This window comes from Saccostrea echinata, unplaced genomic scaffold (assembly GCF_033153115.1).
Source record: "Saccostrea echinata isolate AGI-Se365-2 ecotype Australia unplaced genomic scaffold, CSIRO_AGI_Sech_v1 ptg000029l, whole genome shotgun sequence".
Classification (NCBI taxonomy): Eukaryota; Metazoa; Mollusca; class Bivalvia; order Ostreida; family Ostreidae; genus Saccostrea; species Saccostrea echinata.
The window spans coordinates 18,406,357-18,478,445 of record NW_026889778.1 but is presented as its reverse complement, the minus strand read 5'-3'; the positions used below and the strand labels follow the sequence as shown (position 1 = coordinate 18,478,445).

Below are 72,089 nucleotides of genomic sequence, written 5' to 3'. Positions count from 1 at the left end.
TGTGTTCCATTCTAACAAGCCATGTGACATTAAGATTGATTGATTGTTGTCCCATTCTAGATATTTTCACTCATATATAGATTCAAATTAAGACCTATACCTCAGGGTTTTAAGATTTCATCAGAAAAACCCACGACTTTCAATCCTTGTGCCGGGCGAAGGAACAGTCATTACCTATGATTACGTCTTAGGTTTGACGCGCCGCGGCGATCGAGAATCGGACCAGACTTCCGACCACGAAACGAACTTCGACTTGGCTATATTGACCGAACATAAAACATTAGATTATCACCCTTTTGCTTTAGGACTATTTAGCTTCTTGAGGGGAAATTAAGAGCAGAGAGTCTGTTTTCCAAGAACCTACCAAGTCATGTGACAATTTGTAGGGCGGGACCTTAATTTCATCATAAATGAATACGTGTCTTTGTTCCAAGAACTTGTGTCCAATCCTACCAAGTCATGTGACAATTTGTAGGGCGGGACCTTAATTTCATAATAAATAAATACGTGTCATAAACGAACAGATTATCCAGTTTCAAACATTTAAAGGACCAGTGAAAAATGATGTGGTTCATCTTTATTTGTATGGTAGGTACTACTCTTTAATTGATTTTCTGAGGGCTCTTATTGTGCTCCTTTTGAAGCCGAATATTTTTAAATTCCTATGAAGCAGAATTTATTCAGAAACTTTTACATAAGAAGAAAATACTTGTTATGGGCTCCAACTCGACATACAGAAATATCGACGATTTTTATCAATTAGAAATAGTTACTTCCATTTATATGTCGATAAATCCTAGTAAATTCGAAATAAAAGACAACACAGTGTCTGCCACATTTGTTTCTTATCTGGATGTTTTACTGACTATAGATGATAAAGGCCAACTAACAACTAGATTGTATGACGAACGAGAAGACTTCAGCTCTTCCATCGTCAGCTTTCCTTATTTAATATGTAGTAATATTCCGTAATTACCTGTATCTAATGTTTATGTCGCCAAACTTATTCGATACCCAAGAGCTTGTTCTAAGTATGATCAAATTTTAAACTGAGACAGGCTACTTAAAGATAAGTTGATAAGATAGTTTAACAACCTCGTATAAAGTCAGCAGTTCGTAAAATCTAGGGTCGTTATAAGGACCTTTTTTAAAACAAATCTAAACTATCACTTGGTCTTTTGTTTTGTCTGACATACATGTCCCGCCCTACAAACCAATTGTTCGGTCTTTGTTTTATACTTAATGTGACTACGGAATATTCCGTATGCTACGGAATTCCGGGGGTTCCGCGTTTTATGTCGTATTTTGGATTTTTTGTAGGGATTGTTTTTAGATCGATCACTCTTCATTATCTATACCATTTTTTTGAATGTATAATTTCAAATATTGATTGATTGATTGATACACGTTTTTATGTCATTTTATGACTTTTTATCGACCTCTTGAAAAAAACTGACTTGCTTTGTCTTTAAATATATACTAAGTAGCAAAGTTAAAATCACCATTTTTATAGCATCCTATTTAGCATCCTCAACAATAAATGCAATTTTACTGGATTGAAATCTCCATGTCAATTGTTAGAATTATTTCAAATCTTTGGATTTTGATAATTTTTAATTAGAAAATTTAACTGTGTGCACTTTCCCTGATTATTTTTTCCCAAAGTGGCATAAGGTTGTCTCGGGTAAGCAACTGGTTAATTTGGTTACCAGTGGGTATGGTAAGGTTGTATTAACATATACATGTATATTCGTCTGCTTGAGAAAGGGGGAGAGTCTAGGAGAAGCTATCAGTAATTTGCTTGATGTTACGCCCTTTTTAGGGATGACGGATGTCATGCAGAGTAGATGGGTTGTTATATAAATTAAGTTATATTAAGATAGAGTCGCTGAAATACCCCTGTGGGAGGCCCATATAAGTTAGAGACCAGTCTATGGGAAAACGTATTGAAGGATCTATGGGAATTACAATTTATAGCAGTATAAAAGACTTTTAGATCAAGTATCAACAGTATATTAAATTAAGGAAATTATATTCTTAAAACAAGTAGCTGATTTTTATATATAAAAAAAATAATGGGAAATTTATAATATTCATACGGATTGTTGGAGTGATTTATTTCAAGGTGTAAAATATTGTTATTTTTATTATTACAATAACAATTTCAACCTGTACATGGTGTAAATATTATTTTTTTTCTTGAACTTTTCCTCTGACTTGATTATTTATTTAAAAATAAAGTTAACATACAGGAGTGGAAAGTCCACGGAGTTGGCTTACTCTCTCCCGAGATTGAGACTCACAACACATGTTTTTGACGTTGTACATAAATCTACATCGGCTTGATGTAAAATTTAAATGGTTTATGATATTAAAAAATATTTTGTAAATTGCGAGTGTGAACATCCCGAGAACAATTTGAAAGACTTTCCTTAAAAAGGTACAAATGACAAAAAAATTTTGTCATTGTTTTGCTTTTGTTATACAGCCTTCAAACAAGAGTAACAATAATCATGTAAATGTAGCATAGATTCTTAGAAAGTCGATTGTCACACAGCTCAAAGCTTCTGATCAAAAAGTAATGCCTTTTATTCCGGGGTTTAACAAAATTATATTAAAATTTTGATGTGTCGTTTAAGACATGTACGAGGGTTGTCCGGAAAGTTCGCGGACCATATGTCAATTTTCGTTATATTACTTTCAAGAAATTTAAAATGAGCACATTATCATATGTAAAATATATTTTTTGTTGATATGTGATGTTTCATTCCATAGAAATCAATTTACATAATTTTAAAATCAACATGTTTGGTATCCCGGAGCACACTCAACAAAATTATATCTTCAAAAATTAGCGTCATGAGATTCTCAAAAATATTTTGCCTATACATCCTACACAGTCTGGCCCGATATCCACTCTCTAAAAACGTTTCTCTGTTAATTAAGGTCTTCCGTCACAACGGAAGACCTTCTACTGATTCTGATGGTTAAGATTATTATTCTTTTTTTTTCTAGACGCCAACTTTGAGGCCTCATATCTCGCTCATTTCTCATCGGATTTTGCTCAAATTTGCAGGGTTTATAGACGTTACAAAACTCTATCAGTATGCTGTCAAACATGTCAAAAATCCACTTCCGCTTTTGGGTTATCTCCCTTTAAATGAAAATTTAGTAGGCTTCATTTCCAGATAAAGGCTCCAAGACTACAAAAGCTGGAGTAGAAATTCTACCGAATTTAAATAATAGAAGCATTGAAGTTGTGCACATCTATTTTTGTTTTTTGATTTCTGTGTTCAAAATGGCGCTAGATAGGGGTCAAAAATTAGAACGCCTAAAAACGCGAAAATTTACACATATTGCCTATGTATCTTTTAAACTAAAAATATTTTGTTAAGACATGTTGAATAAAAGTTGTGCACAATTTTAAGGTCTTTCATTTGCGTGTGAACCAGCGACCTGCGTTCGTAAACAAAACATCTTTTTGTCGTTTAATGTTGAAACATACACTGTATAAAATTTTTAAAAAAAGTTAGCAAAAAATAAATCAATCTTTAACTGCATTTAACTGCGTTTCACATATACCCGGGTTTTGTGTTTGTTTACAATTATGTAAACTAATTATGTAGGCGAGGAAGCAGCTATTAGTGCTCATACACAAAACATTGTCGTTCTATATTCATTTTGCTGACACAATGATTTACGGAATTTTTTTTTTAAATCATACCGGATCATTCAATTAAATCATTTATTCTTATCTTAATTTGATTTAATTTAAATCCAAAACATTTTATTAAGGACGTATAAAGGTCCCCGATTTCATGAATCCTAATCTTTAATCTGCATGCATGTATTTAATAAACGATTTATTTCTCAATTATGTGTTATTATGTGTTTAATTTCGGAGATTCATTGCGTGTGGTTAATTCTGCAGATAATTCTAACTTGACACACAAGGTTTGTAGACAAAGAATTCAAAAGAGATATATTTTGAAAACAATAAGACGCATTGCTAAACACTTTTACATAATTTTCTTTTTAAAATGGCTATCTTTATGATTACACCAACTCTGAACATGCTATGTGAAAATTCTGTCGACTATAGTTTTGTAACTCCATCACAAGTACATGTGCTTTTATTAAACACCCAATTTTCCAATAATATACCGCCCGACAATCACACAAGAAGAAAACAATAGCTGCTGATTTGATTGACAGGCCAGCAACCTGTGCTACCTGATACTGTAGTCTGAGTTTGCATGCTTTGAAAGCAATTACACGTACCTGGTCACGCGTCAAACGCTTTCATGTACCGCTTGAAAAGTCGCTTTGTATACACTCTGGTAAAAACTTATATATTTGTTGGTAATTATATTTCACAAAATAATTCAGAGAAGAGAATTAAACTTTGAGTTTATTATTTTTATTTTCACTGCTGTTTTGTACACTGTACTTAAAGCTTGTACGCGATATGTCGTCCAAGATAACTTTACAGCTTTCCGAAGAAAAAAAACTGGCGGCTATTCGAGCCCCTTTTCGCCTTCAATGTTCTCTTCAAAACATACCAGTTTATGGAAAGAGATCACAATATTCAATAAAATATTTCATATTATACATGTATGTAATTTGATTTGTATGTATAAGTATCTGAAAGGGTATATTGTGCTGAATTTTTTAAAATACATGTTTATGTAATACATATTTTTTAGCATAAAATATCGCCAACACTATAAGCTTAATTATTTCTAATGTCCAGAACTGTGTAACGTAAATGCCATGCATTTAAGAAGTATGTTAACTTTTTATAATTTAATTCCACTTGCACGCGCGGTTCAAAAGAAAAAAAAAATGTACAAGGAGTACATATACAGGGACTTGAATATAACAAACTTATTAGCACACATCTAATGATGAAAATGAAAATAACTGATAATACACTTTTACAACTTCATTTCAATGATAAGTTATTCTAAAACTTTACTTCAAATGTCAGAAAGGCCAACACAGCCAAACTACTCTTAATTGTCTCTGTTTTAATTACAATGTCAATCACAATAACTCTTTTCTCTAGATCCCTTCATTTCTTATTTGTACATAGTTAAATGAAATCCATGCACGGCGCTACACCTGTCAATCAAAATTGTAAACTTCTGGTGCCACGGAAGCATTTCCCCTGTGGTGTAAAATATTCTTTAGGTCAATTCTAATTTTACGCTTTTATAGATACAGTGTAATATTTCGAAACAACGTTTTAATTAAGGCTGAAGATGCATGCTGTGAATTTATCAAACCTGCAGTCCTAATTGACGATCCGTTCTTACATGTATATTATAATTAATCAGAGAGTCCAGTATTTGTGACAAATTTTGATTGAGATTTCACTTTCCCTTTAGGATAAAATGATTGATTAAATAGATTATGCATATGAGATGGATACCTGTACTACATATAAATGTATACTTTTCACTTTGTAACAAGAATCTGTTATTGACAATTAAAAGTGAAGAGTTTAGGTTAAAGACTTTGACAAATGACAAGTTATTCCTTCTTAGTCACTATATAGCTTAAAGCTATATGGTCGTGCCCCCCCCCCCCCCGCAATTATGTTTTTATTTCTTTTTTTTCTTTTGCTTAGATATCAAAAAAATTTGATTGTTTGTGCCCGTCCCAAAAAAAAATGAAATTGCTTTCTACAGGCTTAAGTCAGTACATGATTTTCATAATGATAGTATCAAAATGTTTCTACCCCTACGATTCGTAGTCGTGGTTTCGAATACCACCACGTCGCCCGTGGCGCAGTGGTATGAGCGTTTGCTCTAGAGTCGCGGAGTAAGGACTTAATCTTTTCGTCGCGGGTTCAACTCCCTCTGCGGGACGTGGAGACCGGTCCTTTGCATAAGACCGTATAAACCGAGATCCCGTGTAGCAGTAGATGCTGGCACGAAAGAGATCCACTGCTCAATGGCCTTGAGTGAAGAGTATAGGTCTGAATTTGCAGCCCTCCACCGGCAAGTGGTGGCGTTTCCATATGAGTAAAAAATCTCGAGAGGAACGTTAAACAACACACAAACAAACAAACTATTCCACTACGGGACGTGGAGACTGGTTCTTCGGATGAGACAGTATAAACCGAGGTCCCGTGTAGCAGTAGGTGCTGGGATGAAAAAGATCCCTCACTGCTCAATGGTCTTGAGTGTCGAATTTACAGTCCTCCACCGGCAAGTGGTGGCGTTTCCATATGAGTGAAAAATCTCGACGGGGACGTTAACACACAAACAAACAAACAATTTCACTACAGAACGTGGAGTATGGTCCTTCGGATGAGGCCGTATAAACCGAGGTCCCGTGTAGCAGTAGGTGCCTGCATGAAAAAAATCCCCCACTGCTCAATGGCCTTGAGTGTCGAGTATAGGTCTGAATTTGCAGCCCTCCACTGGCAAATGCTGGCAGCTCAAGGGACGTTAAACAACAAACAGACAATCAAACAAACATTTTTGTGTCGCCTGCAGAGCAGAGCAGCACTTAGCGATAAATTTACCTGGCGTCTGTCTTGCTGTCCGTCCGTCTGTCACACCTTATATCTCGAGAAATGTAAGAGGTATGGATTTGATAATTTGCACATATAGCTTGACACTATGGCTTTGTATTTTTCCATGGCTTCCGACCCAGATATCCTTGAACTTGACCTTTGACTTACTTTTCAAAATAACCAATAATGCCGATATACAACTTCTTTTTGATGTTTATGAGGTAAGTCTATGCGATTTAGAATGTGCACTGTTTGTCATAAAACATTTTGAAAAATACCAGCATTACAGTCCACTTGACCTTGACCTTTGACCTATTTTGTAAAATATACTGCGGAGGGTTAAATTTAACTTATGTCTTTTGAAACTACAGAGGCAGGGCTTGATAATTAACAGTTATACATGTTTATGAGCTCATGACAATGTATTTTGACACTGTATGAAATAAAGAAACCACAAAAACTGAAATTTAAGTACTATGAAAATACAACGGGATCGGTATTCCAAAATGGATGATGTAGACTGACAATTGCTGATATGATTGTTTTTGTATGTTGGTTTACGTCCCATTCGAGAATTTTTCACTCATATAGAGACGTCACCATATACCGGTGAAGGGCTTCAAATTTTGTCCTTTACTCGGCAGTCAGGGCCATTGAGCAGTGAGGGATCTTTATCGTGCCAACGCCTGTCGTGACACGGGGCCTCGGTTTTTAAGGTCTCATCCGAAGGATCCGCAACTTTCACTTCAAAGTGCCGAGCGCATGGCGAAAGAACAGTTGCTACCCATTTTTTATTGACTTAGGTCAGTCGCGGCCGAGATTCGAACTCATGACCTCCCGATCACGAGGCGAGCGCTCTACCGACTGAGCTACCGGGAACGGTTGCTGATATGATAGACTGAAGCCTCTTTCAAAGGATTGTTGAAATCACGTACTTAAATAATTTATATATAATTATTTATAATAAATTTATTCAAATTTCATTAATATCCATTTTAGCTTTCAGGGGTTAAGGATTTGCATTTCTATTTGATTGTTAGATTCTATCGCAGTCTTACTATCCCTGGATTTTTTTTTTTTTTTTTTTTTTTTTTTTGGCATGAACTACATTCAATGTCGAAGCAAATAAATAGCTGATCACTTTTAGACTTAGTTACATCTTTAATGAAGCTAAAAGCAGGGGACACATGCGTTCCTGGGAACACTCTAGTTCAAGAAATCGGCAAAGATAATTAAGCAGAGATTTTTGATGAATAAAATGGTTTTTTTTTAACCTTTTTATAACGCTGACTATATATACATGTATAGTCTGCGTTATAAAACATGATGTGATAGGGTAACGTAATGCACCTTGTACACGTATTCAAAGACGCCGACGTTTTTCAATATCGAAATTGGACATAAAACATATTTACAATAAAATTTGAAGCCAGCGAGTTAAAAGTAATAAATTACAACTGTATGGAAACGTAATGAAAAAAGAACATGTGTAAACTTGTCAAGTTGGAAACACTCAGAATGGGTACATACAGACTGTGTCATGGCCTTGACTCAAGTTCAAGGTCACTAAGAACAAGATGCTTTTACTGGATGTGTGGTCTGAAAGAACATGTGTTAACTTGTCAAGTCAGTAACACAGATAGGTTTGCGTCATAACCAGAGTGTGTCATGGCTTGACACAATGTCATCTGGACACAAGCTCAAGGTCACGAAATAGAAAGTGTACATTATTTTATTGTCTTTCTACTGGCGAAGCATTGGAAGTTGATAGTCCCTTAAAAGATTATTTATCATCTTAGAATATGGCATGACCTTGACTCAAGGTCACTGCTTCAACGGAAGACCTATTCGTTGCTCTGCAACGAGCTCGGCTCTAGTTGAAATTTATTTTGCTAACAATTGTTCCAGTAGCATAATTTTTTTGTCAATGTTTTATCATTTTTACCGCTTAACTGTGCTTTCACAAGATCAGAAACTGTAAAGGGCCTCTCTCTTTGTAGGATATTACTAACTTAAAATTTATGGTAAGATTTTTTTCAAATAACCCGTTTCAACACAGAATACCCTCGTCTGATACACAGTTTTGTCATTCAAATATCGCCTGGGTCATTTACACACACATGCACGACTCGATTTTGGCATATTTCATGCTTTCCAGAGCATTTTTAGATTTTTTTTGAGTTTTCAACGCAAAATTGTATCTTTAAAATCTGCTACGTGACGTTCTACTATGTCACTTTGTTTACCTTTTTTCAATGAGGACTATCTATATTCTGAAATTGATTTCTTCTCCACGAAGCAAACAATTAATTCATAATTTGGATTATGAAACGATAAGATCTTCAGGGAAGAGATTCATACTAGTTCATACTCATCACTTTCTCTGTCAGTTTGTTATCGTATTGATGGAGTTATTCATTAAAAAGTTATGACAAAGGTTAAAGTTTCTCAAAAAGTAGGTCAAACTCCAACGTCAAGGTCAGTGGACAAAAATTGTTGGTATACAAAGGAAGGTCTTGTAATAGACATGTGGAGAATGAATGCCCTAGCAACAACTGTTCAAAAGTTATGGCCAAGGTTAACGTTTTTTTTTTTTTTCAAAAGTAGGTCAAACTCCAAGGTCAAGCGTCAAAGTTGTTGGTATCCATAAAAAGGTTTCGTCACAAGGAATATACTTGTGAAGAATGAAAGCCCTAGCACCAACTGTTCAAAAGTTATGGCCAAGATTAAAGTTTTAGAAAGTAGGTCGAACTCCAAGGTCAAGGATCAAAGTTATTGGTATCCGTAGGAAAGATTTCACAAAAAATACACATGTTAGGTATAAATGCCCTATCACCATCTGATCAAAAGTTACGGCCAAGGTTAATTTTTTTCCAAAGTAGGTCAAACTCTAAGGTCAAGGTCAAACAGTCAAAGCTGTTGGTATCCAAAAGAAGTCATTTCAGTCACAAGGAATGAACATGTGAAGTTTGAAAGTCCTAGCATCAACTGGTTCAGAAGTTATGGCCAAGGTTTAAGTCTTATAAAATTTAGCAAAAGTGGGTCAAACTCGAAGATAAAGGTCAAAAGGTCAAATTTGATGGTGATCAAATAAAGGCCTTGTCACAAGAAATACACATGTGAAATATGAAAGCCATAGCTCTAACCAATCAAGAGATATGAGCAAGGTTGAAATTTTTGCGGATAAACAGTAAGCTAGACAGACAGACAGACAGACAGAAGAGAGATAGATGGACGGACAGGGCAAAACCTATATATTCCCGAATATTTGAATATGGAGGCATAAAAATGACTTTGCTCTTCCTCCCGAAAACATGGAACTCTGTTTAGAAATAGGTTTTTCAAGGTCTGGGAAGGAGCATAGGTTTTTTTTTTTCGGGGGGATGGGGGGGTGTTCTTTTTTTCTGCCCGTCAAGAAATTTATTGGATTGGATACATTTTGGAAATGAGTTAAGGATTTTCTTTGTTTTTCCTTTTATTATTTTTTTACCATCATTATATATATATATATATATATATATATATATATATATAGATATAGATATAGATATATATATATATATTTATATATATGAAATGATGATAAAAATAATAATAAAAAGGGGAAAAACCTAAACTTCTTTCCAAAATAAATTTCTAGATATTTATATAATGCAAAAGCACAAACTTCTTGAAATATCGCCCGGAAACGAAAGTTTCATAGACACACAGAAATACAGGCAGACGGACAGACAGACCAAAATAAATATCCCCTACTCTCAGTGAAAACGGGGACAAATATATTACTTGTAATCTATATTTAAAATTCTTATGATAACGAAAAAAATTCTCTGAATAAAAATGTGTAGGGCTAAAGTTCCAGGATATTAAATCGAACAAAGTGTAGATTTGAGGAATGTTCTAAATTTCCTTCCATAAGAAATAGTCCCCTATAAACCTTGTTTATGATTTTGTGTGTGGTTTTTAAGGATACATAACACAAACAAAAATTTAATGCCTAGATTGATTTATATTTTTTGACTGATTTTTGAATAGAAATGACATAAATAATAAATCGCTAAAATATAAAGAAATCGTAAGTTTTCTTTGGTGCTAAAATATGCGACTTTGTTTTGGTTCCTATATAATTCTATACAAAATTTTGTACTTAGTTTTAACTTTGTGACAAAATCTTAAAAAATTCTCCAACTTTACACGACGAACATTATTAGATTACATATTTGAATATAAATCCATGAGAAATATTGCTGAATTCTGAAAAGAGTTTGTTTCTGTTATTTATCCTTAAATTGAATATTGTGCAACTTGCATTGCTTAATGTGAATATGTTATAAAATTGAGCTGTTATATATTTTTGAAGTTAGAGGTTCTGACTAGGGATGTCAACGAATATTCAAACATTCGAATATTCATTCGATGAGTTGATATTCGAATATGAATTTAAGATTCGAATATTCGGTATTTTTCAGATTTCATTAAAAGAAGTACTGCGATTTATAAATTTTGATTAGATATCCCCTTTTAATTTACAAGCGATCAATTTTCATAGCCTGATTTCTTTCACTTCTTCCTTATCGTATAGATCTACTAAATTATTTTGTTTTGAGTAAGGTGTTAATGAATTAATGCTTTATGTATAATGTCTAAAAGACGTGAAGAGTATACATGTACATATTTTAATAACTTCACTTGATCATTGAATGGATGTCCGATGGAAGTTGTCTGTAATTAAATTTAATAAAGGGCTCAATTTCAGAATAAATGTGTAAATTACTTGATTATCACGGGTTGTACATACTCCTGAATTTCATTTTCACTATCGCAAAAATAGTTAATTACCTAAGAAGATTATCTATGGAAATGTTTGTTTACATTTTAAAAACATTGTATCAAAGATTATGATCATATTTCTTATTAGGCCGATAATTGTAATTAATTGCACGTATTGAAATCTAAACAGTATACGATTATCCTGCCTTTGGTAAGACGACTGGTTCCTCAGTTGGAGCTACGATAAAAACACATGATTGTATAATTTGTTAAAACTGTACTTTTCTACATTTAAATCAAATATTTATTTCAAACATTGATAAATATCAAAAGGAATTCCTTATTGTACATCTACAAAAGTCTTCATACAATTTTACTTCCAATATAAGAATACCTACGCTAAACCTTTCATGAAAGTAGGATGATACATATTTAAACTAAACCAGATTTTATTAATTTTATTTTATCGAATATTCGAATATATTCGAATACTTTTATTGAATATTCGAATATGAATTATCGACAAAATTGACATCCCTAGTTCTGAACAATCTTTTCTCAAAAGCTGAAGAGTGACTTACCTTTTAAAGACACATATGTGGCATTACGAGTATTAGCAAATAAGAGTTTGAACTGCGCGTGAATTTCTTTTTTATGAATGTCATTATATTTTTTGAAGCTGCAAATGATGATCGCGCAAAACTTTACAGATGGGTTTGTAACTTTAAAATGTAATCTGATATATTTTAGGTACAGAAAGAAGTGTTATCACCTTAAAACAATGGAAAGATCCAAGGAAGTTGCGAGGTAAGTTTTTATATTTGATTAAAGTCAAGCTTAACAGGTAGTGATACTGAAGAGGAAAGGAGGATTCATGGTTTGCTGTAATGATACAAGGATAGTGCTGAAAATATGGAGAAAAAATAAAAACCATGATGTCATTTGATGATGCTTATACTTTTTTTTAACAAAATGTACTCTCAACAATACCGGTAATAAGTATAATGTAAGATTATCATACCAAGTGTTTACCAATTCAATCAATTTATATCCTTCCTTAGATAAATCATACAAACCTCAACTCCTCTTTGTGATGGAAAAATTCCTCTGCAAATGAAATGATTTATTCGGGAAAAGAAACGCATTTTGAAATGTAATATGTTCCATATCAATGACTAATATTGGTTTTGGTGGTCTTTGGAAGAGCTTTATAAAGATTCCTGTGAAACTTTGATCGTTCATTTTGCCCCACCCTACACCAGGAGGATGGTTCCAAATCAATACGGCTAAAAATAAAAAAGAGATTAGCATGTTTCCTTCAAATGCATACACGTTGTATACTATACATTTTTCGGAACTAAAATATACTCAATTTTGAATTTGACATAACGGTTAGGTACATGACTGTGTTTGTTAGAAATTATAGAGATAACATAACAAAGAATTAAAAATTGCTTTCATTGTGTTTTACTTGACATTTGCTGAAAAGATTCCAGTAACAACTATTTATTAAATCATGTAATAAAGGGCACTACATTGATAGTGGAGACATATATTGAAAAAAAAATAACATTTCTATCCGCCTAATTTCTCACTTAACTCAAAATTGAATATCAAAAAACAAGAAAACAGCAATGGTTTGAAAAAAAAAATCATATACCATTAGCAATCCTTCCAAATAACCAGAAACTGTTGTTGTTTGTTGATGTTAAGAAATCCATCTTAAATACTTTTATTTATCTCTCTCTGTCTCCTTAATTAAATATACTCTGGTTCATTTTCAAAGTAAAACACTTCTTATTAATTTTATTGGTGCTTTTATCTTGCAAATGATCTCGTATATGACCATGTTAATATATTCTGTTCTAAATTAATAACTGATAACGATAGCCTAGTGCTAGTGCGTTTGCTTCCTGATCAGGAGGCCTGGGTTCGATTCTTATTCGCCGCGCCCTTAGACATAAATATAGGTAGTGACTGTTTCTTCGCCAAGAGCCCCGGCATTAGAAGTGAACGTCACGGTGCAGATGTCATGACACGATAAAGAACCAATAGGAGCTCAAAAAAGAGTTCAATGGCTCTGAGTGCAGAGTATAGGTCTATTTTTGAAGCCCTTCACCGGTATAAGGCGACGTCTCTATATGAATGAAAAATTCTTGAATGGGGCGTAAAACTGTATACAGTCAATTTTATATGCATAATCATTTTTGTTGGAGAAGCACCCACCTTTGCTCAAATGTTAGGCATCATTCTAGCTCCATTTCTTTAAAGGCCAAGTTTTTTTTATCGATCAGCATATTAGGCAAAACTGATGAAGTGTAATTTTATATATCGTATGTTCGACATAACGATATGATTGATTAATCGAAAGTATATAAATTACTTAAAATACTACATATTTTATATGTGTGATCTACGATATATCATAGTCTATTGTGAGACAAATTTGTGAAAAATTGCTTAATAATTTGCAAAATGAAACAATATAATTCATATTATAATAATTATACCCAAACATATAAATTACTGAATATGTAACAGAATTTAATTAATTCAATTCGTGAATTTGAGGATTTGAGCTCCATTAGAAATAGTTGAAAAGATATGGAAATACTTAACACTGATATGTTTATATCCTTGCATTATGTTTATGCATGTACATACAATGCATCGTTTTCTACTAGGATAAAAACTACTTGTGCTCCTTCAGCACTTCCATTCTCCAGTGTAAAACGTGAGGTTCAGAAATGTTTTTCAGATGAAAACATCATTTCACAAAGTGGTCTGGACGACAGGGGATTTCTTAACCTCATCACTTATCCTAAAGTTATTATCATTCTAGAAGATACTTTCAATTATTCAGTTGTTATTGTCAAAGGTAATCTACCGTGCAATGCATTAAACTAACTAGAAGGCTTGAAATAATTGATAATGTCCCTGACATTTTAAATGCAAATTCAGCGTATTCTTTTGTCAATAAACACTTCAATGAAAATGAAAAAAATCTGACAATCATTATAATTCCAATTTGTTTATTTGTTTATTTTTTGGCTCAAATTAGTAGTATTCACATAAAAGTATTGCGAATGGATTTTTTCACGTTTTAAATTGACTTCATCTCTCATATATGAAAGGTGATGGAATTATCTCAATTGCTAAGATTATATGTTGCAATTATATGCAGGCTAATTTTTTATTGCCCTAAATGATACCGTAACACCAAAGAATAACTTTATATTTAAGGATGAAATGAGCATGTATACCATGTGATTTCATCACCAGTTAAAAAAGTGCAACTAGTCATATCTAATTTACATGTATTATTCACGTTGATTGCACTTACATACTGAATAATAGATGTCAATTCATCATGTAAACTCTGCAAATCACTTTCATTAGCAGCAGCACTGGTTTACGGACGTATTCCGGAGACGGGTGAGTTTTCCTGAGTAACTTAATCGTGAAAATGATTTATTAAAACTTTTTTGCAAAATTATTTCTTTTAGAGAGTTTCTATTTCAAATTATATTGCAATAAAACAGAGGTAAAATATTGTCTTTATTTTTTTTGGATATCCAAATAATCATTCAAAGCCTTGATTGATGTCATCTTATTCCGAAAAATTTATGAAAAATGGACCTTTTAGTATTGATATCCCCCCCCCCCAAAAAAAAAAAAGAGAAAAAAAACTCCAAATGATAATCCATTGAATTGGCTGAAAGTAAGTTAAATAAACCAAACAGATATTCAACAAAAAAGAAAAATGAAAATATATAGATAAAATTGTAAAGAATAAAAAGACAAAAATAAACAAAAACAAAACATTATATAGCGGCTATTTTGAGATATCGGACCTCAAGCGTGTCCATTATATTTCGTGCCAGGAAGAATCCTCAAATTTTAAACGTTTTGTGACATTATAACCGCCTTCAGAAGATATCTACCAATTTTTTGATGACGAACCTTCTCAAAACAAAATATATGCCTGCCAAAAAATATTGCCTTCATTTTCATATATAATATAGTCTATATAACACTTACTGATCATTGAGGCTTACTGAGGCTAAAAGGGATAGCAGACAGATTATTTTCTTTTCAACAGAATTCAATTTTAACGAGAGTTTGCACGCCATAAAATCCATTAGATTCTTCGTTTTTTTGTTGTTGTTAACTTGTTTTCATATCGAAGAAAGCAGCTATATGTACTGTAGATTCCTTGTTTTGAGCGGACACATAATATCACAGAATGACTCTTAGACGTCAAATCACATGAAGCAAATGGACGCTTGATAAAGCGATGTTACATTGTTTTCAACGCCATAACAATAAAAACAAGTAGTGTTTCTCAGCGAATGTGCAATTGATTTAAAAGAAAACTAACGTCTTTAGGTATGTTCTAAATTGGCCAAAATCGAGTTACATGTAAGTGCATTTTTATTTTTGACTGCAATGGTTAGTTACTTAAGTTCAGAAAGGAAAAAATCCGAAATACATGTATGAAATGTGAAGATAACGAACAGAGATGTTGGGCAATGAAGAGGCAACATTACTTTCACGAAAATAAAATTTGTTTCGTTTTGGACACATTTAGGGTACTATTATCGTGAGTTCTTATCACATTCGCTCAACAGTTCAAACCAGAATCGATGACGGTTCCACATTTTAACAGTTTTTCATAAACATGAAGTCGCAACTGTGTACAAAATGGACTTCGAGTTGAATTTAATTGAAACCAGAAAGTCAATTTGAAAGTCTGCATAGTGTGTCATGAAATAAAAATCTCCGACATAGAAATAAGGATTATCAGTAATAACCTATTCTAGATGTATGTACTCATTTGTACTCATAAATGTATTAGTATGAATTCATTTCCTATATGGTTGTATGATTTATTTGGTAAATAAAAGAATCATATGTCAGTATAACAATAATGCAGTAGTACATTAAACTAGTTATAGTCTTTTAGAATGATGTGGACGTCCGTCGTTCCTACTTTGTTGATCCTCCTTGTTACATTGTCCCTCATAAAAGCTTCGTCTCCGGCTGAATTCATGGGAGACATGAATGGCTACAGAAGTGCTTGTAAGAAACTTGGCTGGGAGCCAAAGCAAGGTTTGTTTCTTAAACGGTATGACTATATCAAGTAAAAGGCTGATAAACGTCATACGATATTCATGTAATTGTTAAAGCAGCATATCTTTTCCCATTGGTAAAAATGATATGGTAAACAATAATGTACTATAGTGATGTTTTTTTACTATAGTAAATCACAGTTTTTTCTACTGTAAATCTATAGTATAGTATTTTATATGAATACTATTCATATTATTTTTACGATGGACTTCAAATTTTAAAAGTTATATTTCGTTTTCTCCAAGTCATAAATGCAATTATTTGATTTTAAAAGGAAAAATTATTTGTAATATTTATATATTACTTCCAAAATTTACATCATCAGAGTGTAAGTAAATAAATTTTAGGCGCTAAATATCAATAAAAAGTTAAATGGTAAAGGTTAGTAGTGAACCAAAATATCAAAATTTATACTATAATTAACCATAGTAAGCATAAATAAAGTTTTGTTAGGGATATACAGAAAAACTGATTATATTAGACGAAATATATTGAAATATTTTCTACCCCCAAAGTTTAAAAGCATGTCTTTAAGATATTAATGCAAAGATATCATTTCTTCTCAATGTTCTTTTCAATTGATCAAAGTAAATGTTTCCTCTGTTTTTGACGTCTCCATATGAGTGAAAAATTCTCGAACGAGGCGTTTAAAAGCACACAATCAATAAATCAATCTTCTTTTTCGTAACGTGTAGATTGTACAGCTAACCACATCATTGCATTCCATGCCAACATAGATTCTCATCTCACCAATGTCCCAGTAAACACGACTATTCAATTCAACAACGTCCAGTTAAACAAAGGTGGAGCTTATGACCCTGAAACTGGCATCTTCACTGCACCGGAGGAGGGAGTGTACTCTTTTGCGTGGACTTTCCTGTCAAAACAAGGAGGAACCGTGTATATTGCTGCAACAATAGATAATGCAGATCGTGCCCATACGTGCATTGGAAACCAGCAAAGTCAATACATCAGCACTTCTGGTCACTTGGTCCACGAACTGAAGAAGGGAAATAAAGTATGGATCAGAGTTTGGCACGTTCCTGCCATATTCATACACGGTGGCTACTATACGTACTTTTCTGGAAGTAAAATTAACTCATTTTGAAAACTTAAGAAGGGGAAAAACATAACCTTGAAATGATGAAAACATGAACAAGACACGATTTTATATTCTGATTATAAAAGTGATTTTAAAAGCTTATAATTTAGATAATAAATATTGTTCATTTCAATAATTTTTAGAGAAATCTATTATTAAAGAATGACAGGAAACAAAATGACAATGTTGTATGTAATGCCTGATTTTTAGCCTGTCTCACTGCTTGAAGAACTATAGCCGGGGTAAAGACGAATAATGACCCCGTAGAAAAATGAAAGGGTTCATTTTTTCGACTTTTCGAAGTTTGGGCCTCAACGTTTAATTCCCTTGCGTTTTTCTGACGAAGAGTGAACGAACATGCATCTAAAATGTAACATACATGTAACAGCATTACATCTCTAGATCTGTTATACCTAGTTGGATATTTTACTGAAAAAGACAATCTAACAATATTATATACCATTATCACCTGCGTAGGATTAATGTTGACAATTTATCACAAAAGGCAAATCATTTTAGTCGAAAGATTTAATGAGACCAACATATTATACCGTATCCTCATTTTACGTACATCTCCGGTGAGCATTTTGGTCCACAAGCCTTTTGATTTATAATTCTTAATCCTTTCATCCAGAAAGAAAAATGCAAATATGTACATGTACCTAAAAACATACAAGGTTTTGAAAAAACCATTATTCTATGGGAGTCATTTCTCTTCGAGTAGGGAATGCAGATTTTAAGACTGATGCCACTTTTTTTACAGGGAAAAGGGTCATTTTTCGAAGTCGAATTATGATCAAGTGTTATTTGTCGACGTGGAAAAATGACTGGGAGTCATTTTTCAATGCCAAAAAATGACCCCGATCATTATTCTACGGGGGTCATTCTTCGTCTTTAAACCGGCAATTGTCAGTGTGTTCAACCGGAAGCTGATTGCACAACCGCCAAATCTTACGTGTAAAAATATAGTACTTACACTAGGATCTGAACTGCTGATTCGGAAGTAAACTGAGGACTTTTTTGAACAAATAAACATCAGTGGTTAAGTAATTTCCTTCATGTTCTTCAGTCAACTGAATTAACTGAACATTGTTTAAAGATATATGAAAAGTTTTTCATCAGGTCCCCCTTTCTGCGTCATATTCCATAAATACATGGTCTAGCATCAAGCTAGCACTTTTGTGGGGTGCACTCTACCTGGTACATGTATATACAGTAAGTGTAATGTGAATTTTGACCCTGTTTAATTTGGGTCATGGTATAAAGTTTCAAAATCATAATATTTTTCTACACCGTTAAATTCTAATTAAATTTCATTTAAACTTTTCGATATTGTTCATGTTTTACGCCACAAATCCCAGTTCTTTCATCTTGACATTGGCTAAAAGATAAGTCCAATTATTGTAACAAGTTTTCACTAAATCTTATAATAAAAGGGTCCTGCACTGATAGTAAAGACATGTATTGAATAAAAATAAACATTTTTTCTACCGCCCGAATTTCGTAGACTATATTCAACAATGAATTTTATGAAGCGACAATGGTTTAAAATACATTTAACAATAAAAGTCCCTCCATTAAACCATAAAAATATTTGAGTGAATGCGACATCCTTTTTAAAGACTTTATGCTGTTATTGATTTTTTCTCCCAAAGCAAATATTTATCTTAAGGGAATAATTTCAACCTTTGTTTTCGTAATACAGCTGTAATACACTTTTCGTAATACAGCTGTAATACACTTTTATATCAAATATGAACACTTATATTATGGAATTTTTGACAAACAAGACATCAAACGAAAGTTGATGGAAACACTATTACTGTTAATAAAAATTATGAAGATTTTTGCCATATATTCAGAGTTCGTATTATCATATAGAAACATCTGTGTAATATTTATTTATCTTCGGAGTTTTCTGGTTGACAATGATGATTAATTTATTTTCCATTTCGAGTATCACTGTGTATCTAGTCAATATTTACTGCAAATTTGTCATTAATTTTCTATGGTCTAAATTGTCTACTGATTTTTCCCTTTTCCTGTTCATGACAATGAGCACACGGCTGGTGTGACCGGTCGGCAGGTATTGCTTACTCCTCCTAGGCACCTGATCCTACCTCTGATGTTTCCAAGCGCTCGCTCCGTGATCGGAAGGTCATGAGTTCGAATCTCGGCCGCGACTGACCTAAGTCGATAAAAAAAATGGGTAGCGACTGTTCTTTCGCCATGCGCTCGTCGGCACTTTGAAATGAAAGTTGCGGTTCCTTCGGATGAGACCTTAAAAACCAAGGCCCCGTGTCACGACAGGCGTTGACACGATAAAGATCCCTCACTGCTCAATGGCCCTGAGTGCCGAGTAAAGGTCAAAATTTGAAGCCCCATCACCGGTATATTGTGACGTCTCTATATGATTGAAAAAATTCTCGAATGGGACGTAAAACAACATACAATCAATCAATCAATCTGATGTTTCAGGGGTCCGTGTTTTTGCCCTGTTCACAATTCGTTTTTTTACTGGATTTATGAGATTGATTACAGTTTGTTATCTTCATTATTTTCACCTTTTACATCAGGTTTGACAACCAGGTTTCCTTGCCGTGTATGACTTCTGGTTTTATCCTTCTGAAATATCCAAAATAGTAGCAACGACATTCACTTAATAATCAAAGTTAACAAGGAAAAAAGATGACAATCCTTGTATTCACATGACTTAAGAGTTTGAATTTCTGTTTTGAACAATTAGGATAGTATTAAAGGGTTTTTAAAAGAAAAAAGTATTTTACTTAACAAGCACAAAAATCGTAATAAAATGTAATAAAAATATTAACGTGGGTTTTTGTTCAGAGCTCGAGTGATTTTATGAAGTGAAATGTGTGAAATCAATCTCAAAATAAGTTACAGGTCAGTTTCTTACTCATGCATTGCTTGAAACACAGAAAAATAATAGTATTGGCGTAGGTTCGTTTGATATCTATATAAGTAGTGATTAAAAAATATAACTGTTTTTTTTCACCATGCTGATGACTAGAAAATTTTCACAGTTGAAAGTTGTATCAGAAGTACATGAATACACCTCATAGACATAATAAAATACACGAAAAGGCCGCTTGTAATGAATGAAATTCTTTCTCAATGTGTAGCAAAACTACTTAATGGCAATTAAAAACATAAGTTTCATGAACAGTGCGAGTTAGTAAATACATGTATGTTTTTCTCAAAATTGGGTTCCTTTTTTTCCAAAAGACAAGAGTCTCTTGTAACTTTAAAAAAGTTAGGTAAAGAGAGTTTGAGAAAACTGCGTTTGTAAACGAGCACTTGTTATGGGACCTGTTTTCCCATTTTAAAACATGTAAAGCTGCCAGTCGGAATCGTCATAGATGTAAGCAGCCAATCAGATGAATTCGTCCTAGACATTTCAAAGAACAACTGCGCGAGAGTTAAAAGACCCTGGACACAGTTGCATTTCCGTTTTACTTTTTCATTTTACTTACAATTTTAAATTCCTATTTTTATTTAAGAAATAACTTCAGTTTAATGAATTGATTTTACATGAATATTCTTAGAAGAATTATATGACAACGACATTTTTCATAAAATCACGTCGAACATCTGTTTTTGTAAACAGGGCACGAGCTCTATTATTGTAATGTTTACGTGTTATCTGGTGTATTCAAAATCTTTAATCTGCACACATCACTGAGCATGGACTGACAATACTGGTGAGTTGGTTTTGCATGCTCACATTTCTTCTCTAAATTTTCTTGATTATAGTTTTGATATTTTTCATTAATAGATAAGAAAATTTCTACTTTTCTTAAGTATTAACTATAAAGTTTACCTAGTGAAAGTGCAAGGATACATGTCAATTAAACGCCTCTCGAAATTTTTAAGCTTTAATAATTTCCAGATAGAAGAAGTTTCTAAACACGCTTTTATTAAATTTTGGTGTTAAATGCTCTAGTAACACATAGGTTATTATATTATGCTAAAAATTTTAGAAAATATTGATTTCAAATCTGTGTTAAAGCCCTTTTAAAAATAGGATAAAGAATGATAAAGAACGCTGTTTAAAGTTGTGTGAAAAAATTCTCTGACGTGGTTTCAATACCATGCACACTTACATCAAACCTTGTTATTCAATAGAATTCAAATTAATGGAAAAGTCAGGTGGTAGACAGGTTCTTAGCAACCGTGTATTGTGTACAATGGGACTGCATTCGGAGATATTAACTTTTCAATTATATGTAAAGGAGATGGGGGAACTAGGCGTGCAAAATCCTAAACACTCAATAGAAAAAAATATCATGTTAAATTTGTAAATTTAGCATTTAGAGTAAAGTTCTTATCATTGAAAGATATGAAATTATGAAGAAAACTCTGCGGAAAATTCTCTTGGCAAAAATTAATCTATAATTAAAAAAATGTGACATTCCTGGAGTTTGAACACAAGCAATTACAAAAACCCTGAATATTAATTTCCCTTTGTGATTAATACTCTAAACACTACACTACACTGCTCATTACAAGTAGCAGTATTCAAATCATGTTTGTGATACGACCTTGACTAAATGGACTTCAAATATGTCTGAGAAAAATACGAATGTTGTGTCATTTAAGTGTATTTTTAAGGTGTATTGGGTCTTTGCTCCGTATTTTTGTTAACCGAAGAAAGTATGTGTATATTTTTACGCAAACTTCAAAGAAATGGAGCGAAGACCAAACAATGGGAAAACATAGAATTGATCATTTTTGCCCTCTTTTGGTGCATGTATGCTTTTTCATAGACGAATAATTTCATTCGTTGTGGGATAGTTGCGATGTGTGGAGATTTACATACTGTAAAATGTAAATTAATGTTAAATGAAATATTTAAAAAAATTTTCTATAATGCAATCTGTTTTTGTCTGTCACAGGATGAAAAGCCAGGTTTCCCAAATTTGGAAACCCGATGGAAACATATGGGAATCGTGACATCAGTAGTTTCCATATAGTTTCCATTTTATGGAAACCACATAGTGGTTTCCACATAGATTCCCGATATGGAAACAATCAACCTGTGGTTTCCCATAAGTTTCCCAATATGGGAAACCGTGGAAACATGCAGTAGTGGTTTCCACGTATATTCCCGATATGGAAGCAATCAACCTGTAGTTTCCTGCATGTTTTCCGGATATGGAAAACCGTATGCTGTGGTTTACACCTATTTTCCCGATAATAGACATTTTGGAAACGTGTATCAAAAGAATAATAAAAAAAACTGTTTATGTAATTCTGTGTAATAAAATTGAACATTCTGTGACAAATAAAAGACTTTTTTAACATTTTAGTCTCGGTAAAACTCATAAAGACACGTGAATTGGAATTAGTAGTAAGAGAAGATTTAATACAACTTTTAATTTTAGAAAATTCAATTAATGTAAACTGTTCAGATAAAATTCAGTCATTGCGCTAACCCTTGTAATCGCGGGCACCTTTTCTCACGTGCCACAGGTGGAGACACGTGTCGCGAAGACACCTGCGACTGTGTATTTTTTGTATATTCTATGTGATTTGAGAGGGTTTTCTACCTAAGGGGAACAATGGGCTGTGGTCAAGCATGTACATACACATAGTCTCCACAAACTCAGTTTAAATTTAGATGATAATTGCTGGCCATTGATTTGATTTTAAAAAAATAATTTAAATTATCAATAAGACCACAGAATATTGAAAAAATAAGCTACATTAATTTTAAGATGTTCAATGAGAGAAGAAAAAAAAAGAATTGTATTTTAATTTAATATTTTTCATTACTGATTAAAAAACAAAATTTCCTAACCGTTTAAAAATTATATATACTTTTCTATCGATCTAGAATAAATCTAAATTCTCGTTATGTGTTAAATCATAATTCTTTTTCAAACAAATTTGTAAGTGCATAGATAAATGAAATAAAATTTCTTAATCGGTAAATAACGAATCGTCCTTGTTTGACATGAATGTAAACTTTGAATATTGAAAACATAGAAAGCATTATTAATTATCAATTTTGTTGCCTGCTTAATTCGCAAATTGTTTAGGAGAAAGGATGCAGATGGATCTATTATACAACATAAGAACTAAATTACTAATGTTTTGTGTGAAATTCGTTTATAGTCCTCTACAAAGACATTGATAAGATAATACAGCAGAATAATATTCATATACAAAATTAATGAGTGTAACTAAATAACTTATTATTTTTTTTATTTATATCTGTACACAGACCCTGATGTAGTAAATGTCTTCATTTTTCGCAGGGAATTACAATAATGTTGGTCTTAAATGCATACATGCACGTATATTCAATTTAGCCATTTTGTACACAAAGACCAATGCTGGCTCTAAATAAAGAACAGTCTATGATATTTATATAACATGATTTTCTTTTCCTTAAAAACAACGTCTTCTGAAGAACTGCATGCTAAGGCAATTCATTGAAGAAAAAAAAACAATAATTTATTAATTGTTTTACAAGTAGATGCTTAGCGAAAACTTAATATTTTTAAATCGTGTATTATGTTAAACAGAAGGTTACCCTTCAAATTTAAGCCCCCTCCCCTCCTTCAAAAAATGGAAAGAAAATAGTTTCTTTCGATGTTTAGGTATAATATACTGATGTGGTGATTGTCAATACTTCTACATGTACAAACATTTCTTTATATATGCCGTCCATTTCTTGAATTTTATACCCCTACATGTACCATTCCTTATTTAAAAAAAAAAAAAAACTGCACTTAAAACTGTCTACTCAAACCACAGGCCTGTAAAATTTCAGTTTGGGGCACAAACTTTACCAGAAAGTTCTTAACTAGCAAACCTTACCAGAAATTACCACAATAAAGTTATATATGAAAGATACAGGGCGGTACTGGCTGAACGGCTAAAGCCACGTATATATATATATATATATATATATATATATATATATATATATATATATATACAGCCCTGCACATCAACGAGTATACACCGGGCATTATTTTCCAACAAATCAGATGATCAAATATTGACAAATTGTTACCAGTCACGACTAAAATTCTGAACGCAATGGACATGATTGTAGGTTACCTACAATAATTCTGAGCTTATTTTAATCATGTGTTTCAGGTCAGTAGCAACAGTTTCAAAAGGGGGGGGGGCTTCCAAAAAAATCTGACGAGCCAAAAAAAAAAAAAGAAGAAGAAGAAGAAGAGCATATTAACCATTTACTTTCACCCCCTACCCCCCCCCCTCCGCATTCTACGGGCCGGTGTTTTCCAAATTAAAATACTGTTTTCCCAACCTTTGCTTAGATATTGGTTCGTTTTTTTTTCACCTTGTGTTTACTCTCCTTTTTTATAAATCAATTTTCAAATTTAATGTGAAAAATTCTTATACATTATAACGGTGAGAATTATCTTAACTAAAGGCAAAGATGTTTGAAATAAAATAAAGCAAGTAGAAAAAAGTCCCGCAATTTCGCCCACTGATTATTATTGATATCAGGCTAACAAACCAAAAAAGGAGGGGGTTCAAAAAAGTATCTAAAGCCGAACAAGAGAAAAAAAAAATCATCAAATCTTTATTATTCTTGAACCGTCCTTGCTGGTAATCAAATTATTTTGTCTTGATTTTCACAAGTGTATACTAGTCTAACATACCCTGATTCCTTTTATTAACTAGCAATTTTTGACACCGAACTTTTCCATCATCACTAAAAATAAAATACTGTTCTGTATACATGTCACGTAGTTCATTCGCATGCCAAATGCAGATCGAAATTTACGGCAGACTTCAAAGGACAACATTCTTGTCACAAAATAATAAACAGCTGATAAAGAGTCATCAAACGTTTATTTTGAGGGGCGCAACAGGAAATAAGCTTGTTTTCTGTACTGCAAAAAATATGTTTAGGGACGTATGGCATGTCCACTGTGCCCCCCCCCCTCCCTATTTTCTACGGTCCTCAACTAATATTCATTTTCTAATGCTTCAAATTTTAAAACATGTATACATGTATAAAGGTTTAACATCTTTCGTTGTGACATTATACATTAATCAGAATAATGAATAATTTAATGAAAAAGTAGTGGGAGGATAACCGGACATTATCTGTTTGGATGGGCACTACGTACCAAGCCCCCCCCCCCCCAAGTCAAATAATTTGAGGGGTCACACCAGAAACATAAAATGTCTCTGGTCACTCTCAGAAAACCGCTTTGTTTTCTATAGTATACTAATTATCAGCAAATTTATTGAGGAACACCCCCTTTCTATGATTAGTGAAGAACTTCACAAAGGATATGAACTCATAATCACCGTAATAGGGAATTTATATTATATATAAAAACTTTATTAACGTAAACAGGTTCCGTTTCCCATAATGCATCGCTCTGCAGAGGCTTTAATTTCATTGGTCAATTTTCACGAGGCGCCATTTTTGGAGTTGAGCAAGACGGAGATGGACTCGGGTGTAAGGTGCAAATGTGAAAAGTTAACGATGTTTTTGCCACCCAGTGTCTTTAAAACTATGAAAAATGCAATGATCAACAACCAAGGATTAGTGTACGTATATTTTTATATACTTTTTACGGTAAATAATACTAATATTGGGCAGAACAAATCTTTCTCATCGAAGACCACATTCGTTTTGACGCCATTTTGAAAAGTTTGATATCAACGTTTTAAATATGTTAGTTTACACATTGAAAAAACGGAAAGAGAAACTTGAATTATACAATATTTAGTGTTTTACGTTCAATCATAGATGTATAGATAGTAGACTTTGTATAGTTAGGCGCTATGGCACCACATTTGTCTTTTTCCATGCTGCATGTTGTATGTTAACGTTTCGCCTTCGTAGATTTTTTTTAATGAAAATGAATGCTTAATATAATAGTTCTCTCTCTATATAAATAAATGAAAAGTGTATGAAATTTTTTTCGTTGTTAAATCGGATAATAATGTTTGTACCGAATATGGTTTCTTTGATAATACGGACAAACATATATCCGGTTTGAATACATGTGTTCTCGGAATGCAACTTGTTGTACTTTTGGACTTCTGGAACTTTTTATGATGTAACGACAAGGTAAAAATGAATTATTTCTCCTACTAAATTACGATTAAGTCATAAATATTTAAACAAAAAGTGTCCGCAATCTCAACTTATCAGATTATTCACGAAGGACATCGTCATCGATGGAAATTTAAACAGTTAAAAGAGAGAGTTCTGACTAATGTAAGCCGCCTTTATTTGGCAGATAAAATTAGAAATTATGAAGAATCATTAGAACAATTTAAATAGATTTTCTGTAACTAGAGTACATATACATCTTACAAAGTCATAGCACAACCCTTATTCTAGTTAGAATAATCTAACTGTGTCTCGGGACAAGCCCTCACCACAGTTAGAATACGTCCCATATACTTGCAATGGGGTGCGTCGATTTACCCAAATGGACCCAAATGGACCCAAATGAACCCAAATGGACCCAAATGGACCCAAATGGCGACCCAAATGGACCCAAATGGACCCAAATGGCGACCCAAATGGACCCAAATGGCGACCAAATGGACCCAAATGGAGTTATTTAAGACTCAGAGAGACCCCAAATAATGATTAAATAGGAATAGAGTATATGCAAAAAAGAAAAAAAATCATCAAAGAGGAAAGGGTTGTTAGCCGTTATTTAAATAGGCACGTTATACAATTATGAACATTTCGAACGTGTCTATTTAAATAACGTTGCCCAGCTCTTGCCACGTGGAGGCCACCCATAGAAAGAGCCACAATTTATGTTTTGGAAAAATATGCCAAAGTTCCGAATGATTATTTTCTTAAGAAATGTTCAAGTAAAAAAGGAGCATTGAATCAATAAAGAAAAAGAAAAATGCTTAATTAAACCATACTCTTTTAAAAAATATTCCAATTTTTTAAAGACATGTCTAAATTTGAAAATGTAGATCACAAGATAAATGACCTAAATATCAAATCATCCATATAAAGTAACCAGAACATATTATTGTATGAGGCATGATGGAAACTATGTACAAGCACTAGTACTGAAATGAAGTGTAAATCTTATACGTAAAAAGAGCATATGTGTTAAAACATCCGTATAAAAAAAAAACATATATTAGTTGAAACATATTAGCCTAAATATATGTACAGACTCCTGTACTACATTGAAGTACATGTATATATATAGACATATAAAAAAAAAAAAAGAAAGAAAGAAAAGAAAAAGAACAGAAAAACAAACTACATAACTATACGCACTAGATAAAAAAAATATGTTAACACGAAACGGTAAAACATATCTACATGTAAAAGGCATGCAAAACACACTCACACAATAAAGAAAAGAAAACATAACGCTAAGCACTATCTATTGTCTATAATAAGTAATAAAATAAATCTTGGTGGAGCAAACTGTTCTTAACGCGTTGTAAAACACGTCGCCCTACCAGGGCCCAGACTCAGTTTCTCGCTAAATCCCCAAATATCTAACTATTACCTAAGAATTTCCAAAAATAAACACAGTTATAACTAATAAATACAGTTAAGCAGTAAAAAAAACTACTAACATCTACAGTTTATTTTATCAATTGCACCAGAAAACTGTTCTTATCGAGTTCACACACGACGCCCTACCAGAGCCCAGACTCAGTTTTCTCGTACAATTCTAAAATTAATAATTAAAAAAAACTTTGTACATATTTACACTGCATATCATAATATTTTGTATCATATATGTTTGTAGTCACAATTATAATTGGTGGTATTCAGTCATATTCGGTTTAGGCACACGCACATCATGGAAATTCAGGTAATCACATATGTTTGTAGTCACATTTGGTAATATTAAGTCACAATCGGTTTAGACACAATCACATAGCGGAAAGTCCGGTAATCATATTTAGTCACATTTAGTCACATTCGGTATAATTCACGGATCGAAATTAACGCCGGACACGCTCAGCTCTCGGTCGTTTCCTTTGGTGTGATTTTTGGGCGATCTTCGCGGTCGGTGGAACCTGCACAATAAAAAATAGGAAGTTAAATGTTAGAAATGAAATGTTAAAAAATATTTTTTACATTGTTTGTTTAGTCATTTCTTTATTTTTTTATATTGCTCTATAGAAATACTATTACTAAATAATTAACATTACAATCTAGTATTTACCTGAAAACTGCACTTCGTAGACTTAATATAGTTCTTCTTCTCGGCGTCTCTGGGTTTCTGCGACAGGAGTTTCCAAGTTCTTTTCCTTTTTTCTGTCTGGCTCATTTTCACCCATACATCTGGTGACACATGATGATTTTTAAAGGTGTCTTCTAGGATGTAGTTACCATTACCATGGATGGATCGACGAAAGTCGTTGAACTGAAACGCACTTATTTCGTTTATTTTGCTGATTAGGTCCGGGAGTTTATGTGGTTTCCAGTTAATTGATTCTTTCAGTCTATTGTTCATGGATTCTGAGTTGTTATTTGTCCATAGCTTGCTTACTGTTCCATTTTGAAGAGGTTTAAAGACGTGGTCGAATAGGAGTGGTTTTAAACGTTTTTCGAAGTAGTTGCGAAAATTTGGAAACTTGGAAACATTACTCTCCATATCAGCAATTTTGGATTCAAAGGAAAACGAATCGTCACTGTTGAGAAGTCCGTCGTAGCCGAAAATTAATTTCACAATAAACTCCCTTTCCTTTGCGCCACATCCCTCTTTGTCTTTCAGGTAACGTCTAACATTATCTTTAAGATGCTTCGTGCAGAGGAGATGAATGGGTTCATCAAATGCTTGATGGATGGCATTTTTAATGGCCTTTTCTTCGTCACTTCCAATTTTCAGTTGGGACGGGTAACCTAACTTGGCGTTGATATGGCAGAGAAACTTATAATAAGTTTCAGTTTCGCCGTCCCAGTGTAGAAAGGATGGTCCGAGAAAAATTGGATTTTGTAGCGTCTCGCGTTTTAGAATTTTCTGGTTTTTGTATGTTGTGGTTGTTACAAAACAAGGCCCAAGATTGAAAGTTCTGTCTATTCCAATAACACTACTATTTTTTCCTATGCAGTTTGTCCTCAAATCTTCCATCTGCTCGTCAGAATACACGATTACGCTAGGTGGTTTTGATGGCGTTACAAATATTTCCCTCACGTTATTTTCACCGTTTTGACACATACTTAACACGCTTAGAACCTCATCAGCAATGTTATGGAGTTTGTGTTGGCCGTTGTCTGTCTTTTTAGTATCTCTATACACTTTATCCCTAATTTGTTTGGCATTGGGAGCGTTGACAGAATCATCCAGCATCATCTGGTGACTGGTCTTGAGAGGTTTCTGATGTTTTTCCCTGGTGATTTTTGCTGCTTCTTGGAGAATGGCTGGATCTGTTCGAACATAGGGCACGGATGTTCTGGTGCTGTTGCCGTGGGGAATCTTCTCAAATTTATAAGAGCCGTGGTATTCGACGATTGCAAGGTTTTCTTTGTCCTGGTGTTGAGGTGGTAATTTCGTGAATATTGTAACCCTCCTCTTGTACTCTTCGGCGGTCTTTAATTTTGAGTAAGATCTATGGCACTTTTACTAAACATTATTGGTTAATGAATTAATTATTTTCTCAGAAAAAATATAACTTTGTGAAACTCTTTCCGATTGGTAAGCTCCTTTATTTTAAAATAATTTAGTTGGACATTATGTTTGAAGTGATATAATGAATAAAGGAAATAATTTTTCTATAGCATATTTTGGTAGAAAATGTTTTGAAATAAATATAAAAAACATTCAGCAGGATTTATTTTAATTCAAATCACCACTACATTTTCAACAATATTTATATACAATGCAAAAATTATAAATAATTTTATTCGTATTTAGACGCTTGAGGTCTTGTACTTTTATGAATGTATTCTGATTTTGGTATAAAGTCTATATATGTCCATTTGGGTCGCCATTTGGGTCCATTTGGGTCGCCATTTGGGTCCATTTGGGTCCATTTGGGTCGCCATTTGGGTCCATTTGGGTCCATTTGGGTTCATTTGGGTCCATTTGGGTCCATTTGGGTAAATCGACGTGCCGCTTGCAATGTAGCAAATCGGAGTGGATCCACTCCGAAATGATTTTGAAGAATACAAAATGAGTTGCATTAAAAATAACTACTAAATTAATCATAACAAACCTTTTTGAGATTGTATATGCCTTTTAACCTACAAATTAATCCATATATATACGAAAATTCAACTCATTTTCTCAACGTTTTTTCCTCGCTTCAAATTTAACGCCATGTTGACATTCGGAACTCTCTGGATTCTTCATAGAAAATGCAGAGAGTTCGAGTTATCGCCCGTGTTTATTTTGCTACATTGCGAATACACGGAACGAATTCTATCGTTAAACCGGGTCCGTAGGACAATATCATTTTAACGATAGAACGTTCTATCTACCCTTATTCATATGCATAATGATGATATGTGTAGGGAAAATGTATTGGTTTTAAAGTACTGTCTATAATAATATAACAACTGTTTAACAATCAAGTGATAGATTATAAATTGAAATAATTACTGATCAAAAGACAAAATTTCTCATGTGTGACCTGCTGAGAGATTTACTCAAAATGTTAAAAATAATAAGCCTACAAGATGTACAAATATTGATCATTTTTGATAGTATTTCAAGTAATGCAAATGAATCATCTGAGTAACAATCATCAGTTATTGGTGGTGGTCGCAACATCATAGAAGTCTAAAGTAAAAATAAGTGAATCCTCATTTGTTTGAAATTTTTGTTTGATATATGTTGTATGATAACGATAAATTTTTGTTTGTTTATTTTATTCCTTCCTGGTAGTTGTTGAAGTTTTGGCCATTATTAAAAATACTTTTGTTTGATCAGATGTACTCAGGGTTGTCTCTAACACCCGGGGGCCGAGGAATTTCCCCAACTATAATGATGTTATCCCCCGGTTATTTCGATATTCCTCCTAAACTCCCCAGTAAGGGAGGAACCCCAGTTTTCTTGGATCCCCAGCTAAATAAATTTTACTAATTCCTTATATGGATATAACAAATTAAGGAAATAGCGAAGTAATTTCACAGGTCCCAGTGACTTCATTATAACCGAGTTTTACTGTAAAAAGGAAGAAAAGGAATATATCAATAAAAATTTTATTCTTAAGAAGAGCAATGCTAATATGTATCATATTAATTCAAAAGCATCCTTAGAAAGTGTAGAATTCATACCCCCCCCCCCTCCCTCTGTACCACTTTTATATTTAAACTTTTAAATACTGAACTGATTTATGCTTTTTCCTACCCAAAGTGCTCAGGTGAGCAATGTGGCCCCTAGGACTCTTGTTTATTGTTGGTCTTATCAGTGAAATCAGAATGCAATACAGTGTAGTAACTGTACATAATATATTCTTTCAGAGAGAAGAAAATTGACATTAAAGGAGAACCAGTAACTAAAGATGTATGATGAATCAAGATGTGATCATGTTGTAAGTGGTAATTAATTCAATCATAAATAGGCATGTCTGACAATTGCATTAAAAGAAAAGAATTTGATTCCAGTTTTAATTGGAATGTTGAACTACCATCTGCAAACTACAACAGGTTAGGCATAATAAAAAAAAATGTTTGTTTAAGGTTAACACCCCCCCCCCCCAACCCTATATCTAATAGCCAACCCAAATTTTTTTTCATTGTAAAAATCCATAAGTAACTCATTCGTCAGTTTAACTTTTACATGCATCTTAATCGGTCAAGCGTTTGAATCGAAAGTACTAGAAATAGTTAGTGCAACATGGAATTAAAGAAGAAATACAAGACAGTTTTTTCATTGTGTGGTAGCTGTAAGGCAGTTGGCAAGAAAGATATTGTCTATCGCCTATATGACAAGCCCAAACAGAAGTAAAGCACCACACAATGGTAAAACTGTTTTGTATTTCAACCAATTCATGTGAATTTGTGTATAAAAAAAATTCAATAAAATAAAAAAAATCCTACCTACCAACCCTATTTTATTTCAGCATGTAACAGTAAACAAACATATTTTTTTGTTTGGCCTTATGAAATTGTATGGCTTGGAGTCTTTTTCACTTCTCTATAAAATTTTCTGTCTGGATGATATCTAGCATAATATACACCATGCAGTGAGGATTTTAGTTCATCCAAGCTAAAAACTCGAGTGAACTCTTCTGATCACCTTTTGTTTTGTCTTTTCTCCATCAAACTGTCGATCCATCAGTGAGCTTTTCACATTTTCAACTTCTTCTCAAGAACCACTAATTTTAACCAAGGTTGACTCAAAGTAAGGATATTTTAAATTGTACAGAGGAAGCCCCCTCCTCCCTCCCTCCCCCCCCCTTTCACCCCAAGGGGAAATGATCAACTCTTTCAGATATTATTGATATGATCATTGTTGAGCAACTTATAATTTTGTAACCTGTAGACTTTATTTTAAGAATAATGAATATTTGTTTAAGAGTCCTTTTGTCAAGGTTCAAAGTTCAATTAAAATTATTTTGTGATACATGTATTTGAGGATTCAAGATATCAGGAGTAAAATATTTAAAGAATACTTCCAAATTACTTCGACATATCTCTGGTATTCGAGATGCCAAAGTTCAACTGTATGGCTATGCTAAAGTAGTAAATATTATAACTTACTAAAACTTTCTAACATTGAGACATGTTAAATGAAACAAGACAAAAATGAAAAATAAAAATTTACTGATTTCTGGCTGGTCAGTATTTTGATGACTGTAATTTCTAAAATATTCAATGAAACACTTTGAAGCTTTAACTGTAGGTATATGTTAACTAATAAATATACTACAGGGGTATAAGGTAATATTTATAGATGAGAAGTTTTGAACAAACATTACAACATTCATGTATGTAAATTGGGGGTAAAAATTGGTTACCGGTAATGTCCATCGCCTTAATTTTCAATGACACAAAACAAGATTTAGAATGTAGGTAAATAATACTAGTATGTGTCTGTACATATGATATAGCATATAGAACTTGTACGGAATGTTGATTAGCTAAATCTTGAATGGCTGATATGTTGGTCGTTTTTGATGAAATTTAGATTATTTGTATGTAAACTGAGTGTACATGCAACATGAAATTATTCATAAGGTATTAAACATGATTAAAACATGTGTATGCAATGCAACATATGATGAATTCATATTGACTTGTATGGATATAGCTTAACATGTATGTGCATTGTTTTTTAGGGTCCTGTTCTGCAGATGCCATGAGATGATCTGTTTGTCCATCTGATATCACTTGTCCTGAGTATATTTTTTCTCCTCTTAGCCCAATCTCACTCAAATTTAACTCATAGAGTGCCTGTGGATGGAGGGTAAAAAGTGACCTTGGACCAATTTTCAAGGTCAAAGGTCAGTATCAAAACACACTATATATCTTTATTTAAAGTCCTTGTCCAGAGCATAATTTTTTCTCCCTTGGTATGATCTGGCTTGTGTGCCATGGGATGAAGGGTTTTTAGTGATCTTTAACAAAATTTCTAGGTCAAATGTCAATAAGAAAAAAAAAAAGATTCGTAATATCCTTGTCCAGAGCACATTTCTCTCCAATTCACTCAACTAAAAGCAGTGTTCTACATGTACGAGATGGTCATATTCTCAATGATACCTGCTTTAATGTTAATCTGGCTTAAAACCTTACTATGTAATGTTCATTATTCGGATTTCATTTCATTAAATTTAAAGACTGAAACTAATTATAATCACTGATATTGGTACATTAAAGGACATTGAGTGATCTTGTAAGATCTCTAAATAATATTCAAGCATACAATTCTTACATCAAATAATAATTTTATATGCAAATATATTGCAGATCGCAGATGATGTGAAGAAAACACAAAGGAAGCTGATGTTGAAAGAAGTATAGAGTATTTAATGAAGTTTTGATGTGAAAGACTACTTCATTGTGTACCAAGATATATGATTTTATTTATTTTGATATCATTTTCAAATAATGTTTTTGCACATCAAATGAATTATTAAACATATGATTTGAAAATGCTTTTTCCTTTTTATATATTTTCTTGATAGATTTTGAAAAGAAAACACAGTTTACCAAGGAAATGAATAATATATATTTTGATTTAAACCTGCTGTTCTCTTTTCACATTCTAGACAAGAAAGATTTACCATGGAAAATACAGGGATCCTTGAGCTTCCAGTTGATTGTCAATCATTTTTCGAAATTGAAATGCTCAACCTACCCTGTAGTTTCCATGGTATGGAAACTATTACACCACAATTACACATTGCTTCCCGTCTCAGAAAAATAAGGGAATCTTGAAGTTTCCCTGTAATTTCCTTTTATGAGACACCAGATAATTCCACCAAGTTTCCATCACACGGAAACAGCTACGCTCCAATTCCATATAGTTTCCTGAGTCATGGAAACTTGAGGAATCACGAGGTTTCCTCTAGTTTCCGCTCATGGGAAATCTGAGGATTCCATCGAGTTTCCATTCCATGGAAACCACTACGCTCCGATTCCACATAGTTTCCTAATTATGGAAACCAGTGGAATCTTCCGGTTTCCCATTACAGGAAACTACATGGAGGCTCGGGAAACTTCAGGTTTCCTGAGGTTTCCGTGGTTCGGGATACCTTATGGAATCGGAGCGTAGTAGTTTCCGTTGTACGGAAACTTGATGGAATAACCTGGCATCCGCTGCAGAAACCACTAGGAAACATGATGTAAACATGAGGTTTCCATGTGGTTTCCATATAGTTTCCCATGACGGGAAACTGCTTATTTCACCCAGTGTGTCGTCGTTTGTCATACGTCGTTCGTCGTCAATCGGTCGTAAACTTTTGAACATTTTTAGCTTCTTCTCTGGAACCAGTGAACCAATTCAACCAATTTTGGCATATAACATCTATGGGTGAAGAGGAAAGAAAATTGTGAAATTTGTGGCCCCAACCAGCCTGGGGCCTGAGGGGTGGGGCTAAAACCATCCAGATTAAGGCAATCTTTAAAAATCTTCTTCTTTACTCCTGGACATCAAACAGTCAAACTGTTGGCATGGTTGTAATAAGCATTGAGCCCTGTACCAAAATTATGAAATTCATGGTCCCAGGGTCAGGGGTTCTGGCGCTAGGGCGGGGCTCTAATGATAATATAGTCAAAATGCATTAATTCTTTTAAAAAAAATCCTATCTTCTGTTCCTAGGTATCTAGCTGATGAATTAAGTACATAGTTATGAAGAGCAAGACTGCCTCTTCCAAAATTGTGAATTTCATGGCCCCTGGGTCAGGGGTTCTGGTGTTAGGGCGGGGCTCTAATGATTGTATCGTGAAAATGCATTAATCTTTGGAAAATCTTCTCCTCTGCTCCTGTGTATTAAGCCGATGAATTAAGTGCAAAGTTATGATGAGGAAGAGTGCCTCTTCCAAAATTGTGAATTTCATGGCTCCTAAATCGGGGGTTCTGGTTTTAGGGCGGGGCTCTAATGTTTATATAGTGAAAATGCATTAATTCTTTGAAATTCTTCTCTTCTGCTCCTGGGTATTAAGCCGATGAAGAAAGTACATAGTTATGATGAGGAAGAGTGCCTCTTCCAAAATTGTGAATCTGTCAGCATAATTATAATAAACAATGAGCTCTTTACGTAAATTGTGAAATTCATGACCGCAGGGTTCAGGCCCTGGGTGGGTCAAAATTGGATATATTTAGACAATGAAATGTGTCTTAGAAAATCTTCTTCTTTACTTAAAGACATTAAGAAGGCAAAATATTAGTATGATTGTGATAGGCATTGAGAATTGTACAAAATTTGTAAATTTCATGACCCCAGGGTTCAGGTACCAGGGTAGAGATATATATTATTAGGTCACCTGAGTCACTCAGTTACCTATTGCTATCCGTTTTTGTCTGTCGTCGTGCGTCGTGCTTAGTCCGTCGTGCATTAACTTTTGAACATTTTCAACTTCTTCTCTAGAACCGCTGAAACAATTTCAACCAATTTTGGTATATAGCATCTTTGGGTAAAGGGGAACAAAAATTGTAAATTTCATGGTCCCTGCCCCCCTGGGGCCTAAGGGGTGGGGATAAAACCTCCAAAATTCATTTTAAAATCTTCTTCTTTACTCCTGGACATCAAGCGGTCAAACTGTTGGTATGATTGTAATAAGCATTGGGCCCTCTACCAAAATTGTGAAATTTATGGCCCCAGGGTCAGGGGTTCTGGTGCTAGGGCGGGGCTATATAGATCATATATTGAAAGTGCATTACTTCTTTGAAAATCTTCTTCTCTGCTCCTGGGTATGATTCAAACAAACTAAGTGCATGGTTATGACAAGCAATGATGCCTTTTTAAAAAATTGTGAATTTCATGGCCCCAGGGTCAGGGGCTCTGGTGCTAGAGTGGGGCTCAAATGAATATATAGTGAAAATGCATTAATTCTTTAAAAAATCTTCTGCTCTGCTCTTAGGTATTTAGCTGATGAATTAAGTACATAGTTATGAAGAACAAAACTGCCTCTTCCAAAATTGTGAATTTCATGGCCCCTGGGTCAGGGGTTCTGGTGTTAGGGCGGGGCTCTTATGATTATATAGTGAAAATACATTAATGTCGCCCACGTGGCGCAGTGGTTAGAGCGTCTGCTCTAGAGTAGCGAAGTAAGGAATTGATCCTTACGTCGCGGGTTCGAATCCCACTGTGGGACGTGGAGACCGGTCCTTCGGATGAGACCGTATAAACCGAGGTCCCATGTCGCAGTAGGTGCTGGCACGAAAAAGATCCTTCACTGCTCAATGGCCGTAAGTGCCGAGTATAGGACACAATTTGCAGCTCTCCAACGGCAAGTGGTGGCGTCTCCATATGAGTGAAAAATTCTCGAGAGGGACGTTAAACAACATACAAACAAACAAACATTAATTCTTTGAAAATCTTCTCCTCTGCTCCTGGGTATTAAGCCGATGAATTAAGTACATAGTTATGAAGAACAAGACTGCCTCTTCCAAAATTGTGAATTTCATGGCCCCTGGGTGAAGGGTTCTGGTGCTACGGCGGGGCTATATAGATCATATAGTGAAAGTGCATTATTTCTTTGAAAATCTTCTTATCTTCTCTTGGGTATTATTTAAACAAACTCAGTACATGGTTATGACAAGCAATGATGCCTTTTTCAAAATTGTGAAATTCATGTTCCCTGGGCCAGGGGTTCTGGTGTTAGGGCGGGGCTCTATTGATTATATAGTGAAAATGAATTAATTATTTGAAAATCTTCTTCTCTGCTCCTGGATATTATATAAACAAACTAAGTGCATGGTTATGATAAGCATTGATGCCTTTTTCAAAAATTATGAAATTCATGGCCCTTGGGTCAGGGTTCTGGTGTAAGGGCACTGCTCTATAGATTATATAGTGAAAAATGCATTAATTCTTTGAACATCTTCTCTGCTCCTGGGTATTATTTAAACAAATTAAGTGTATGGTTATGATGCACAGGGATGCTTTTTTCCAAAATTGTGAAAATCATGGCCCCAGGATTGGAGAGAGGGGGGGGGGGCTCTATTGATTATATGGTGAAAAAGCATAAGTTCATTGAAAATATTCTTTTCTGCTCCTGGTTATAAAGCAAAGAAACTAAGTGTGTAATTATGATGAACAAGAGTGCTTCTTCCAGAATTGTGAGTTTCATGGACCCTAATTCAGATGTTCTGGTGTAAGGGTGGGGCTCTATTGATAATATAGTGAAACTGCATTAATTCTGTCAAATAATCCTGTTTGCTCCTTAGTGCTGAGCAGATAAACAAATGCATAGTTATGATGAACAATTGTGTTTCTTAAAATTTTTTTTAAAACTTGTGGTCCCCAGGTTTTTGTGCTTCTCGGGGCCTTGGGGGATGTGTTATGTGTTAAATGTGTTAGTTCTTTGACATGTGTTATGTATTAAATATGTTAATTCTTTGATAATTTTCAACTAAGTGCATAGTTATGATAAAGAGGGTACCTCTACCAAATTTATGAATTACCCTGAGGCATGGGTTTTAGTGTTAGAGTAAGGGTGTGTTGAATCTGTAATGAAAATGCATTATTTTTTTGAAAATCTTCTCTGCTCCATGGCATATCTTTTAGCTTCATTAATATACTTCGTGCATTGTTTATACGTCACAGGATATAAAAGATTCAAGGAAGAACTGAAACAATGCAGATTGAGAGCAGATCAAACAAGGGCCTCTAAAAACATCATGATTGTCCGAACTATTCCATTAAAAGTTTTTGCAAATTAAAGCTGGAAAATATCACTTTTCATAAAAGATATAAAATAGAGATAAAATAGAGAAAATACACTCTTATCTGTATCGAACAGCTTTTGAAGATGGAAACTATGTGTTATATCTTAGTTAATATTACTTCTCCGGCTCTAGTAAATCGTTCAGGCATACAGAATTCGAAGTAGGCATATACAGTGTATGTTTCTCGATTTTATTTTTACTGCCGGTGTCCTTGACAATTTGAAAATAGCGACCTCACCACGAGGCTAAAATGTGCACGTTTACGACTGCTTAAGATTTACCCTTAATTATTGCTTGTAATTGAATCTTGATATAAATTTTGTTAAGTGAATGATTCTGGACAAAGCACTACTAAAGTACTTCACGGGACGTCGCGGGAAGAAGTTTGTAATGAGAATCTGTTCATTTTTCGAAAGTGCAGATGAGAAAGTACTTAGTGTAAAAAATGGTTTTTAAAAATTTTGAAGGTATGGCTTATTCAACACGTGATAGAACTGGACTCTGAACAAGCAGTTCAACAATCGTGTGAAAAGAAAACTTTATTTTCGAAAATGTTTTGTACTTATTATACCCTTAAGATTTAGTATAAATAACAATTCTTCTTATTTATCGAGTCAAATGAAAATTTCAAATTTGAAATAATGTTCATTATTTATCTCCTTATTTTAGGCGGAGTCCATGGTAAGTGACATAACATTTTTTTTATTATAATGTTTAATTAAAATAAGTTAAAATCACTGTTAAAGAAGATGAAATAGGAATGAATACATAATGTCAAATGACTTTAATCTGCATGAAATGCTTACAATCGTTAAAGAGACAGCATAATTATACTACGGTATGTGTTGCAACAGATTATAATAAGTTAAAGTGACTATAATATTTTGTATTGTCCTTAAGACATTGAAATGTACATGTTTTAGATTTGTTGAAAATAGCAGTTTTTAAACTGATGTGTCATAATGTACATCATTTTATTGTAGATGTACGATGCTTTGAAAAAAAAATCTTTTTCAGATTTTATGTTATCTATATTATAATCTAGTCTTTCATGCTGGATAAATTATCGGGAGAAATATGTTTGTACTCAGAGAACTAGAGAGCGTTTCAAGACGTTTGCGATGTGCTCCTAATAATTGTTGCTTTATCATAGATAACCATTTCTAACGAAAATTTTCTTTGCCGTAAGAATTTGAAAAATATTCTAAGCTTTCATTTCGAAAAACTCTTTTTCTATTTTGAGCGTTCCTACGATCAGGGTATTTAACAATACCAACCATATAAGCCCAGCTAGACAAAAAGGCAGTCCAAAAAGCAGTCTTTCCGACAGCGCATGACGAATTAATATCAATGATTGTTTTCAAATTGATACTGGGAAACAAGTCGTCGTTCAACATTTCTAATAATTAGAATAAAATTACCTAACATTTTTACACACAACTGAATATCTGTTAAATATCTTCTAAAAATGTGAAGTGTACAATTTTCCTCCATAAGTAATACATATTATCATAAAGTGTTCTAGCATACTGTGAAATCACTAATTTTCGTCGGAGATTAATTTTTATTGTTTTCATGGTATATGAAGAGACCCATGAATCCATGTACTCAAAGAACTGTAAAAATTTAAATGTGTAAGAAAGCTGCACTACATTAACCACGAAATCAAATCCTCTGGAAACAATATTTCTTTTCCTCAAAGCTCGAAAATTTAGACCAACGAAAATATGTGACATTTTCAATATATTGCTTTTATCTATCAATAATTTGAATTTGACGTAGCTCTATCCATAAAGTGAAAAAGGTGATGATAACGAACGGTGATCAATCTCAAAAAACCCTTTAAAAATACAAATCTGAATTGCCTCCGCCTACTGAGTTTGTTGTGTCTGTCGGAACCACTGAAAATCCAAGTATTGTTCATGAAAGAGTTTAGTTTCTTTTCTCAATTTTTGAGACAGCTTTTATACTACTAGGAGACTGCTATTTGACCTCTTTGGCACTACTATTCCTGCATGTCCCAGAGCAAAGCCAGAAAGTATTTCAAAGGACGGTTCTTGGGCTGTTTTTTTTTTTTTTTTTAATCATGTTTTGTCTGTTGGGTACTGTATATTTGAAAAACATAGATAATGTATACAAAAAACGTTAAACAAACATAGCAAGCGTTTTAAATAAATAGCCATCCAAATATGAACTCTATCCACTTCCTGTTTTTTTAAGTGCATGTATCTTCAACTGCTATCGTGATGTTGTGAAGATTTAATGAAGATATCTTCGGGTTTTTTTTAGATAAACAGACAAAATTAATTCGCGGTTGTTTTTGATTAATTACACGCTCATTACATAATAATTCATTTGAAGGCATCTCAGTAAACGTCACCTCCCAAACTGTAGAGACTAAGAGGTGTTCGGATGGTTATGTACGGTTTGAAGACTCTTGCTATCTTCTAAACAATGAAATATCTTCTTGGATAGAAGCTCAGGTAAGAAAACAAAATTTATTAATTTTGTATTTAAGGTGGTATGGGATTAAAAACAAAACTTCTCCTACATATTTATTCACCCAAATTAAGAGGGTTTGAAATACCCCCACCCTTCAGTATGTTTAGTTGTAATTTTAATAATTTTCAAAATTATTTTAATGAGAAATACAAAAATGATTTTTTTTTCTTGTATAATTCTTTTTTTTAAAGCTTAATATTATAGGCAGGAGTTTACTAATATAAAGTGAATATAAAAAGAAAAAAGACAAGAAATATGTCTTAGTATTTTTTATAATGTTCAACAAATAATAAGCATAAAAAAATGGGAAAACTTCATTTCTTGAAAACAGACGAATAAATTTTTATGAAGGTCTACAATTAGAATGTATCTTAATATGTGAGCAAAGTGAAATAAGCAATTTGAAAATATATATATAAATGGAAAATATAAGATGCATTAAATTTTTTTTAATTAAAAGATCCGAACGGAAGAGTTATCCTTCTTTGTTTTCCAAGGGTTGAATAAACCTGGGTGCTATTTCAGAAATGATGAGCATTTTTCCAAACTTAAAAAAAATCGCACTTTGTTGCAGTGGTAGTTTTCAACTTTGAACTGTTTTGAAAACAATGCAAAGACATCCACTTTCCAAGACGTGTCTCGTTCAGAGCAAACTGCATTCATGTAAAAGTTTTGGAACTATATTATACAACAGCTAGCTGATTTGTGAAAAAGCAGTTACTTCTTGAATTAAATAACAAAGAAGACCAGCTCTAGTTAACGTGATAATTGATTGGTCATAATTCAGCACAATGTGAACTTGTCGATGCCTCACCGCACACAAGGTGCTACAGCTACTCATACAACTTTTGCTTAAAAGTGTTTAAAAACAACAATCTTCAAACTATCTTTTACAGGGGTTTGCTTTTTAAATGTCCGTAATACAATTATAAGTAAATTTATATACTTGCAATTTTTATGCCCCCGGATCGAAAGATCCCGGGGGTATATTGTTTTTGTCCTGTCTGTCTGTTTGTCTGTTTATCTGTTTGTCTGTTTGTCCGTTTGTCTGTCTGTCTGTTGTCAACTTTAACCTTGCCCATAACTTTTGATTGGTTAGAGCTATGACTTTCATATTTCGCATGTGTATTCCTTGTGACAAGACCTTTCTTTGGGTACCATCATATTTGACCATTTGACCTTGACCTTGGAGTTTGACCCACTTTTGGAATATTTTATGAGACTTTAACCTTGGCCATAACTTCTGAACAGTTGGTGCTTGGGGTTTCAAACTTCACATGTGTATTCTTTGTGACAAGGCCTTCCTTTGGATACCAACAACTTTGACCTTTTGACCTTGACCTTGGAGTTTGACCTACTTTTGAAAAAGTTTAGCCTTGGCCATAACTTTTGAACAGTTGGGGCGTAGGGTTTCAAACTTCACATGTGTATTCCTTGTGACAAGACCTTCCTCTGGATATCAACCACTTTGATCCTTTGACCTTGACCTAGGAGTTTGACCTACTTTTGAAAAACTTTAACCTTGGCCATAACTTTTGAATGGTTGGAGTTAGGGCTTTCATACTTCACATATGTAATCCTTGCGACAAGACCTTCCTTTGGATACCAACCACCACTTTGACCTTTTGACCTTGACCTAGGAGTTTGACCTACTTTTGAAAAACTTTAACCTTGGCCATAACTTTTGAATGGTTGATGCTAGGGCTTTCATACTTCACATATGTAATTCTTGTGACAAGACCTTCCTTTGGATACCAACCACTTTGACCCTTTGACCTTGACCTAGGAGTTTGACCTACTTTTGAAAAACTTTAACCTTGGCCATAACTTTTGAATGGTTGGTGCTAGGGCTTTCATACTTCACATATGTAATCCTTGTGACAAGATCTTTCTTTGGATACCAACCACTTTGACCTTGACCTTGACGTTTGACTTTTATTTAAAAAACTTAAACCTTCGCCATAACTTTTGAACAGTTGTATCTAGGTCTTTCAAATTTCACAAGTGTATTCCTCGAGACAAGACCTTTCTTTGGGTATCAACATTTTTTATCTTTTGGCCTTGATTTTGACTTGCATTTGAAGAAACTTTAACCTTCGCCATAAGCTGCCATACGGGGGCATCAGCGTTTCACAAACACATCTTGTTTTGTCTATTTTTACTTAAAATGCCGACTTGTGAGAACTAGTATTGAAATAGCTTCAGAGTATTCTTTTAAATGGTGTATCTACAAATTTTGACCCGATAATAAGCACTCATGCAAATCAAAACAATACTTCAAACGGAAATACGTCATAACGTGGAGGTATCCCATACTACCTTAATTTATCCCTTTGCAAAGTTTACCTTTTAGGGAAAGAGTATCGGTAGCTAGTTTCAAATTAGCCGAGATATGGTACCAGTGTAGCAATCGCTAATGATAAAACACCGCTTAATGATAGAAATACCATTAAGCGTTTGAAAATGTCAACTGTGCAATAATTTATTGATATTTCTACCATAAAGGTAGTATGGGATACCTCCACGTATATATATATATATATATATATATATATATATATATATATATATATATATATATATATATATATATATATATATATATATATATATATCATTAATTCAAGACTATTTTCATTTTATTTTTAAGCAAATGTGCATTTTATTTGATGGCAGTTTGATTGAAGTGGATTCTCCGGAGGAATACACATTTATTCAAGGCTATCTTAACGAACACGGACAACAGGAAGGTCTGTTATCTAAGCAAGGGCTTTTTATGCTTCACACTTTACCGAATTTTCTTTTATCTGTCTGCCTGTTTGCCAATAGCTCTAAGTTTAATTTAAGCTTGTTACAATTTAACTTTTTAGGTAAATAATATGTTCATATTAAGTCATACGTTGAAGTGGTACTAAAAGTGTGCCTTGACCAGGAAGCAATGTTACTTTGACAAGAGACTTGAAGTGAACATTTCCCACCTGGTCTATGACTTTTGTGCATAAGATTAAGTAGTATCGCAGTATTTTGGAAACGAAGATTTCTTCGCTTGTAAACGATGTGTTACGATCCCGAATCAGATTGATTTGAAAGTTACACAGAACAATCACTGACCGATAATATTTGTGCTCGTTAATCATGTTAATGCCATTTTCAATAATCATGAACTGCATTGATCTGTCCTTGTAAAATATTAGAATATCTATGATTTTGTCCTCGTTTCATTTACATCGTATTAAATCCGGGACATACAAAATAATATATTCAAGGAATCGCTGTCTAGTTAGTAGAGTATGCCAGGACATCAACGATAGTTGGAAACGTGGGATAATTTGCATAACAGACGAAGCCCGTTATGCATAAATTATCCCACGTTTCCAACTATCGTTGATGTCCCTGGCATACTCTACTAACTAGACAGTGATTCCTTATATTTCCATTTCATTGTGAAATAAAATTGTAAATTTAGATTTTAAAAATGTAGACTAATTGTTTTAAATTACACGAGGCCTCACATGTCAATTTCAATAGTCCCCGCCCACTGACGTCAAACACAAAGACAGCCGCACGAGAATTACATGCATATTAGGCCTTCTTAGCTCCTGACCTTTCGCTTGGCGAAATTTGCATTCCGTTAGAATGATCAAGAAATCAACTCTCCTAACTTTCAAAGAGTTATCACAGAGAAAACAAATAGAAATGGAAATATATGCATATTAGGCCTCCTTAGCGTCAGACACAAAGACAGCCGCACGATAATTACAGCATATAAGGCCTTCTTAGTTCCTGACCTTTCGCTTGGCGAAATTTGCATTCGGTGGAATGATCAAGAAATCAACTCAACTAACTTTCTCAGAGTTATCACAGAGAAAACAAATAGAAATGGAAATATTTCAATACTAATGGCAATTTGGCCATAAAATCTTTGTTGAATGCAAGGAAGAGGTCATTGGTAATTGATTAATAATTCTATTACCAGTGTTTAATAGTTAATTATTCTTAATTCCAGCTCTTTTTATAAGGGGGGTAGACGACGTTTTCCATTGAAATCAGGCTTGAAAGCATCAGCATATTTTGAAATATTCTTAGATATGGATAAATGTTCTTTAAATCTTTTCTTATGTTTTACGCATATAAAATTAAACATATGTAATTGATAAAATACAATGTTTAAGTTCTAAACCCCTTTGAAATTGGTGAAAAAAATGAGCATTTTTGTCGTTTTTTGGCTGTAAACATATCCCCCCCCCCCCCCCCCCGTGAAATACAAAAAACTTTGGTATGAATTTGTGAAATAACAATCCATATTACCTGTAAAAAAGGAATTTTTGTTTACGGGGGGGGGGGGGGGAGTTCAAAAATATATTCCGTTTTCCGTTGATTTCTATAGGGAAAAACAGGTTCTACCAAAATTATACAGTTATCTCTCTTTGTTTTCCCAAATAAGTAATGTTTTATGAAAATTCATATAAATATCCATATGAATATGAAAAAATCATTCAAATTAATATGTTAACTTTTGAAAATTGACTTGGAGGTAGGCGGGAGAACTATATTATCGTTCGCATTTTTTTTTTTTTTTTTTTTTTTTTTTTTTTTTTTTTTTTTTTTGGTAATGGTCTTTTTTTAAAATCCATTAGTTTTTTATTAAAAATTTTAGGAGTACCTGAAATCATTTTTTCTTATACATGTATATAAATAAATTTATTATATAGTTAAATACATCTGTCTGTCTTTTGACATTATGGATCACACGTTTATATAGTTTAAATCTATCTTCTGACACTATGGATCACACGTGTATAAAATCTTCAACTTTGTCAATTTCTTTGAAGGAAAACAGATCCACCAGTTTACTCGCCGTGATCAGTATGGGAACAGATATAAGTTGGACTATGATAGCTACGCTGGGTATTGGATGGGAGGGCATTCGATGGAACTGCCTGGGCACTGGTTTTGGAGCAAATCTAAACAAAAGGTTGACTTCAACATTATTGGGAGTTCCTCTATCAATATAACCGAGAGCAGTTGTCTTTCCTTTGACAAAGCTAATTTATTTCAGGCTCGGAATAAGGCATGCCACACTCAGATGTATTCAATCTGTGAGAAAGCACCATATACCGAATAAATTCATGCTTTAACAACGTTAAAAAAGTGGATTTTAATCACAAACTGTATGATAATCCAATCTTGTGTATAAAAAAAAACAGTGTATTTACATTTAACCATTCTGATATTCATTGATTAAATCTAAAATACATACACATGCATCTTCAACAGTTGATCATAATGCAATAAAGTATCATTGCTAAGATGTGTTCTTAAACTCTAAAAGACAGCCCCCTTATTATTCTGAAGTGTCTTTTTTTTTTAAATTCGAAAATGATCAAGTGACATGAATCATGGTGAATTTACTTGTAAAGATGGCAAATATTCAACCTCCTCCCCCGGGAAAATTTCCTCTCTTTCTTGTGTTGAGCTATGAATGTATGAAGTATAACAATTCAATAACAAACACAAAAATGCTATTATTTCGCTACTAGGATTTTTTTTATCGGGTGTGGTGTTCACTTTTTTGTTTGTTAGACATGATAAAGCGCAGGGGAAAGTTAAGGAACATATGATTAGTGCGTAATAAAAATATTGATTTTCTAAACCATCTTATTTATCTATCTTATGTGAGTTGTTTAATGTTTTAAATAAATGAAGATAATTAGAAATGGAAAAAGGACGGTAAAAAATTTGATACCTCGTTTGTCCCAAAATATAGCTATTAATTTGCCATTAACGTCTACGTCAGGAAAAAACCCCAAATATGAAGCAGATGTTACAGATGGTGGTGTCCTATATTTTGATTTCACTGTGTCTATTGAGTCGATTGCATATGGCGGCTCATATTATCGCCTCAAAGTAAGGGTTGCTTAAGGTTCTTTTTTTTTGGGGGGGGGGGGGGAGGTTTGTGAATGCATTCAGTAACTTTGTAAAACACAAAAACTTGTCAAGTGGATGTATTTCATGAAGCGCGCTGTTGTGTAATAGTCTGAGTTTCTCTGTTTCTGTAGGTATGCGTTAGTTTATACAATAATGGTATTCAAACCAAAAATGAAATGTTTATCTTTAGTTTTCAAGAGATTGCATCTTCACTAAAAGAAAATCAATGTTTTCGATGCGCAATAGTAATATTAGTTCTAATGAAGCAGCTGCAATAAAAATGCTATATTTAAAATACCGGTACTAGTATGTTGCACTGTGAAGAGAGACAATGATGCAACTGATTCTATTAGTTTAGTTTCATTAATAATACCACGCAGCGCAAGAATATCTTTTATGTCTTCTAATGCTTATACGCAAGCTCACCGCAGCTAGTTTTTGCTAATTTTGTACAAGTCAAATAAAACACTTTCATAGAGATGAATAATGTCATTTATTAAAATGACGGTATAAACATAAACAATTTAACACACAAGAGGGGGATCAGATTCACAAGTTTTGGTTATCAGTTACGTAAAATATGATAATGTCTGATCCCCCAAAAATTACTAGAAAAAAGTACCTGTAAAACAAGACAATCAAAACATCATAAGAAAAAGTTAGCAAAAAGATGGCACATCAAAACAAAATAGGCCAAAACATCAAAAGAAAAAGTTAGCAAAAAGATGGCACATCAAAAACAGAATAGGCCAAGTTAGCAAAAAGATGGCACATTAAAACAAAATAGGCTAAATATAATTTTACATGACACCTTAATAACCATATTAAGGGGTAGGAATGCTGGGGTGGAGGTGGGTCTTCAAAATAGACGTGCCTCGTGTAAGCGGTGATCAGCGTGCGAGTATCAAAATACAACTGAATGTCTCGCTGTTCTGACCACGTGACCTTACACCATCATTGGCTAAAAGCTATTGATTCATCAGCCAGGGCGTGGATCTAAGAATTTTCACAATTTACAAACATAAAATCCTACTAAAAAGCTCCAAATAAATTACCGCATTAAATACATAAATACAATTTTATTCTAATAATTGTTGTTTTATGTCTTCTAATGCTTATACGCAAGCTCACCGCAGCTAGTTTTTGCTAATTTTGTACAAGTCAAATAAAACACTTTCATAGAGATGAATAATGTCATTTACTAGAAAAAAAGTACCTGTGAGGCACGAAATAGCAACACATGTTTATTCTACAATGTGTACCAATTATTTTTTAATCTTTAATTCTATGATCTATAATTGATATCTCATCTTTTCAATACATGCTCTGTAGTGTATATTTTTAGCTGTAGAGATTTTTGTATAACAGGAAAATGTACTGTAGAGTGATTTTGACCTTCAAATAATCATTGCATTAAATAAATAGGAGTGTCCAATAGCTCAATACTTGATATAATCAGCTACATTGACGATTTTCCGATCGAGTACCCGAGTACTCGGAAAAAAGTGTGCATACATGTAAAAGTTTGTTGATTTTATTGAGACTGTTTAACCCATCGATGTTTCTTTCGTTTACATGTACGTAAACATCGTGCTCAACGAAAACTATTTTTGGTACTTAATTTATGTATCAAACAAACACAAAAGGCGATCAATTAATTCACTAAGGATTACAATTTTTTTACGGAAGACAATTTGAGAAGGACAGAATCTTGTAATGATTTGAACATATTTATATTATGTAATGAAACATAAATGGATTAGGCAGCAGGCATAGCCAATATAAGCAGGCCCGTAGGAAGGAAATTCAATTGGGGGGGGGGGGGGGGGTGAGGGCACAGCCATATATTTTCAGTTGACAGTTGAGGGGGCACTACCAAAAATTTCCTGACAAGCAAAAAAAGGGTTATCAACTACCAAAAAATCCTTGACAAGAAAAATAAAAAAATAAAATAAAAGAACAAAAAATAAAAAAGGTCATCAGACGTTTTTATTGAGGGGCAGAAGCATATAGTATCTATATTTACTATAGTAATCTATATATCGGCAAAATTATTAAGAGGTGGGGGCACGGCTATAGTTCCTACTGCCATGATAAGCCCTCTCAACATTAGATGATTAGACCAGCGAAAAAGAATATTTTTGGGAATGGACATTGTCGTGATCAGGAGTCGTATAATATTGTTACTATTTTGATGCAACGATTTTTTACTGTATATTATTAAAATGTGTGTTTATCTATTTGTGATCTTAATTTATTTCGACCGAAAGATTCATTCATCATTATTATATGTTTAAAATACATTAAAAATTTTTGTACATCATTGTTTTACCTTATTTTTTCTACTTTCGGTTCTCATTACTTCCGGTCGCGGGAAATTATGTACAGGTTTTACCTGAAATGTGTCGTGATTTTGGGTTGTGCAACGTCACGTTTGGTTATGCCACGTCACTTTAGCGTTAATGTTTAGTTTTGTATAGTCTGTCCCACGATACCAAGGACCTCACTTTACGCATCATATCTAAAAATGTATAAATACCTTGGCCTTCAAACTAGGTTTCCCCCCAAAACTTCCTGCATTTATACGAAGTCTCGAGTTCAACCAGTGTATTGACCACGGCGGCAAATTCAAAGTCTACAGGGATTTAACATTGTAAACTCGTCCATTAACGTCAAGATCACGGAGCAGAAAACCAGATTATCGAGGGAGTAGTCGTTCTTTCCAAATTAAAATTACAAAAAAAAAAACCCAAAAAATTCAAAGGAAATAAATTCAGTATAAATAAATAAATAATATAAGTATCGTTTTGTATTCAAATATATTTTGACAAGTTCTCTCATAAACTGTGAGAAAAATAATCCGAATTCAATTCAGTACAAATTGTAGATAACGCACTCCTCTAGAAACGGGATGTTGACATGATGCTGATTGCAAGAATGTGTTAATATTTACAACTTCCTTCGTTGAAAACGTAAGTTATAATAATTGTTCTTTTTTATTATTTTATTTTTACTTCTGAAAGTACACTCATAAAAGAAGTGTTTTCAAGTGCTAAGAATTTGTCAAAACTGAGCATATCTGCACAGTATTTGGGGAAAACGGACATTTTTATGAACCGATTTCAATTCACAAAAGAGAGAGAGAAAGCGTAAGAAAAACCTTTCAGTATAATGGTAATGACTCTTTTTTTGTAAAAAGCTTGCATGTAATTTTTAATATTTTCTTTTAAATACATGATAGGTCTACTTTCTCTTTCGTCACTTCGGTCGTGCATTTTGTAGTCACAGCACAGGGGCTTGCTTCTGGCGTATAAAAAATATTTATTAAATAAACATATGAAATACTATGTTGTTTTAGTATATTGTATAGATTTTTTTAAATTTAATATTTTTTACACGCCAGGAGCGATCCCCTGTGGTCACAGGGGAAATGTCAGCTGTAGGTTTACATGGATTTTTAACTGTAAACAATACCTTTCTCCTTCAATCTAAAAATGTCAAAGAACTGCGAACGAAGGTATTGTTCTACCGCCTACCTGAAAGTCAATTTTCAAAAGTTAACACATTTGAATGATTTTTCATATCTACATGTATATAGATATTTATATGACTTTTCATAAAACATTACTTCTTTGGGAAAAGAAAGAGAGATAACTCTATAATTTTGGCAAAACTTGTGTTTTTCACTATAGAAATCAACGGAAAAGGGAAAATATTTTTAAAACATCTTCCCCCAACCCTTGAAACAAAAATTCCTTTTTACAGGTAATATGGACTATCATTTCACAAAATCATACCAAAGCTTTTTGTGTTTCACGGGAGGGGGGGGGGATATGTTTACAGACAAAAAGAAGAAACACAAAAATGCTTATTTTTTCACCAAGTTCAAAGGGTTTACAACTAAAACATTATCTTTTATTAATAATATATGTATAATTTTATATGAGTAAAACATAAGAAAAGATTTAAGGAACATTTATTCATATCCAAGAATATTTTAAAATGTGGTGATGCTTTAAAGCCCGATTTCAATGAAAAATATCGTCTACCTCCTTTACTAGTATTTAAAAAGCTGGAATTAGGGGTACTATTTAACACTGGTATTAAAATTATCAGTCAATTTCCATTAAACTGTTCTTTGCATTCAACAAAGATTTTACGGCCAAAATGCCATTAGTATTGAATTAAATGAGTGTAAAATGTAGGTAGGAATTGAGAGTTAGCGTGCGTAGTTCTTTGTCCTCTTTGTTATAGAAAATTTCCGGATTAAATACAAAGGATAAACTAAGCATTTAAAATAAATTTACTTAGATTACATGTTAGCTCTCAGAATGCAGATCTTCACGTATACATTAATCTTAAAATTTCCATGAGAGGAGGCAGGCCCAAAATACTCCCATCCTAGAATTTTCACACCCCCAGTACTAATGTTGCTCAATCATTCTCATTTCACCCCTTCATGTGAAAGACAGTATGATTTTTTTTGTTCCTCATTGTTTAAACCCCCCCCTTTATAGTTTTCACTTACAATCAGGTTAGAATTTTCACTATGTTAATGCTGCAAGTTTCCCTGACATACAGCATTTGAGATTTCTTTTTTCTAAAACCAGTATTTTATAATTGTAAAAAAAAAAAAAAAAAAAATCTTTAAATTTTTTTAAGAAAGGGGGGGGGGGTTATTTCTTTAAAGTTCATAGTTTGAAATTCATTACCACCCCAATAGCCATAGTTAACCCGTTTTGTTCATGCACCAAAAAAGAGAGCGTACAAAACAAGGACAATTCCCCGCTCTGAGATAATTTATTTCTCAATTTTCAAAATTTACGAGAGTTATACTTTTTCTAAAAAAAATTGTCAGTATAATGTCTCCTTAACCAGTTTGATTCACTTATTTTTTTTTTTTTTAAGTGGTATATTGAAGGCATAAAAAATGATTTTTGAATATGAGAAGGTCAAGTCTACATTCTACATTAACATCTACATTTAAATAATGGTTAGGTAAGTGTAAAATCTATTTTAATTTTTTTTTTTTTTAAAGGAGTCTGGATCCATTCTAAATGAAAAATAACTTTTGTGAAAAAAATATATATATATTTGAAAAATGGTTATGAATAGCACACTGACGCTCAATAATGACAAGAAGACTTCATAGTGTAGTGGTTAACGTGTTTAGACTAACATGAGCTTTGGAAAGAGTTCACAATCATATAGGCACTTCTTTTTTTCTTTTTCTTTTTTTTCACATACCTTATTTTTATTTTATTCAAATTGATACAATAAAGGAAGCTATTGTGTGAAAGATGATATTGACAGTACAATTTCTGAAAAATAATATGAATTTAAGAATTAAGAAATTCTTTTCTCAGAGCGGGGGATTGTCCTCACCTTGCACTTTATATCCTAAAGAAAAATAAAGCAAAAAATACATTTGCAAAATTAAAGCTATTAACATTATTCTAGCATACTTAGAAAAGGCCAGAAACCTGAGATCTTTTGTATTGTTACTTGCAGTAATGTAGCCCTCTCCAATTTTTGGGGGGGGGAGAACATCAGATAAAAAATATGAGAGGGCTACATTATTGCAGCTTGTGTATTGTATATGAGCACATCTTCAGTTTAAATCATCCTATTCAACAGTCTTAACCATTTGAAAGACTTAACATAGAAAAAAGAATTGTAATAAAGAAGAAAGTAAACTTGATTATGCCTTTATTTATTATATAAATATATTTAATGAAGGTTTAAAAATTGGAGGACAATGTTTTGATGACCAGACTTGAAGGCATGTAGAGAACAATCTACTCAGTTGATTGGAAATCATGTAATTGAATGAATCATAAAGTTTCAGGAATCTTCTGGACTAGTAAGTGAATATATAAATGAAAATGTCATTACTCTGTCTAAATTGCATACTTCAGGCTGGAATCTGAAAACAAAATTTATATTTTTCATATGTACACAAATTATGCTATCTTGATAATATAGAAGTTAAATCTATTCCTAGATTTTACTTTAAATACTAAATAATCAAAAATTTTAATGCTCAAGAATTTTTGACATAAAACATGTGTTTTATATTCTTTTTTTCAGACCAAAAGTGTTGCCTGAAACAAATATTAACTGGTAGTCTGCTTAGTGATCTGGACACTGGATAAGCCAGAAGCCATTTTCAACAGAATTTTAAGAGTGTAAGTAAGAAAACAAAATACTCATTCTCCAACTCATTCATAGCTGTTCTTTTTTCCTTGGCTCCTTTACGTCGAATATGAATTGTGACTTTTCTTTGTACCAAGGCCGAAGGGACTTTCAAACCATGAGCAACAGCACCACAGAGCAGTTGACTTTCATTTATTCTTTTGAATATTTATGTTATATCCTTAAATGTAAAATCAACAATTTGATTTTTTTTTTTCAGATTGAATGAAAACAGTTCAAACAAAAATACAAATACCAAGTTTGTTGAGGCCAGTCTTAAAAAATTGTTAGCAGTTGCCAACCCACAATTTTTAGAGTGGTTAGTTTCTTTCTTTCTTTTTAATTAGGTTTGATTTTAGTAGGTACAAATCACTTGTTGCTGAAAAATTTTACATTTGTTCGCTATAATTTAGTCTTAATTTAAGTGCCTTATTGACGGACATAAAAAGCATCTCTCTAAATTAGAGAACTAAAGTTTCGGTATTAAGAAAACAAACACAAAAAGAATCATTTTGATAAATAGCTGAAAAATATTTTGGTCGGGTGAATTTTAAGTGGATCGCTAATCCATTACAAACAAATATCCTTATTTATACCTGCTTTTATCAAGCAAATGTTTAAGATTTAAGCTATAGATATTTTTACAAGCCATAAAGAAATTGTTATTACCATGATTACTGGTAGAATTTTACAACAATTATCACAATATGAATTTACTTTGCACAACAGAAGTTGAAAATTACACAACTTTAACAAATTATATACTTTGTCAGTTTCGGACATGTAACTCAGTTATTTGGTATTAGAAAAAGTAATAAGTAGCATATACTGTGGAATCATCATTGCTCTTGGGGGTAGGTATTTTGGGTACTTTAATTATTCATCTTTGCGTTTGTTTGTCTGTCTGATGTCTTCATCAGATACACTGTAGCTATTCAGTATCCTACAATTAAATTCTTGTTTCCAAATAAAATGCTTAATTTATTTTATCCATAGTTTTTATTTCTTGTGTTTACATTTTTTTTTCTTAATTTTAAAATTAAAAATAATATGAGAGGAATTTGACAAGAAATTACATTTCTTGCAAATGTAGATTTTTTTAAATGTGTATTTAAAAGTTCACATTCATACAAAATCCTGGCCTTGTTAATACACTAAAGTGTTCATATATTTTTTTTTTACATGTACATGTAAGCCTGATTATAAAATCATTGAAATTTCTACCACACAAAACTTCTTAAAATATACAATTACAAAAATATAAAATTGTATATTCCATACATGTAATGCAGTTTGAGTGTGCCCTATTTTAGTATCTAATCTTTGGTATTTTGCTATATTTATGGAAAGAGTTATTATAAATTAAAATGTTTTAAATCCCAGGGCCCAATTTACCTAATTCCGATACAGGAAGTTTTCGAAGGGCAAGGTCAAAAATCCCCTGGTGACGTAGTTCGATGCAGACCACAGGATCTTGTTTTGCACAGAGATTCAAAAAGTATTAACAAACGTGAATATATGTGTGTGGTTAGTGTTATAACTGAAACAAATCCAGAAAGTGTATTTACGGGACATGTGCATGTAGATCTAGAAGTGACACGATGTTTTACCGTGTTTACATCAAACTATTGATTACGTTTTGGATTTACTTACAAGGCTAAGGTAAAAGTGTAATTAACTACAATTACAAATCTGATTAATATGATTTCATTTACTAAAACATATTCGCTAACATTTTTTGGCAAAGTAGTCATGGCACTCTTTGTTGACATTTTGCTGCAGCCTCGATTGTTTTTAACGTTAAAACTTGAATATGTGAATTCAAGTGAGTCACATCTCTTTACTTTTAGCAGTGTTTAGGTCTTTTGATTCATTTCTGTCTACATAAAGGCCCTACAAAGTATGTCGAAACTCCGGATTTTGTCGCTAATACACATGTTTTGTATTAGGTGCTTAGTAAGTCTCGGGCGGTATGCTCTTCCGGACGTCCGAAAGTACAGAATATTTCCGAAAGTGTGTTACTTCATTACGTCCATGACGACAAAGTACGGAAATGCACGAATATGATGGATTCCTTTCCGAAGTGACAGCCATTTTGGCAATGTTAAATCCCCGTAGACTTTGAATTTGCCTGCCAAGGTATTTGTACATTTTTAAATACGATGCGAAAAGTGAGGTCCTCGGTACCGTGGGACAGACTATAGTTAGTTTTAGTTTTGGGATTATAGTAAATAGACGTAGAATTTTTTTTACAGTTATATTTGTAGTCCAGACCAGACTTGTGGAATTTTTAATTCAGTTTTTAGTCGCTCCCAGACTATCCTTGAAATGTCGAGGTACTGTAATTGAAATTTATATTACAGTGTATTAATTTATTATGTATGAAATTGGACGAAATATATGGAGATAACGGACAGTATTCAAGCTCAAATGTCCATTAAACAATACAAATAGGAACACGGCAAACACGGACCTCCAAAACATCAAAGGTGGGATCAGGTGCCATGGAGGAGTGAGCATCCCCTGCCGACCAGTCACACCCGCCGTGTGCTCTTTGTCATGATTTGGAAATAACGGAAAAATCCGTTGACAATTCAGTGTGTTAATAATGGCCTAACAATTAGTATGAAAAACGCCAGTCAGCATTTGACTCAATGATAAATTGTATTTGCTGACAAGGTCATTGTATCGACCATAGAACTTACGAAATGATGACTTTAAACGAGACTGCGGATATTCTTGTTTCATCAATTTGTTTGTCAATAATCTACCTCGTTTTTGAAATTGTACATACTTAGAGCATGCTCTTGCGTAACGAATCAATTGAGAGATATAAACCCCATATGCAGGTGATGAAGGTATATTGCTGCATAAGTAAGGGAAGTTGACGATTGAAAAGTTAAAGTCATCCCATTTATCATAAAGCTTGGTTGTTAGATTATCATTAACGTCTTTTTCAAGTAAAATATCCAAATATGAAACAGAGGTGTCAGACTCTGTGGTATCTTTTATTTCAAGCTCACCGGGATATATCGTATCGGCATAAGAATGTAAATTACCATTGTTAATTGACAATACGTCGTCGATATATCTAAATGTCGAGTTGAAGGCCACAGCAAGTGTTTTCTTCTTTTCATGTATAAGATTTTGGACAAATTCTGCTTCATATGAATACAAAAATAGGTCTGCTAATAAGGGGCGCAATTGGTACCTATGGGAATTCCAATAGATTGTTGGAAGACCTGGTCTGTATTAGAAATTAACTTTAATTTTATCCAAACTTCTGGCGGTCCTGTAAATCTAGCAAGTGACGTTATGCGACCATATATAAATATACATTGTTGTTGATTTTGTTATCTATAATAAATTTTTGAATATCAGAATATAGTTTTTGAAAACTTGTTGTTGATTTCTTTCGTAAAAATCGCTATTTATTCATAATTATATTTGCTACCAAAAATTAAGAGACCGGATCTTAGCCGCAACAAGGATTGATCATACCATATTTAGTAATTATTATATTTATCCTATCTTACGATCTCATCACGGCGAAAACGTTACAATATTTACATTTCCAAATGTTTACTCTGTGATAACTCTAAATGATAAGTAAACACTGTTGATTTCTCGAAATTTACAACTTCACCCGTTATGCATATATTATCTCACGTTTCCAACTGCCGTTTATGCCCTGGCATACCCAACAAATTAGTGATTCTTTAAATATATGGTTGTTTCCCCCTTTTTACCTGAAATATTTAAATTTCATATCTCTGACAAGAAACCAAATAAGGAAAACGTAGCATAAAACTTACAAATATCTTTATTTTCGTTAAGAAAAAAATTATATGCAATTGCACGTATTTAAAGTTATTTGGATTTTTATATACATGTAATTGTAAAAAATGACCTTTCTGCACAAAAGACTTTTTTTAAAGGATGTCATTTCTAGATATATGAATTGAAACACAAATCATACCTCTTTATAAAAACTCAATTTACAATACGTTTGTTTATTTCTTCATGGAAATCAAGATTTGCTTAGTTTTTCGCCTGAGAAACAATTAGGAAAATATGGTTAATTTTTGGGGAAAATGTAAACTGGGCAAAGAAGTTGTAATTTGGGTTTAAAATATGACGTCAAAAGATTATGAATTGAGTGTACGATATTTAACAGAATTAAACGTTTCCTCATTTAATATTTTTATCAAATATTCGCTTGTCTGATCAGACAAATTTGTTGGTAGTTTCACTTGCCAAAATGAGAATTTTATTGACCAGGGGAACCGGACAACCCTTAATGTGTCTTTAAAAAAAAATATCTTAAATTTCTTAATTCCCACCTTAGCAATGTACTATGTAGTTATTAATCATAACAATGAATGTTCATTCTGTTGGATTGATACCCCTGCAGGTATTAGATTGGGCAAGTGAAACTACCAAAACATTTATCAATATATTTCGTACGGAAATGCTGCTTGTGGGGATATGTGGTACACACAGTAATAACTATTAGTATGGGATTTCCTTTGGTCGGAATATTGATTGTGGGGTGGAAATGTCAAAATTCGGTTTCTTTTAAAAAGATGTTACGTGGTCGTTTTTTATTTGAAAATGTTGGTGGTATAGGTTATTATTTTATGCAATGATTAGCTGTACGCAGGGTTATCCACATGACCCGCCATGGTGAAATTTATATGCGCCATGGTTAAAATCCTTTGGCACTATGATTAAATTTTTATTGCATTTCAGTACTGACACTTACTTAATTTTTAATGAGCTGAGTAGTTAATTGTGTTTATACTACAAAAGGCATGCACATGGAGAGAAAGTGAAATATGCTTAAAAAAAAACGGTCTTTGATCGGCGAATATACTGTGAAGCGTGACAATTGAGAGTCAATCAGCTGATGATCAATATCTTGAGAGTTAATTTTCCTGTACACCTGTAATTTCGGGGAACTCTGGACCACATGTTCACTATATAATAACAGATTTGCAAAACATAGCGCTCTGTAATGTAACTATGTCTTATAAATGACAAGCATCCAAATCAAGTTTCTGTGGCCAAAAAGAATTCACCCTTTAAAAATTTACTATTCCCTTGATTTTAATAAATCCCTTATTATTTTTCTGATAAAAAAGACATAAAATAGACATGAACGCCAATTACCAAGTCTAAGTTTTTGAGTTGCCTCTCGTTTTCATGAAACACATGGAGACGTAAACAATGGAGGAAAATAGGCAAAATATGCAATGTAGAAAAAAACCCGTTAAGAACAGAATAGAGAAAGCAATATTACAGTTATGTCAAATTATGCCCCTGTTTATATTAAGTTTTGATACTTATACCATCAAATCGTTTTCAAAGACCAGACAGTTAAAAGCTCAGGCAATGTTGAGATGTCGGTGTTCGTTCGTTTGTTCGTTTGTGTGTCCGTAAACTTTTTTTTCAAATACTACTCCTTCGACAGATCTGGTCGTATTTAAATAAAACTTGTCATGCAACAGGCAAAATCAATTCTGCATATTAGTTTTTGAATAAAATTCAACGAACATTCTCGCAATGGTTACTAAAATAAAAAAAAAATGACATTCTTTTAAAACGCCCCTACACTTTTAATTTGGTACTCTTGTAAAGTAAGATACATGATTTCCTTTTTATTATTTTGTTTTATTTTATTTTTTATTTTTTTATTATTTTTTTTTTTGAAAGGGAGGGGGGTTGCTTTTTCATTTTTGGAAGGTTATTTTAATTTTTTGTTTTGCAGTTAACACACGTTAACGTTTGTGCTTTCGCGCAGCTTCCTCCATGGTAAAATCAAATGTGGAGAACCCTGTGTACGTCAAAATCCCAAGACACAGATTACATTTTCCTGTATACCTTAATCTCTAGAGCTGAGCTAAAAATATACTTTAAAAATATTATTGAAAATATGAAAAATCAATTAAAGGTCATAGAATTAAAAGACGAGAAAAAAATCAGTGGACACTTTATCTCGCTATTTCGTGCCTCACCTTGTATCAAATATTGTGAAAATAGAAAAGAATATCACACGTTAATAAGATCTTATTGATTGTCAGTAATGTGTGATTTAAAGCAGAGCTTAACGAAAAGAAGATTACGAAAATATTCGTTGGGGAAAAATCGAAAATAAAAAAAAGTGTTAAAAATTAATTAGTCGCCACATCCTTGGATAATCTTGATATCAAGATCTAAAAATTTTATGAGAAATTGCGCATGGCTTTTTAAACGTGATTGACGAATTGATCCACTAAACATAATTGAAAAGGTCATTTAGCTTTTTCAAACAGTTTCAATAAATTCCGTAAATTTTTTTGTCAGAACCATGGGTGATGTAATTCAAAAAGAAACAAATGACATGATCCTCAAATTTTTACGTTAATTGCATATGAAGAAACCATCATTAGTCCTTATGAATTCACCAATTTAAACTAAGGAATAAATGACCTTTTTTAAATGTCTAATTCAGAGGTGTTTACCAAACTGTAATATGTTAATCATTTCAAAGTTCAGAGTCAACTATTGGGTATTTTTTTTACAAAAAAAAAAAAAAAAAAAAAAAAAAAAAAAACAAAAAAAAAAATTAAATGAAAAAAATGTCTCCCCTTCTTTACCAACATTAACGAGTGCAGTAATAAGATCAGGGTCAAGAATAATAATGCAGTGCATCTCAGCTCAAATTTCGCCATCTGTGTACAAAATGTCAAGGCTTCATTTCAATAGCATTGGGATCTTAAGTTATGGTCTGGTCGTGTTTTTTTTATTTGACCTTGAATGAAGAAAGCGGTAAAGGTCAAATATTTTGATGCAGTTCATTTAGACTTAATGTTGTCTTTCCTTGTTCCAAGTTTGAAATCCGAATGTCAAAAAGTTCTCAAATTATGACTTGGACTTTATTTTCATGTAAAAGATTGACATTAACTTTATAAATAGGTCAAGGTGAAAAAAATGTTTGCATTCATCCTTCCTCTATACCACCTCTCCATGTTCCAAGTTTGAAGTCTTTATGTCAAAGGGTTCTAAAGGTATGGTCTAGTCGTGTTTTTTTTTAATTTGAACTTGATAAAGAAAGGGTCAAGGTTAAAATTTTGGTGCAGTGCATCTTGTATTAGTGTCTCCTTACTATGTTCCAAGTTTGAAATCCTAATATCAAAGGGTTATCAGGTTATGGCTTGGACCCTTTTTCTGATGTAAAAGATTTACCTTGACCTTATAAACTGGATCAAGGTAAAAGATTTTGGTGGCGTGCATCCCTCCTTCATACCACCTCTGCATGTTCCAAGTTTGAAGTCTATAACAAAGGATTCTTAAATTATGGTCTAATCAACTTTTCTTCTCTGTTTGACCCTTGAAGGAAGAAAGGGGTCAAGATCAAAATGTTGGTGCTTTGTATCTTATCTAGTATCAATGTTTTCTTCTATGTTTCAAATTTGAAGTCCTTATATCAAAGGGTACTCAAGCTATAACCTGGACTCTATTTTCATGTAAAAGATTGATCTTGACCTCATAATAATTGGATCAAGTTAAAAACTTTTGATGGCATGCATCTCTCCTCTATGCCACCTCTGCATGTTCCAAGTTTGAAATCTTAACTTCAAAGGGTTCTCAAGTTATTGTCAAATCGTGTTTTTCTCTATTTGACCTTGAAGGAAGAAAGGGGTCTAGGTCAAAATTTTGACGAAGAAGAAGAAGAAAATCGACAAAAACAATATGTCTCCCCTGGAAGGGGAAACATAATTCACGAGTTGGGAATGCATGTACTTGAAATCTTTCTCATCATCATAACGAAAATAGGAGCCTTATTTTGGCTGAAAAGTTACTGATTGGAAGGAGTCTTACGGTATAATTTGTCGCTTTGCATAAATTGTCGCTGACAGCAATATGTACCTACCATCACTGCATACATATATTGTCGTTCTTCGGGGACATATTGACACCAGCGGCAATATATGCCAATTAAGACTCATCTACCTGTCGACCTGTCAACCTGTCCACCTGTCTTTCTGAATTCAAGTATACCTGTCAAGCAAACAATCTGTCAACCCGTCGACCCGTCAAATCTACCTGTCGATCTGTTAACTCTGTCAACCAAACATCCTGTCAACCTGTTGACCTATCAACCTGTCGAGCTGTTTTCCTGAATACATTTAGGCCTGCCAAGCAAACAATCTGCCAACCAATCGACCAGTCAATCTGCCGGCTTGTCTACCTGTTGACCTGTCAATCCGTCAACCTGTCAACCAAACATTCTGTCAACACGTGGATTTGTCATCCCGTCAACCTGTCGACCTGTCAGCTTGTCTTCCTGTACACCTGCCAACCCATCACCTGTCTACATGTCCACAATTTTACCCTTAAGTTCCTACGCTACATAGAATTTCTCCAGATTTCTTCATATTCTTTAGCAATGTGCATTAATTCTTCAACCCTTTGGCGCATGAAAATATTTACCGGTACTACTTATCCATATATCTTTGTTGAGCCTGTTTTTTTTTTTTTTTTTTTTTTTTTTTTTTTTTTTTTTTTTTGACTAAAGACGTTAATGGCAATTAATGGCTAGAATGTAGCAAACGACACGGCATCAACTTTTCCATCGTCAGTCTTCATTTCTGGTGTAGTAATATCCCACAATCACTTGCACATTGTTTTGATGTGTCCCATATGATTCGGTATGCCGGATCATGTTCAGAGTACGATAATATTTTTAACCAAGGCTGGTTATTAACAATTAAATAAATTGATAGTGCATGGCTTTTTATAATCTTGTTTAAATTCAGCAATTCGCATTTTCACATTTCTAATATTTCTTTTCATGACAACCCTGCTTGCAAAAACAACCTATTCTTTGGTGGTATTTTGGCTTATGTGTTTTTGTATATGTTTTATACTATTCTCTTTAGAGAAGTGGACAGGCTTTAGCCTACATCCACTTCTCTTCGCAAGCCTTCATGTTTTGATTCTGGAAAACGTGTAAATCTCGAACCGGTGACGGTCTACACTTCAACTGACATTTCGTCTAAAATACGTCTGAATGTACGTAATAGACGTGTTATATTAACAATTTTAACATAAATACACACAATTGTCACAAGAAAACTGACCTTTAAGTATTGTTAATCCATTTTCACAAGTTCTCCATCCCGGATTTAAATTATGTGCAAGTAACTCTTGAAGTATTCAAAAATCTCTAATTCAGATAAAAATGGAAACTGTTTTTACAAAATAATAATGAAACGAGAGAAATCGTCTACTCTGCTTAAACTAACGAGACAGTACTTCCTCAAGTTTCGTTCAAATTCTTCTGATCTTTGTTTTAAATCTTTTTTTCATTTCTCGGGAAAGGTAGAGGTAATATCGTTTAAAAAAAAGAAAATATTTTTTAGTATTGTCAGTGAGAAAGTAATGAAGTATATTTTAAGCTCAAATTTACATTTAAATTGTATTAAAATAGTAAAAATAAGGTAATAATATTAATTTTGAATAATATGCTAAATCAAAAGTGAATCGTCAAAAACTCTTTTTGAACATTGAAATACGTCTTCGCCAATTTTTCCAAATTATCCGACTTAAAATTTTCAATTTTTTCTAACAAGCTGTGGTAGATACACATTAGTTTAAATCCGGGATGGAGAACTTGTGAAAATGGATTAACAATACTTAAAGGTCAGTTTTCTTGTGACAATTGTGTGTATCTATGTTAAAATTGTTAATATAACACGTCTATTTAGACGAAATGTCAGTTGAAGTGTAGACCGTCACCGGTTCGAGATTTACACGTTTTCCAGAATCAAAACATGAAGGCTTGCGAAGAGAAGTGGATGTAGGCGAAAGCCTGTCCACGTCTCTAAAGAGAATAGTTTTATACCAATACTTTTTATACGCTCTCTCTCTCTCTCCATCTGTCGATAAAATTTGATATAACTATATTTTTAGTCCCGAGTCTATAGTAACAACGTAATATTATCCCGGTTCTAAACATGTTTTCATGTAATTTCTTTGTAAACACATTCCTCAAAATTTATGAAAACTAAGCATTTATTTTTTACGGATTATCACATGAAAACAAATCTAGCAAATTATATCTTATCAAGTATATACGCAGAAACCTGTCTAGTCAGAAAGCACTGAAAGACAAATTTTGTGTTGAAATAGACAGGGGTCAGATTGCACAGTGTTAAGAACATAAATTGAATGAATGATCGAGAATTTTTCACCGATATAGAGACGTCACCGTATCACGGTGAAGGGCTTCGAATTTAGACCTATACTTGGCATTTAGGGCCATCGAGCAGAGAGGGTTCTGTACCGTGCCAACGCATATCGTGACACCGCACCTCGGTTTTTAAGGTCTAATTCAAAGGACCCATGACTTTCAATTCTGCAGCCGGGCGCTTGGCAAAGATACTACCTAGGTTTACGTCTTAGGTTTGACGCGGCGGTCACGAAGCGAAAGCCCTACCCGTAGGCTACCGTGACTGAAGAAAAGAATACAGAGAACAGTAGATATGGGTCTGAAACGAAACAGATTGCGTAGGTGTCGGATTAGAAAGATTTCACTGTATAAGCATTTATTCTAAGAGTTATTATTGTATTTCATCTACACCTTTCGCTGGAACTGAGAGTTACTGCAACGTCTCTCAACTCACTTGACCGTGTAATGATTGGACATATAAATTCTGTAAAACATAATTCGAAGATCATGTGTCAAAATCTTTTTTATATCAGAAATGTACATGTACGTTTACAAAAATCATTATCTTCCTCCAAATATGATACACATTAATTCAAATTATTGAATAGGTTTTTTATAACAAAAAATAATGTTAACTTCTTAATACAAGACATTGATACATTGCCAAAGTACTTGTACAACATTTGTATAATTACGTCTACTTATACCTGTAAATTAATTTTAATCTTTCCTGCTCGTAAAGATTCTTTATGAGCAAGAGAAGATTTTTAGATGAAAAAAACAACAACATGTGTTATGACATTGGATAACATTCTAAGTTTAAAACCACAATGAAAATAATGTTACAATAACAACATTCTAAGTTTAAAACCACAATGAAAATAATGTTATAATAACAAAGTAAAAAATTTGCAAAAAACAGCAAAAAGTCAAGTTAAAAATTCAAGCATTTTTTAAGACTTCAACTTCAAAACTCAAGCTTTTTTTAAGACTTCAACTTCAAAATTCAAACATTTTTTAAGACTTCAACCCCAAGCACAATCACGAAAATTTTGAGAACATTGGTTGAAATTTGGTGAGTCTTTTTAAAAAATGGACAAAATTTGTATTTATGTCTTGCGCAACGTTTACCTTAAGTCTATTTTCATTAATAGAGAACTATTGCTAAAACATAGCATTTAAAGTAAAGGAAATATTTTGGCAAAAGAGAGATATAATCCATGAATGAAAATATAACCATATATAAATGAAATACAAGAAAATTACTTTACAGGAATACTTTATTTAAATCCGTGTCGATTCTTTTTAATAATTTAAATTATTCCACAATTTAAACAGAGTATGCCAGATAATTTCGCCAGACAGTTCCATGCCTTTGCTTCTTCAGATAAATAAATCCGTTGACTGAAACATTCTGAAGCTATTTCTTTCCTCCAAAAAGTCCAAAATTGTGTCTCTACATGTATATAAATGCTAAAACAAAGAATTACAATGTATTGTACGTGATAAAATCTTTCCCATCAAGGAATTATTTTTGGGTTGACTTCTTACAACGCATTAGATTTAGAAGTTCCGATTTGACCACGCGGCTAAGGCTTGCATATAGAATGAGGTCTAAAGGTTTGCCTATTGAAAACGTTAAATACATGTACACGAATATCGTTGATTGGGCATCTGCTACTCCTTTTGCTTTAGTAGGTACCCTGATGTTGTTAATTAACCCGTACAAAAAAGAGGAAATTATTGGAATTTCCTGGAGCATGAATGATATACCTAATAGAATGTTAACTTTCATAAGAACCAGATAGTTTACATTTCTTTTCTTTGTGAAGTTTGTTAGAACTGAAAGTCTTTTATTATCTTTTCTGAGCAAATAAACAAGAAATAGTGTACATATAAGATGTAACAAAATGGGCAGAGTGGTGAAATATATCATTTGTACACACACTTTGAACCAGTTAAGTATAAAAATGAGTTGTACGTTGAAATATTCATAATCTGCCTTTATCACACATGCGTCAATTTTTTTCATTGGTAATCCTAAAACGAATTCTTGGATCATTGTTTTACTCGTAAGAGGAGACAGAGAAACTTCTAAGCCATACAAAATAGCTATGACAATATTGAAAACAATAAAGAAAATGAAAATAGGTTTTAAGTTCCATTGCCTTACCTTAAATGGAAACTGACATAAAATGACCTGATGAAATAACATACCAGACTTAATCCAAATAGAGGCTGCGTGTACAATAAACTGTATGCGAATTGAAATTACTATGAGCCAACAAATCTTGTATTCTATGAAGCCGTAATTCAGATTTAAAGCATTCAGAACTCCATCTCTGAGGCCAGTGAATAAGGTAAAGGACATATCCAAAATAATGATGAAGATCAGACACTTTTGTGTTGGTCCATAAAGTCGTCTTTTTTTAAAAACATACAAAAGCAACGTTGTTGCTATAACAGGTAAAATACACAGGTATGGCGTGACGTAATATGTCATTTGTACGCCCCATTCCCCATACATATCGACATATCTGATGGCGTTCTCTACTTCTAACTTCGCTTTTGTCAATCCATGATAAAGTTCATTTTGATATTTTAAAAGTACATCTAACAGGGATTCATTACGAGACATGCTTCGTTTAATCTCTACTTTGAATATACTGTATGTTGACGTTTTCTAGAGAATCGAGATTAGGCTCCTGATTCTTTGCGTTCTACAAAATCTGAAAATATAAAGTTTGATTATTCAAATAAAATGATAGCCACAATTTTTTTTATAAAATCATCATCGTTTTTAAGCACTGCACAGGATTTCACTAACAGTCATATATGATCGTGATGCTCCACTGTTTATAAAACTCTCAGGACAGACATCTTGGAGGTCAGTTTTCTTCTTTCTAGTATCAAGCACGGAGAAACTAGAGATCTGGTAACGCAAATAGAAATCAGTAAGTAACTACAGATAGTGTGAAGAATGTTTCTTAAAGTCTTCCAAAATCTTAAGTACATATATATAGAGTGTTAACATAAAAAAAGACGTAAATTATATTGGACATTGGATTTCATGTGTTAGAGAAAAGAAAAAAAATTAAAGAAGATTAGTATTATGCGTTAGATTGATGAATGCGAGAGAGAGAGAGAGAGAGAGAGAGAGATTATTTTGCCGAATATGACAAAATTTTATTTTCTATTCAAGTGAAAAAAGTTTCCCATCTGTTGCATATGCTTTACCCTTTAATTTCTTGTTCTTTTCTTGTTCTCTTCTTAGTCGGTATATTTTATAACATCTTTTTTAAAGCTATGATGTGAGTAAAAAACTAAATTATGGTTCACGTTTATGCAATCTTAAGAAAAAAATATTGTTTGCCCTCTCCCGACCGACTGGATAAAAATGGACCGACTCAAACTTTTTTTAAACTCCAGGATTTATTTTATTCATTCCTGAATTTTCTAATCCCATCAACCACCTATTTAATTTTATGAATAACATCAATTTTAATAGATTTTGAAAATTCCGCATTGATGTTGAATTTTCTTTTACCACATACATGTAGACAGTGATTCCTTATATTTACATTTATATAATGAATAAAATTGTAAATATAAATAAGAAAAAGCTGTCTAATAGAATTAAAATACATGAGGCACCCCATTTTAATTTCAATAGTCCCCGTCCAGTGATGTCAGACACAAAATTGACAAGCATATTACGCATGTGAGTTAAGGCTAGATATGAGTAGGCGTTTCTATGCAAATAAGCTAATAAAAACGCATATGAGGTATATTTATTTTTCAGAGAAGGTTTTGATTTACATCCTTATACATACTTAGTATCCAAGGCACGTTGTAGCGAGTACACGTTATGACGTCATATTGCTCTTAACTACTGGAGGTAATAATACACATCAACAAAACAGCTTCGGCGCAAGGGGTTATCATATTTAATTTTACATAAAAATCGTTCAATTCTAAGAAGAATATTCTACAGATTAATAAAACTGCTGAACAAATCCTAGACATTTTCTCAATTGATCGAAATTTGAGGAAACTTATCCTGGACTGCATTTTTACCCTGTTTCAACTTAAAACTTCACAAATAGTACATGTAACTTAACAATTGATCTGTTGATTTTTGTGCAGCAATACCATCAATCCTTGAAACATTCTGCATCTAAAATACCTTGTTTCAGTTAAATAAAATAGACCATGCCCTTGCGCCGAAGCTTTTTTTGTTGATTTTTATAATCGTGTGTAGTAAAGTACAATGATATAATAATATAACGTCAGAATGTGTACGTTACATCATGTCATGGGTTCCAAGTACATATTAGACAATAAGTTTAAACTTTCTCTGTATAATAGGTATAGTCCTTGGGCATTTTAATTAGTTCCTTTGCATAGTATACAATTAATTACCCCTTATGAGGTCAAAATGGTGAAATAAGGACCCGAGACCTTCCCCACGAGGTGACCTGATCTGACCGAGGCCGCGTAGCGGCCGAGGTCAGGTCAGCGAGTGGGCCAGGGGTAATCAATTGTTTTATTATACCGATATAAGTTAAGACAATTTTTGTAGGCTTAATTATTAAAATAATCAATTGTGTATTAGACCTACGAACTGTTATTAGTGTTATTAGTGTTCCATCGGGATCGGGATTCACTAGTGAAGTTGTTTACTTTTCGCCTGCAAGTCTTGTAAGTTTTTGCAACACCGATTTATCAATACACTCTGTGATTGTCAGTAACATGAATTTTTATAAATTCACAAATACCATTCCCGAGTTCAATGACAAATTGATGCAGATTTTTACTGTACAAAAAAGCCGAGTCTGCATTCATTGAATTTGACATTTTACATGTACATGTTGTAACGAAAGTTTCAATGAAAACGATAAATTTTATGACGCATCTAAAGGCCAGTCGTGTTCCGTATCATAAAAAGACTTTACATATTCTTATAATGGTATTTTTTGAAATGGAAAATCATTACTGTATGCATATATTTTTAATTTAAATGGAATTTAGATTAACATGTCATTTTTACCCGTCATTATTTATGATGACCGGGTCATTATACCCCACGTGCAATGAATCCTAGGTCATTATTGCTGAAAATGGTACTTTTTGGAGTCATTATTGAGTTTAAAAGCCTTCTAACAAGCCAATCAAATTTGAGTATTCTTAATAGAGGTATAATAAAAATACTTATACACCTAGCCTTATCTCACTTGCGTAGGTTCCTGGCCTTTCACTTGACGAAATTTACATTCAGATGTAATTATCAAGTAATCAACTCATTTATCTTTCGAAGAGTTATTACAGAAAAAACAATGAGAAATGTAAATAAAGTATGAGAAAACGATTCTTTTTGCCCTAATTGGTGTTTGTTAGTTTGTGTGCTATTTCATGGGCAAATAATTTCAATCTTTTGGAGATTTTCTGCAAATTGTGGAGATTTTACATAAAGTATACTTTAATGTTAGAAATAACAAAGACAAGTTTGTTAACGTAGGTCGCGGGTTTGCTGACGTCGTTACAAAAAGAAATCTGCGATTTTTTTTTCATTAATTCTTCAGTATATCTTTTGTTGGAATTAAGGACATTGGCAAGGTTCCTGGTTATTGTATAGAATTTTTCAAGAACTTCTGAGTAGGTTTAAATGTACTAAATAGGCTATATTCTGGATCGTTTTACCTACTAATCCAGCATTCTTTTTTAGATTTTGTCAAATTAGTGTTTTTACAATTATTAATGCATTTCCTATGTAAAATGTTGATAAAAGGGACCTACATAAATTTTCACCATAATATTTCTTCAAAACCCATCTATTTCATACAGTTTTTGTATTGTATACATTATTGTAACTTCATTTCCTATGACTTCTAGATATTTTGGTTGAAAATGTATATATAGAAAAAAGACATGGATATACCGGCACCGATCATCATTTTTGAGTTGCGTCCCTTAACAGCTAAAATTGGTCAAGTGACTGGTTGATTGTTTTTATCATGTAATTGACTGAATTGATTGAAATACATTGTCATAAAAATATTGCCATGGATTTATTTTTAACTTTTATTCGTAATTACTAAATGCTGATTCCTTCACACGACCTAAGAACTGTTCTCAGTCGGCATGGTCGACCTACCTTTCAGCATATGTCACATCTTTGCCCTTCCCAGCATACTGAGCATAACTATGGTAAATGACGACCTGTTTGCTCTATGTCCCTGAATACAATGTACAACAAAGCCATTACTACTTTTCTTTCTTGCTGTATAGAAGATTCTACCCGTTGAAGGAAGTACACGTGCTTTTGTTTACCTCTATAACATACGCTTTACTGGTTTTCACCGCTTAGAGAAATCTGCACGGGAGATCACTCTCAATCACTATTTTACAAGTGAAAAAACCCATGTATTAAGCCTTTTTTCTCCGGAAAGCCCTGACTTGCCAATGTCCTTAACTCAGTTTAGCTAAGTTTAGTGTTATATTATTTAAGCAACAACTTAGCACAAATAAGGCTTTTTACGATTTGAACAGTCGATACAATATGTAGATAAACTTTTGTTGGAATTGGTAATCTAGTGTAATATTATTTATGGAACAAATTGAAGTTATCACAAATAATGAATGCTTATAACGTTTCGAATGATCGACACTGGAAGTATTAGAAAGCGTTTAATTATTTGTTATTAATCGTATCTTCTCGGGTCTTTCCGGCAAGCTCGGAAAAACAAGAAGTTGATTTCCGGCTTGTCGGAAAGACCCGAGAAATTGCGATTGATTTGTTATCACTTGTTATCGCGAAACGACATGGACACAAGTTTCAACTTACCTTTTTTTTCCTTTGAACGTATTTGAATTAACGGTTTTTATTACTAAGGAAGTCATTATTTAAAAAAAAAAAAAAAAAAAAACGTAAATACACCTGTTGCATCAACAGTTTGAACTTTATTTTAAAAAAGGACATTTTTAAAATATATCTACAAGTTTATCACAAATTAAAAAGTGCAAAGGTACTATGAAACATAAAGACAATTTTTGAGCGACACTGATCTCTTGTAAGTAACGGCTTACAATGCTGCTAGCTACAGATTTTATTCGCTACTTTGCTTTCCATGTCCAACAAGTTGAAGTAATGTTCTATACATTGAAAAGTCGCAAAACAAAAAAAAAACAAAAAAAATCTGGCTGTTAATCGAGTCAGAAAAAATTAATTTTTAGATTCTCGTTCCATTTACTCCTCTAAAAATGTCTCGTTCGACTGTTTTAATTGGTTTTTTTTTAATTCTTATACGTAATAATCATAGAATCAAGTTAAGAATTTTTTGAGTTATCCTCTGTCTGTATGTAAAAATAAATATTTTTTTAAAAAAATACATATACTGAAAATATATCGTATTTAGTCGGGACTATATTTGGCGGAAATTCATTGATTTACAAGATATCGTAGATTTGAGCGCCTTGCTGAGTGTTCTAAGTAAAAACATTTCATATACTTGAATAAGAGGATACCGTTTTCCGCCAGCACGCTGAAAAAAATACACAGCCAAATGCAAGGATATCTAGTCTACGAAAAAGAAAAGAAAAGAAAACATTAAAAAACGGTAAGAAAACAACACATAACGAAAATAAATTGAAATAAACTAAAGGATTGATTGTTGTTTCAAATCCCTTGCGAGAATTTTTTTTTATTAAAATGAAACGTAAAAAGAACATAAGAAGAGAAACATGTCTAATAATCATTTCATTACTAATGAATTATTATGATATGATTCATGGATTATTTGAAGCAGAAAGACGTGAATTTCTTTCTTTTTAAAAAATCATTTAATCTTGTTTTTCTGCACCGAATATCGGATCGATATTCACGACGCCATTTGTGACGTCGCGATATTTTATGACGTCGTTCTTAAAAATGTTACATTTAAGCATTGAATAATTATTTTTTGAAAGATATAGTCTCATAACTGCAACGGTGTGTGCAAACAAATTGAGTAACGCGCGTTAGCACATTCTGAAAATTTGTTTACACGCCGTTGCAGTTATGAGACTATATCTTTCAAAAAATAATTATTCGATGCCTATATTTACATTTGTTAACCCCTTGCCTTGACTGCAAAGGTGATTAATATTTCAAAATCCCTGTATAATCCTTCGGGTAAGTTACAATTAATGGAAGAGCCGTTGCAACAGCTTCAGTTCAATATGAGCGTGAATTTTGATTTTCGCTTATGACGTTGCACTTCCACGACGTTGAACGTTTGTGACGTCAAAATAAAACGCATACTTTAACCTTTTGACCCCCTGTCCGTGTTATGGTGTTTTGAATGCCGTCACTTTCTAAGCAAAATATATGTGAAATGTAAATATTTATTCACCTTCATGTTTGTCGCATTA

At 33.0% G+C, this 72,089-nt stretch overlaps 2 protein-coding genes across 3 annotated transcripts; both read left to right on the top strand.

Moving 5' to 3' along the window:
* The first annotated feature begins 14,687 nt into the window (after positions 1-14,687).
* Positions 14,688-17,667, top strand: LOC133194584 (heavy metal-binding protein HIP-like). 2 transcript variants are annotated; one of them, XM_061330519.1, is made up of 3 exons: positions 14,688-14,731; positions 16,263-16,408; positions 17,125-17,667. In XM_061330519.1, the coding sequence occupies exons 2-3, from the start codon at positions 16,264-16,266 to the stop codon at positions 17,535-17,537; spliced, it is 558 nt and encodes a 185-aa protein (XP_061186503.1). In that variant the 5' UTR covers positions 14,688-14,731; position 16,263; the 3' UTR covers positions 17,538-17,667. The 2 variants fall into 2 exon arrangements, with proteins under 2 accessions (XP_061186503.1, XP_061186502.1); XM_061330518.1 differs by having other exon boundaries at positions 14,715-14,731; positions 16,255-16,408.
* Positions 17,668-39,480: 21,813 nt separating this feature from the next.
* LOC133195046 (C-type lectin domain family 7 member A-like) lies at positions 39,481-46,569 on the top strand. The gene is made up of 4 exons (XM_061330931.1): positions 39,481-39,520; positions 41,201-41,322; positions 43,992-44,091; positions 46,174-46,569. The coding sequence occupies exons 1-4, from the start codon at positions 39,481-39,483 to the stop codon at positions 46,464-46,466; spliced, it is 555 nt and encodes a 184-aa protein (XP_061186915.1). The 3' UTR covers positions 46,467-46,569.
* Positions 46,570-72,089: the final 25,520 nt, after the last annotated feature.

Excerpts from the sequence above, each read along its gene's own strand:
- LOC133194584 (XM_061330519.1), top strand. The coding sequence starts at position 16,264 with ATGATGTGGACGTCCGTCGTTCCTACTTTGTTGATCCTCCTTGTTACA. Across the intron at positions 16,409-17,124 it reads TGGCTGGGAGCCAAAGCAAG|ATTGTACAGCTAACCACATC; the intron begins GTTTGTTTCTTA and ends CGTAACGTGTAG.
- LOC133195046 (XM_061330931.1), top strand. The coding sequence starts at position 39,481 with ATGTTCATTATTTATCTCCTTATTTTAGGCGGAGTCCATG. Across the intron at positions 39,521-41,200 it reads TATTTTAGGCGGAGTCCATG|GCATCTCAGTAAACGTCACC; the intron begins GTAAGTGACATA and ends ATTCATTTGAAG. Across the intron at positions 41,323-43,991 it reads CTTCTTGGATAGAAGCTCAG|CAAATGTGCATTTTATTTGA; the intron begins GTAAGAAAACAA and ends TTTATTTTTAAG.